Source organism: Macrobrachium nipponense, chromosome 3, assembly GCF_015104395.2.
Source record: "Macrobrachium nipponense isolate FS-2020 chromosome 3, ASM1510439v2, whole genome shotgun sequence".
Lineage (NCBI taxonomy): Eukaryota > Metazoa > Arthropoda > Malacostraca > Decapoda > Palaemonidae > Macrobrachium > Macrobrachium nipponense.
This window is the reverse complement of record NC_087202.1, coordinates 106,139,746-106,211,834: the sequence shown is the minus strand read 5'-3', so window position 1 is coordinate 106,211,834 and position 72,089 is coordinate 106,139,746. Positions and strand designations below refer to the sequence as shown.

The 72,089-nt window shown below is 39.2% G+C and overlaps 1 protein-coding gene across 3 annotated transcripts; it reads right to left on the bottom strand.

Annotated features, from left to right (window-relative positions):
- Positions 1-16,789: 16,789 nt before the first annotated feature.
- LOC135221935 (sodium/potassium-transporting ATPase subunit beta-like) lies at positions 16,790-68,690 on the bottom strand. 3 transcript variants are annotated; one of them, XM_064259962.1, is made up of 7 exons: positions 68,521-68,690; positions 25,813-25,959; positions 24,412-24,531; positions 24,079-24,260; positions 18,415-18,534; positions 17,758-17,920; positions 16,790-17,620 (listed from the first exon to the last, which is right to left on the bottom strand). In XM_064259962.1, exons 1-7 carry the CDS (start codon positions 68,627-68,629, stop codon positions 17,517-17,519), a joined length of 945 nt encoding a protein of 314 aa, XP_064116032.1. In that variant the 5' UTR covers positions 68,630-68,690; the 3' UTR covers positions 16,790-17,516. The 3 variants fall into 3 exon arrangements, with proteins under 3 accessions (XP_064116032.1, XP_064116034.1, XP_064116033.1); XM_064259964.1 differs by lacking the exon at positions 68,521-68,690 and adding an exon at positions 49,825-49,983; XM_064259963.1 differs by lacking the exon at positions 68,521-68,690 and adding an exon at positions 49,305-49,438.
- Positions 68,691-72,089: the final 3,399 nt, after the last annotated feature.

Genomic DNA, 72,089 nt, shown 5'->3' with positions numbered 1-72,089 from the left:
GAAAACTGTCGGCGATTTCCAGCCCATATACTTTTTTAAGTCATCAAAATTCATATGCTGGAAATAATTAATGGAGGTGGCTACTGCCCTGATGTCATGGGCTTTGGGAAATGATTCAGGGTTTGCTTGTTTAATAAAGTAAAGAATTTGTTGCCTAATTCCCTTTATTGAAATAGTACCACCTTTTTCCCTCACGAAGAGGGGGCCTGAGGATCTAGAGGATGTTCTAGACAGAAAGGCTCGTAAGGTCGTCACCGGACAAAGAGAAGGGTCTTGAGGAAGAGGGATGACCTTCCAAGGGGCCCATTTCATTAAGGGGTCCTCATTCTTTGCCAAAAAACTACGGTCTGGGGATAGTAAGACTTCTCCTGAGGGGAGAAATCCTATATGTCCAGCATCTCTGGAAAGGGCCGACAGTTCTGATATTCTAGCTCCTGAGGCCAAACTTAGTAAAAATAGAGTTTTCCTCAGTAGCATTATATATGTACAAGAAACGTTGTCATTGTCTGAAGCCAGCTTGAGAATGTCATTCAAGAACCATGAGACTGAACTAGGTCTTTCAGAAGGCCTGAGTCTAGCACAAGCTTTAGGAATAGACGTAAAGTAAGTCTGTTAAGTCTATTTGAAAACCAAACTGAAAGATTTTCTTTAAAGCTAATTTATTAGTGGTAATAGTGCTAGCTGCTAATCCTTTTTCAAATAAGGATCTGAAAAAGGATATAGCCAGGTTGACTGTCATGGTTCTGGTGTTTGTTTCCTTCAGGAAAGTTGCTAACTTCTTAACAGCAGCATCATACTGTCTCAAAGTTGATTCCCTCTTATCTGATTCTAAGAAAAGAATATTCTGAGGATCAATATTTGCATCTCTTTTAGCCGCAAACTTCATGAAGTCCATAAAGTTAGGGTTTTGAGAATTCCTGAGGAAGCGAACACAGTCCTCATTTGTACTGACTGAGATAGTTTGGGATTGGGGATCCATCGAGGTCAGAGACCCAATTCCAGAAGCAGAGGATACCAGTTGCTCTTGGGCCAGTCCGCGGCTACTAGAGCTACTTGTCCCTTGAATGTCCTGAGTTTGTTCAGGACTTTCAATAGAAGATTCACTGGAGGAAAGATGTATATCTTCTTCCACTGATTCCAATCTATGGACATGGCATCTATGGCATAAGCCAGAGGGTCCAGGTTGGGGGCCACATAGCAAGGGAGCTTGTGGTTCGCTTGAGATGCGAATAGATCTACTTGGAGACCCGGAACACTCTGGCGTATCCACTGGAATGACTTGTTGTCCAGGGACCACTCTGATTCTAGACTCTAGAGGAACTGATCGAGACAGGGCGTCCGCTAAATGGTTGGAGGATAGGTGCCATTTGTACTTGGTTGCTAGAGAGAAAATGGCTATCATGACATGGTTCAGATGTTTTGATTTGGATCCTCCCCTGTTGATGCAGTGCACTACCACTGCACTGTCCAAGACCAGCTTTATATGAGAGTTCTTTGCTGGGAGAAGCCTCTTCAGAGTGAGAAATACTGCCATGGCTTCCAATACATTTATGTGAAGCTGGCGGAACTGAGATGACCACGTTCCTTGAACCTTCTTGAACTGGGAATATTGAAGAGGAACTAACTTGGGCAGGTTCTTTGTCTCCGCCCATGGACGGAGACGATTGCAAAGAATCTGCGGGATTACTGACAACTTGTCTCGAGATTTGACATTTGCTCTTGAGCGCCAAACTCGATTTATGTCTTTCAGTTTTGCTTTTAACAGAACATCTGTTACTGATGCAAACTGGAGTGAACCTAGGATCCTTTCCTGGTTTCTTCTTGATGCTCGTTTGCACTTGAGGAATTGCCTTACTGACTTGGCTATTTCTTTCCTTTTGACCACAGGAATTGACAGATTGTGGGAGGTCAAGTCCCATTGAATGCCGAGCCATTGAAAGCGAGACTCTGGAGTGAGTCTGGACTTTGTCCTTTTTATTTGGAACTCTAGATGTTCCAGAAATTGGATTACTTTGTTTGTGGCTCTGAGGCATTCCTCGACGGTTGACGCCCAAATCAGCCAATCGTCGAGGTACGCTACTACCATTATCCCTTGTGATCTCAGTTGTTGAACTACTACTTCTGCTATTTTCGTGAATACCCTGGGGGCTACATTCAGCCCGAAGGTCATCACTTTGAAAGAGAATGCCTGGACTCCCAACCTGAAGCCTAGGTATGGACGGAAGTGTCTCGCTACTGGGATATGATAGTATGCGTCTGTAAGATCGATAGAGGTGGTGACAGCCCCACGGGGAAGTAAGGTCCGCACCTGCGAGATGGTCAGCATTTTGAACTTGTCACAACGAATGAATAAATTTAGCCGGGACAAGTCTAAGATTATTCTTCTTTTTGATGAGCCTTTCTTTGGCACGCTGAATAAGCGTCCTTGAAATTTTAAATGCTTGACTCTTGACAATACCCCTTTCTGAAGGAGCTCTTTCGCATAATCTGTCAATTCCTTTGTTGGTAGTTGAAGGAATGATTTCGATGGAGGGGGACCTTTGAGCCAACTCCATCCCAGCCCTTTGGACACAATGCTCTGTGCTCAATTGCTGAACCCCAACCTGTGACGGAAGAGGAACAGCCTCCCTCCTACCTGAGGGCTCTCAGTGTTGTTGTGCAGGGCGTGCTCTGCGCCCTCCACGAAAGTGTTTCCCCCTGTTGGTTGCCCTTCCGCCGCCCCTCTGGCGAAAGGCACCCCTAGCCCTGCTTCCCCTTGCGAACCTGTTAATGGTTTGGAAGGCTTGACTTTAAAATAGAGGGTTGAAAGCCGGGGAAACCGCATAGGAGGTCGAGGGTTGGTTTTGTGGAGCCAACAGGAGGATGGGCTGGTTCTGATTCTTTGCAGCTGCCGGTTGCACGGGTTGAGAAACCGGAACTGCTTGGACAAAATGTTGCTGCTGCTGCTTTTGATAGGGCGGGAACCTTTTGGTCTTCTTCAACTTCTTAGTGCCAGCAGGAGGATTCTCTGGTTTCCTCTTACTGGAAAGGCCCCAGCGAGCTCTAAGACTTTGGTTAAGTCTGGTTGCCTCGTGCTGTACCTCGTTCACAGCTGATTCTGGGAAGAGGTCAGCCCTCCAGATGGTGGAAGAAAGCAGCTTGTTCGGCTCATGCCGAATTGTAGCTTCCTGCAGGACATGTTTCCTACAGTTCCTCCTCGCTACCACAAACTCGTACAGGTCAGACTGTACTGTTTGTGTCTGTGACTTCGCCAAGAGCTTAAAAAGAGGCTCCGTACCGTAAGTCAATGCAGCAACTTCTGTCATTACTAACGAATTAAAAGTCCTGCCTAACCTTGTCCTCGCCTCGAATTTGGCTTGGATAAGGTTATCTGGTAGCCTAGGGAGTCTCTCACCGAACTGATCCGTGGCACAGTCCGGTTTGAGTTTTCCTACCGTGAATGTAGCTGGTAGGTCTTCCCAGAGTTCCCCAAAGGCTGGAAATAGGGGGGACGTCGGGTCTGATTCCCTAAGCTGAGGAAGGGGTTCATCCTTCATGGCAGCTTGAAAGGTGATCTCTGCTATCTTTGTTGTGAAGGGGAGTGGTGCCTCCTCCTCCGTAGCAAAGATTGTGAAAGGACTTTTAAATGCCTGGAGTTTGGTGTTGGTACAGTCCCAATCCTCCAGGCAACGTACCCACTCCCTTTGAGCCTGATCACGACTGTACAAAACAGTCTCCTTAGGGATCTTGTCTTCCCTGTTCAAGGCTGCCTCCGTTAGCCTAGCATACCCCATGAAAGGAGGTTGTAGGCCGGCGGGATGGAACTCGAAGTCCTCGATACGACGAGTTCCATAGTCCGGGATGGAGATCATGCCATCCTTGAAGGGAGCAAAGGCTGCTACCTTCCAAGGATTGCTCATAGAGAAGGCGGAAAGGGTGTTGTAGTCAGGCAACGAGGCAACTCCGGCGCCTGCTACAGGGAGAATGGCTTGAGGTGCTTGGCTCAACCCTGCCAGCCGATTCTCCTGGTCCGTCAGACGCTCAGAAATATTCTGAATCGACTGGCCGGACTGAGTCAACGTGGTGGAGATCTGTGAAAACATTTGGTCGAATCTGGTATTCATCAAAGATCCGACCATGTCTCCTACCTGCTGCATGACCCCTGCCGTGAAAGCAACGGGATTGAAGGGAGCAGCAGGACTGGCCCCGACAGGGGTCACCGGAGCAGCTCTGGCAGAGGGAGAAGGTACTGGCTCGGCAGGAGCGCGGGCCTTCTCCTTAGAGGATTTACCTCTTGACCCTTTTGAGTGCAAAGAAGAGGCCTTCGCCTTCTCTGCCCCGGGATGGTGAGCCAGGGACTTACGAGAAGATGAAGAAGACGACGTCTTCTTAGACTACGTCCTCTGCAGGGTCTTCTGCTCTCTTTGTCCCTTGACTTTGGGGACTACTGAGGCAGTAGGCGTCCTAGCGGGGATCTCTGATCCCATGAAGCCTTGGAATGATGAAGAGGAAGGGACAGGAGAAGAAGATCCAGAAGCGTCCAAGGGAAGCCCTTGGGAGCCCAACAAACCTACCTCAACCAATAATTCACCCCCACCTACCGCCATTGGCTCTACGTTGAGGTCCAGAGTCGCAACGTCTGCCGAGATGTCCTGGCCTCCTCCCTCCATCAGGGCCTGCTCCACCTGTTGCTGGATGGTGGCGATTGTCGGAGCTGCCGCGGCGGGGTCCACATACCCAGTCGACTTGCCGCCTGGGAAGATCTGGACAGCCATCTTCTTGTCTAAGATATAAGGCTGCCCCTTCGGTGCGTTCTTGCCGAAGCCACCTACCCAGGCTCTCAGGGTAGTCGACGCGGTGTCCTTAACGGCGGCAGCCTGAAAGAGAGGGTCATTGTAATCCTTACAATGAATCCCCGAGGACGAATCATTAACATTGACGCGTATAACCATATAGCACTATAATCCAAATTTATGTGACAGTATATACCAGGAAAGAAGGAAAACGCTACGCCGGTATATACTTACTCCGTCCGAAAACTGTTCCACCAGCTTATAGCAGATGGAGCAGGATTCGTGGTGCCAGACGATCAGTTCGTTATGGCGGACAGCACAGGGAGCATGAGACCTGCAGACCTCGTGCCCGCAGGGGTCTTGGAGGACGGCATTGCATCCGGCCTCCTGACAGTTAGTAGCCTGTAAGTGGATAGATACATAAGTATCAACGTTATACACTAACAGGACCCCTTATAATGCTCCGTTGCATGCCGGAGTAGTATAAAATTTTTGGGCATAATCCCACCCTGTAATCCGTGTGGAAGAAGGTCCTTGGGACCTGGTAACTGGTTGAAATACCCCGATGTACACCGGAGAGGAGTAGGTAAACCAGATACTTTTACACCCATAAATGAGTTTCAAGGAGTAGTACACCACGCCGGAGAACGAGAGAGGATTACCCATAATTTAAAACTAAATAAATTAAATTAAATAGATTGGAGCGTGTAGCTCCGTCATAAAAACCCCTAAGCCAACCGCCGGGGCGCTCGGATAGCAAGCGGGCGCTCTGTCAGCAGACGAAGGGATATGATACATAACTAGAAGTAAGGAGGGGGGAAGAGGAATCATAGCACAAAGAACGCCGGAGAAGAACTGATGCAAACAGAGGGGGGTGGCCAAACCCCCCCCCCGATCACACTGGAGCCCCTCCGAAGCTCAAAGAGAACATGTACTCCCTGCTGTCCAAAACTCCCGTGACCCCCCTAACAGGGGGGAGGGGGGAGTAGAGCTTGGATGGTTGCTATAGCGACCGTAAGCAAGCAAGGACAGACCCCCCCCCTCCACAAGGGAGGAGGGGAAGGGGACTGGGACTAGGGCGACCAGTGGCTCGACGCGATCTCAGGTGGACCAAGAGGTGAAAATGCAACAAAACAGCCTAGGTCGAGCGACCACGTGAGCTCGAGAGGACCAAAAGGTGATAATGCAACAAACTGATCGCAGATGGACCAAGAGGTGATAATGCAACAAAACCGCATAGGCTAAACTGATCGCCCTAACATGCAAACCCTTAAATGAAAAATACATCGTAAAAAGAGAGAGAGGGAAATCACGAGTGAGAGAGAAAGGGGACGTCCAGGAGAAGTAGGCTAGTTTCCCGAAGGAAAACAAGCCAACTGCTCAAAAGCTAGCCTTAGCCGACACGTAAAATGGAGGGCAATAGCCAGGATGCTGGACTAGAAGACATAAAAAAGTAATCACTCAGAAGCCTAAACACCTAGACAAAGAGACATGCATGCATGAACACTAATCTAAGGTATAGGCAATGGATTTCCGAATAATACGATGTAAAATACATAGTGGGAACTTGTGTATCACGTGATAGAACCCACAATAAAGGTAAAAATACACTGGATAGATACCACGGTATGGGGGACCGAGGAATCTAACCGAACATGAGGCGAGCCGGCTAGGTCGCCATGCACCAGACCAGGTGACTATTATCGGACCTAAAAAACGGTAAGATAGTTCCTGGCTGACATAAAACTAGATTTAAACCTTTCGGGGTACTTAACTTAGCTGCGGCGATGGCTGCAAGTTCCATGGCGAAAATAAATCCAGGGAAAAGTGCACAAAAAACACAGAGGAAAAATGGCACGTGTTACCAAGTTCGCTAACGAAAAAGGATAGCCACCAGAGGCACTGCAGTTGGTGTGTTGGGTAGCGTTGTAGTAGTAGTTGCTAACTCCGACTGTGTATCAGCTCTTTCAGGAGGGGGATTCTGATGAAGGAGAATTCTAAATGACAAGAGGTTCGTGGTAGTGGTCTCACTCGCTCCAGATACCATACCAACACCCTCTTTTTATTTAGGGTGAGCGAGTCAGTTATTCTGACATCCTCCTGAATTTATTTTTTCTCTGGTATAATGATTGTATCATTTACCTAGAAATAATGAACTTAAGGATTATTTCACGAAGCGACACGAACTGAGCCCAGAAAAATTTATTTTAGTTTGGGTGAAAGATCTGACTAAATATTAAAGTGCGGCAGATTCTGCTTAACATGACAGTTTTTTTCTTTTTTAAATCCATACAGAAATAAGCCTGCTATAGCATTTTTCTTTAGCTGTCAGTATAATGGGGAAGTGGGAATGCCATGTAACCTAGCATCTACAAATTTTTTTTTAGTTAGGGTGAAAGATCTGACTATGAATTAAAATGCGACTGATTCTTCCAATCACGACAGTTTTTTTTTATTTTCTAAATCCGTACAGAAATAAGGCCGCATTGCATTTTTTCTGCAGCTGTCCATGAAAGCGTCATGATTTCCATGCTTTCCAGCACGCCCAGCTACTAGGGGCGCTAGTGTGTCTGTTTACAAAATGGCAGCATATGCCCAGCCAATGATAAAGCAGAGGGTGACGTCGCTCAATATGTATGGCTCTGGTGAAAGTGAAGCTTGAGAAGTGTATGTAGTTGGCTGGGGAAGTGGAATTTCTTGGTCATAAGGTGAGTGCGAGTGGCGTTAGGAAGAGTGACAAGTTTGTGGAAAAAGTAAGGAAGTTTCCACATCTCCGGACCATGAGTGAGTTAAAGGGTTTTTTGGGTTTGACTGAGTTCTGGATAAAGTTTGTTAGGGATTGCTACAGTACAGGGAAGCCGTTGACTGAATGGACAGGGAAGAAAAATTGTACTAAGCTAAGGTGGGATGAGCGAATGATGGATGATGGGAGCATTTGAGAGATTGAAAGAAGCTGCTGCTAGAGATGTCACCTTGGCTTTTCCAGACTAGTGAGGATGCGAGTAAGCTTTAGTTGTTTGTTTGTTTGTATGGTGTTTTTACATTGCATGGAACCAGTAGTTATTCAGCAACGGGACCAACGGCTTTACGTGACTTCTGAACCACGTCGAGAAGCAAACACCAAACCAAGCACGCCACTGAGGCGCTTGAGTTGTGTACTGATGCGAGTAAGTTTAGTATGGGAGGATGCTTAGTGCAGATGCATGAGGTGAGGGGGGAGGGAGGGACAATTGAGAGTGTGTGTGTGAGTAAAGCTTTTAATAAAGTAGAGCGGAAGTATTCTGTTAAAGGGTTTTTTGGGTTTGACTGAGTTCTGGATAAAGTTTGTTGGGGATTGCTCGGGTATAGGGAAACCGTTGACTGAATGGACAGGGAAGAAAAATTGTACTAAGCTGAGGTGGGATGAGCGAATGATGGGGGCATTTGAGAGATTGTAAGAAGAGGCTGCTAGAGATGTCACCTTGGCTTTTCCAGACTAGTGAGGATGCGAGTAAGCTTGAGTTGTGTAGGCAGTCCCCGGGTTACAATGGGTTCGGCTTACAAGGTTCCAAGGTTAAGGTGCTTTTCAATTATATTCATCAGAAATTATTTCCAGGGTTACGATGCATTTTCCAGGGTTGTGACGCCTACAACGTTCATCTGGCAGAAGAAATATGACACCAAAATGCAAAGTAATCAATATTTGAAGCTTCTTTTGCTGCAAAATGCAATAAGAATGCAGTTTACATAGTTTTGAATGCACCTAAAGCATTAAAAGTAAGGCTTTCTTAGGATTTTTCATGATGTTCCGGCTTACAACGATTTTCGGCTTACAACGCATCTCAAGAACAGAACCTCTGTCGTAACCCGGGGACTGCCTATACTGATGCGCGTAAGTTTAGTATGGGAGGATGCTTAGTGCAGATGCAAGAGGTGAGTGGGGAGGGAGGGACGATTGAGTGTGTATGTGAGTAAAGCTTTTAATAAAGTAGAGCGGAAGTATTCAGTGGTTGAGAAGGAGCTTGCAGCAATAAGGTTTGGTGTGGAAGCATTGAAAGTGTTATTGTGTGGGGTAAAATTTATCATAAGGACGGATTATCGGCCATTAGTGTACATGATCAAGAAGGAAAATTTGATTGCTAGGATCGCGAGGACGATTGAGGATCTGAGTGAGTGATTTTAGATTAGAATATGCGTCAAGGAGTAAATGTGATTGCTGATATGATGTCTAGGATGCATGGTAAGTGACTGGGTTCTGAATATGATACCTGAGGGTTTAGTTGTAAAATAAAGGTTTGAAGGGGATGACAGTGTGTGAATGTTGATTTTCAGCATTGAAAGACTTGGAGGGTAAAGGTCTGGTTGAAGAGGTACCCGGTAGTGTGAATGAGTTGTGAGTAAAGTTGATGAGTGATGTGCAGATGGAATTGACATATACAGAGGAACAAGGTAGGGAAGAGGAAATATTGCATAAATTGTTGTCAACAGTGGTTGAGTTGTTTGGAATAAAAGTGTTTTTGTATTTTGGATGGGACAGACCGGTTGAGTATCAAGGGAGGGTAAGTACAAGTAGTGAGCATGGGGTTTTGATGATTCAGTGTGGGGAACATGGTTGTAATTGGTTGGTTAGGAAAAGGGACTGTGAAAGGGTTTGAAATCAGAAGTATGGAAGTGGGGAGATAACTGAGGAAGAATGTGGTGAGGATGATTGTTATATGGATAAACAGGTAGACTTAGCAGTAAATGTGTGTATGCATGGGACTCAAGGATAAATGGTGACGTTTGTCAGAATAAATGATGGTGAATACTGAAGTCTAGGTAACACGGGGGCACAAGTTTCCATAATGAGTGGGTCAGTAGTAAGTGAACTCGAGAGATGCGATTGGGAAGTGAAAAGGCAGTGTACAAGTGTAAGAATACATGGGTTAGGACAAGGAAGTGTTTTAGTATGGGAAGAAGTACGGTTAAAGGTTAAGTTAGGAGATCTTGAAGAAATACATAACTTTATGGGAGAAAACGATATGCCAGCTTGCTTTTTTGATAGGGATAGCTTTTTTGAGGATGTATAAGGTAGGCGTAGATATAGGAAACAGGATTCTTAGAAAGGGGGTAGAAAAATAGCTAGGATTCAAGTTCGTGATGTCTTCATAGTGAACTTTGTGGGTTTGATTGATATTGCTAGAAGTGAGAATGATTTATCGAGTGAGGAAGAGATTGAGGAAATGCAAGATAAGTGCTTGAAGATAAGTATGTTGCACCAATGTGTTTTGGGAGGAGTGTGTGTGGAAGATTGGCTGGATGTGTTGGATATATATATAAGAGGGTTGCTAAACTGCTTGTAGTGTGTAAAAACATAGTGTAATTTTACGTCAGGAAGAGATGTATGACAGGGAAGTGTATGTGCCGGTGTTTTCTATTGAGTCAGCTGCGAGTATCTGTTTGTTAGTGCATGATTGGGTGGGGCATATGGGGAAAAATAAATTATGGGAATGCATGAGAGACTGTATGCACCTGGGATAAATAAGATTTGTATGGATGTAGCTGTCACATGTGAAGACAGTGAGAGGGGAAAGTATCAGTGTGTATGCACGTCCGCCTGTGTTGCGATTGCAGATGAAAGAGCTGTTTGAAATGCTTGTGATTGATTGTGCTTCTTTACCGAGGACTGTGAGAGGACACATTGGGATGATTGTGATGGTGGATCACATGTGTAAAATTTGCCTATGTGGTTCCCATCAAAGATAAGAGGAGTGAAACTGTAGTGCGAATGGTGGGTCAAATGATGTTGCCTATGTGTGTGTGTAAGCCAGCAAAAATGTTGAGTGATAATGGACCTGAGTTTGTGGGATGGGAATTTGAAGAAATGTTGAAGGAATGGGGTATTGTGCATGTGTATTCTACTCCGTATATGCCCAGTGTGAATGGTTTAGCTGAAAGGACTTAGAACGATGACTGAAATTTTGCGAATGAGTAAATGAGACAATGTAGGACGTGCAGTGGGGGTATATAACGCCACACTGCAGAACAGTATAGCTATGTCTCCTTGTAAATATGTGTTAAATTTTGAAAGGATTATTAGGCCAGAGAGTGATCGGGATTTGTGGAAGAAAGTTAGTGAAAGGTTTGAAAGTTTTAAGATTGGGCATAAAGTGTTGAAAGAGGTGGTTGAGATAGGAAGAATGAACATTACTAAGGTAAGGGAGAAATTTGAAGGGCCTTTTGAGGTTTTGTAAGTGGGACAGAGTGGATAGAGGTATGTTTTGGGGAAACTGCGAGTAGGTGGGGGGATGGATGAGTTTTAGGGCACAACATAACTAGCTCCATAAGTGGAGGGACGTACCACAGTATGTTCAGGAAAGTGCAATGAGTGAATGGTTGAGGGTGAATAAGTATGAGCCAAGTGTCAGTGAACAAAATGGGTCTGGGAGATTGACAGTTAGTGTTGGCCGAGTGTGGAAGAAAGCGGAAGAATGTAGAGAAAGGGAATGGAAGGAAGCGTGAACAGCATGATAAGGTTGTTAGTTAGGGTTCAAATGGTTGATAAAGCGTGCAATATGGATGACTTTGAGGGAATGAATGATACCTATAGTGTACTATGTGGGTATGAATTGATAGTATGGTTAAATCTCTGCAAGAGTTTGACAAAAGTATGGATGAACCGAGTGGTTTGGTAGCAGAAATAATGGAGATATTGGGACCAGAGCTAGAAGATATCGATGAAGTAGTGAATGAGATTTGGGAGGATAGTAGTGAGGGAGATAATGGGAATTTGAATTAAAGTGGTTTAGGAGGAGTGAATGGCAATGTAGCAGAGTGTATGAGGGTCCTCATGCAAGATCCAGGGGGCCTGCATCCGAGCATCCTTGGTTGTTGCAGAAAGCAATTTAGTGGGGGTGTTGTAAGTGTAAGGAGACATTGTCAAATGTAACTGGGGAGGTAATATGGAGGAGTGATAATGGTGTTACATTTGACGTCTTCAAGGGTTGCGTGAGAGAAAGTGTGTGTTTAAATGTTTTTGTATGATTGATATGTCGTGTTTTGTGTTTGGTGTTGCTGTATGATAGTATATTGTAAGTGCGCATGTGTTTTTCTGAAGTGCGAGTGATTGAGAGAGAGAGAAAAAGATTGTAATTGGTTGATGGATAATAAGGAGTGGTTTGATGGCAGACTGAAGCATCTGGATTGTCTGTTGGAGCGGCCGTTGCCGAAGACGTCTATAAGTGTCCAGTATTGTTGTTGGTGAGCTCTTGTGATTTCTTGGTGTTGCTTGAGTGGTTGTATGTGGACTTGTAAGGTTGTTGTTTGTCTGCCCAGTGATTTGTTGTTGTTGAGTTATTGTATGGTTGTAGTACTCGGTTGGTTGTTTTGTGTTGTGATTGTGTCTAGACGACCTTATCCAACAGACAGCACAGCTTCTTGCCTCGAAGACAGTCATATCTAGCGAGTATATGAATGTGAGAGTTTTGTGTCTGTCGGTGAACCAATTGTCCTGTCGGTAAATAGTATTGTAAAGAGCAAAGTGTGGCTGGGGGAACATTGATAGTCGGTACGACTAAAGTAACTGTGGGGAGATTTGCCTGCTTGTGATCCCACCACAACATAACTTAGTTGCAAGTGAAAATCGACCTTACTCCGATGACCACCTGGTCCCTTTGACTGTCTGACATTCGCTAATTGAATGCCCCAGACTTAAGGACCTCGGAAGAAGCCTTCTCTCCGAGGCTCAAGACAAGAATGGCCAGTATACAGTCTAGCCAAAGTTCTCAGGGAAGAATTTGTTTAGCTATGATGCCAGTGGCATGTTTAGATCTACATCAGATGCAAGTTTTCTGCAAAATTTAATTTTTTTATATATATCACTTAGTCATCATGTTCATAGGTTTTATGTGAATTTTGTCATTAAAAAAAAGATTGACCTCATGTCATTGTTATCCCTATGCCACTGAACATTAAATCAATCAATCAATCAACAATGCTATTGTTCATACACAGCACATACCTTCAGTCTTAACAATAGGATGATAATCTAGTGCCAGCTGGAAACCAATTTAAAAACAATCAGACAAATGTAAAGCAAGGAATCTGTGGCATCTGACAAACTGTACGTATACGAAGTGGACGCTGATTATAAAGATTACCAAGTTAAGGAATACAAAGTGTCTTGTTTTAAGCCTATATTTCCAATCTTATTTAACACTGTGTAATACAGTGCAGCCAATTTCTTAACATTCTGTGCATACACACACTAATTTGCTTGTTTTGGAAAGGACAGTCCACTTATGTTAAAAGGTTTTGAAACTTGTTGGTGTATATTATATATCTATATATATATATATAATATATATATATATATATATATATATATATATATATATATATATATATATATATAGTAAGTGTATGGAGCTATGAGCATCACTGCTTAACCAGTAAAACCTGGCTTGCAATAGCAGATGTAGATACCAACAAGGTTATACACACAGCATTCATGTGATAACTTAAAGATCCATCAAAGCACTCATTCATGTCAGTGGAAGCCCATCAATTTAATAACTTTCCACTTCCATACAGGTCCTACCTACAATAATAAATTGATTTTAATTAAAAGTATTGCAAAATCCAATTTGCAGTGTTTCATTATTATTCAGATTATTAACCTATTTCATATGGAACTAACCCATAAGGGCCATTAACTTTAAATTTAAGCTACCAAAGAATGTGGAGAGATTTTAGTTGGGTGCTCTTTGGTCCTTTTGTTTTATATAGGCCTGTTACTTGATTTTAGTCATACTCAGTTTTGTATTTTTGTTTTCATTTTTATTCCTTTTAATGGTTTAATGATTTTTATGCTACACTTAGTTTACATAAACTTATTTTCATATATATGGTAACCTCTATATTCTCATAATTTCCTGTTGGTCTGTCCGTTGCCAAAGGCTACTGTCTTTTAATTTAGAGATTTAATATAAGTTTGTTACTTTTTCAGTTTTGTTTACAGTTTCAAATTTGATTACTAATGGAGGATTGTTGTAATCAGTCATGGCACAAGAAAAATAGACAATTAGTACTTTAAAGAAGGGAAGTTTTCGGCAGTGTCAATTCACGAAAAAGTTGCAATTAAAAGAGGTTGTTTATTACCAGACGTCCAAATATCATAGCCAGGAGTAAACAATAACAGGTATATTCGAAATTTTGATTCAGAATTCATGATGAAGCCTTTTATAAGTAAGACAGTTATATATAATACATACTATAAACATATATATATATTAATACTAATACATAAATGTGCTGTCATTTAAAAAAAAATTATGTATCAGCAACACCACCCCTATGAATGATTGTCACAAGCCACCACTGGTTTGGAGTTTCAGTCTCGTAGTGTGGTGTCTGAATCTTATAAATTTTCACATCAGCTGGATCCTACCTACTTCTAAAGAACACCACCAGAAAAATCCTACCTACCTTCTAAGATAAGACCACCAGAATATGAGTTACTTTACCAATCGAGTTTCTCATGAAAAGAAAGGTTCAGCTAGGAATTGAACGTAACTTAACCTAACCCAAAGCCAACTTCTTAAAGAATAGGAAAATCTTAAAGAATCAAGAAGCAGAACATTGGGAATTTGAAGACTGTACCCTAAAATACCAGCAGGCTAGGCTGAAAATTCCAACACTTAGGCTAGCAGAAAGTGGAGAATTATGTCAACCCAATCTATGCTAGGCTTAAGACCTAACCACCTAGGCTCAGATAAATATCCAAGGGAAGGTTCAACTAGTGCACCCATTGGAGGTTATTGCTAGGCTAGCCTATGAACTTATCCACTTGCTAAGCTAAGACCTAGAGCTTTGACTAGTTAGGTTAGGCTAGGCTAGGCACAGGTAGCTTTGAACTAATAAGGCTAGGTTAAGGTTAGGCTAGGTTAAGGTAGCTTTGAACTCGTTAAGCTAGGCTAAGACCTCACGACTTCGACTAGGTCATGGTAGCTTTGAACTAGTTAGGCTAGGTTAAACAGACCTCAACTACTTGTCAGCTAAGAATTCAATTACTTAGGCTAGGCTATAACAGAAAGGCCAGCATCTCCTTACTTTCCCTCTCCTTGAAGTCTTCATGGCATAGACCCCAGTATGTAATCAGAAAGTTGGCATGAATTCGAAAGAAGGCCAGATGGCTTGATTGAAAATCCATTGACTGGCATTTGCACAGACATTCTGAATTACCTCTTGGTAGCTAGTCACTGCATCCACTGAAAGAACTATGCTCCTGAATATAGGTAATGCAACTTGAAAAGGAAGACAATGGAATGCGGCCATGCGATGAAAAGACAAATCAAGCACCTGGATGTGTGATGAATCAAGTACATGGACGTGTGATGGGTCAAGTACACGATCAAGTGATGAGCCACATACACAGACCAGTGATGACACATGTACACATACGTGTGATGTAGAACGATACAAGTGAGTACCTTTGTGATGTTCATGGGCATGTGACAACCACATACACGGGTGAGTTTGTTTATATGGTGTTTTTACGTTGCATGGAACCAGTAGTTATTCAACAATGGGACCAATGGCTTTACATGACTTCTGTACCACGTAGAGAGTGAACTTCTATCACCAGAAAGTACACGGGTGAGTGACAATCACATACACAGGTGTGATGAATCAAATATATCTGTGATATGTGGAACAATATCTGTCACAGAGAATGTCAGGGAGATCACTCCTGCCTAACAGTCTCAAACCCAGACTGTAATACAAATGGCAGGAATAGGATCTCCATCACTACACAACAGAGTGAGGACCACGTACATGGGGAAGCAAGGATCCATGGCTGCGTTTACTTTCTCCCCCCTAAATCGGAGACGTGTCATCATGCGACGAACTCGTACAGGCCGAGGGGATAAAGAACCAGCCTGATTAGTTTGATACATGCGAAGATCAACATGGACTGGAACACATTCGCAAACTTGAAGGGTCTGTGCTGGAAAGATGTAGAAACACCTTACTCACTCTTAGTAGATGCCCCATGGACTGGAACGCATTCATGTACATGAAGGGGAGAGTCATGTCCGTGCTGGGAAGACTGAGAAACACCTCTCTCTCTCTCAAGACGCTACAAGTCTCTAATTCCCCAACGGGAGGGGAGGGGGGAGGAAGAGAAAAAGACAACGCATGTCTTGCCCTATGACATCTTGGCTAGAACTCTAGGACCCCTCCTAACAAACACAAGAGTCCATCCAACAACCAACTCTTGGAAGAACACTTCTGAGGGGTTGACACCCGACCGCAATGGTGTCATGGACGATGATGGAAGTTACGTCACGGCATTCAGACTGGTAGCTCAAGTCAAGGGTCTTTGTGACAGCAAAGATGGCAAAAAAGGCCTTCTGCCACCACCTCCAGCAACCAGAGGGCCTCCCCAGGACATGTACATGTGATGGATAGCAAAGAATTTCCAAGAAAATTTTTCATCGCAGAAAGAAGAGAGATTGCCCCTCAGTCAAACGCAGCAACGTCAAACTATGTAGTCAGCAGAATCCATGATGTCATATGCCCATTTGTGACATCACACAGCAGATTACTGTTACAGAGAGAGAGAGAGAGCGAGTGTGTAGTGCAGACAAATGTTAAAACAAAACGGCAGTACAATTTTATCACAAGACAAAAGGGTACCATGTTGAACATCATGGGTAACTATATTCAAAGCAGTCCGTAGGATTGGTATCCATGCATGATGACGCTGTATTGTCAGCAAGCAATGGGCTCCAATGGCAGCAAGGAACACACCACCAACAGTACTGACTGCTTCCAAAGTCTCACTTTCTTCACAGCACAAATACACAAACCAATCAGCCCATAGGTTAACAAGTAGCAAAGATGTGCTACATTCCAAGATCCCATCTATCATTCTGATTGCATAACAATCTACTTCAAACATTTCATTAATTTCAATTTTTCTACAATCCATTTTGTTCAGCTTACGTAAATCAACCATGATAAAGTTATGTCCAATTGGTTAGAAAAATTGTACATATTTATATATTTTAATTAGTTATTTTTATTGCTCAACAATAGACCTCCAGAAAATTAATCTTTCCTCCATGATGGACCCCATTTCTAATTAGTGATTCTGCCTTGGCATACTGACAATCACAAATTCATTACCAAATACTTCCATGATTCATGGTTTGTTTGATAAAAATTACTTGATAAAAAAAAATACCAACAAAATCTCTGATTGTCAGTGTGCCAATAAAGGATTACTTTACCAATACACTGAAATATATATTCTGCATACAAGGCTATTTACATTAAAACAGAAATCAACAGGACTAATATTCCTCTACGAACTGCACACTCGCAAGGATAGCTCAACATTTACACTATTAGCACACATGTACACAAAAGTGACATTTTACACGAGTCAGTGCACTTGAATATTCAACTTTTTTGATAAACATTTGAGGGAAAAAGCTTGTCCTCAGTGGTGACATCATAACAACGAACATAAATATAAATATATCCAAACCTTTTGAGGACTTGCTTAAAATCTTCAAAGAACAGCAGCCAGGTTAGTTACATTTGCATCCAAATTTTTTTCTTAAAACAGGAATTTAACAGCCATCCATCTACATTGCAAGTTAGACTAATCTTTTGTATTACACTAATTTCTTTCAAACACTAAGTTTCAAATGCAGTCTTTAGACCATTACATTAAATACAATATTTTGAAAGTATTTTGTTTTGAGCATCTTATTTTTAATCCTTGAGAAGCTCAAAGTGAACAAGACCGAGGCGGTTCTGACGGTCGTGGTTGATGTTCTTTGCCCACGCACGGCATTCAACATTGATGAGAACGTTGGCTGTAAACAGATGAAATTAATTAGTTTTGTAAAATGGCTGTAATCAGAAGTGAATTAGTTTCTTATATTGTAAGGTTTATATTGTATGGCACATCATTATCATTAAAATCTGAAGGAACTTTAATGTGTCAACTTACATTGTGGTTGGTTAAACTGAACAGCCACAAGGGGAGGAAGATATCCTGGAGTGTTTCTGAAGGGGAAGTAATAGGCAGGGAAGCCTTGCCATGGAGAGTATGTGAGGGGTCCAATATATTCTTCATCAGCTGGATTTTCTCCCTTGCATGACACCCAAATCATCTGAAATACACATCAGTAGTGAAGCACAATTACATTAGCATTGCAACAGTATTAGGGAAAATTTTCTGTGAATTTCTAAGGTCCATACTGCTCACAGTAAAATAAAACCATAAACTGTACATATGGTGAATTACTGAAATTTTATAATTAATAAGCCTAGCTAAAAATGTTATATTTGAGGCTTAGTTAAATGACAAGTTTTATAACGTGCACAAGGAGCGAAGTCTGTACATCAAGCTATTTTCCTCATCACAACTATTTTGTAAAGCTGTAAGAACTTGCTTGTAGATTATGAGAACTTTTTTTGTAAATTTATTTGTAGCCATTAATAAGCACTTAATATACCCCAGAGCCAAACATTTTATAATTTGCCTAGATCAGAGAAAAATGGATGTTAGATTCTTAACAGGGATACTGGGAAATTTTATAAGACAGTGCTGCAACGCTTCAGATTAATACAAAGGAAACGGAAGCTTCAGAAAACCACACTGTACCTTGGGCATAACACCATTGTTATCATCGATACGATTCTGGATGTGTTGCTTCAAGCTCTCTGGCATCTCTTCTGGCAGTTCTTCTACGGTTTCGTAAACTTCTGGGACCCAATTGATCATCTAAGGGATAACACTTATGATTAGTAACTGTAAAGTAATTATAATTATAAAAAAAAATTTTTTTAATACTTCATCTACCAAACACAAAACTACAGTAATTTCTAAGGTGAGTCTGCACATACAGTACACTGGTGATAGCAACATGAACACTCATAAAATCAGTTTTTTCTTATTATTATACAAACTCAGTTAAAAATATGTCATGAAAATTCCAAGGGTCACTATTGTTTTGTCTTAGAAGGTGGTAATAGTTTCATGTATAAACTCTTTAGTAGGTATGGTGTTGACCAATAGTTTCACTTTTTGTGGAAACAAAAGCAACAAAAATCCAAGGACTAGGACGATATTTTTTACATGTTAACCATTGCAGGATGGCATTAAATATTTCAGCAGTAATAAGATGGCATTAAATATTTCAGCAGTAATAAGACATACATACACAAAATTCAGGTGCATTAGCTAATACAGAGGAAGATTCTTAATATGTATATACCTAAATTTTGTCAGAAGTATTTAATTATCTATATCATTAGAAAACTAATGCTTTGAGTCTTTAAATATATACATTATATAAATGCAAAATGCCACATACAATACGGACATACTGCATTGCAACTGTCTTGCCAAACAATCATTTTCAACAATTACATTTATACAATGCCTTGCTAGTACAATTTTATACTACAGGTTTACAACCCTTTTATATCCAAAATTCTAAAACGAAAAGCTCTAAAACCTGAAATTTTTTGTACTGGAAGTTAAGAGCATCATAATGAGGTACTATTACAATAGATAAAATATGAATACAGCGATCATGCACATTTTGCATTCTGGTAATCCATAAATTCTTATAACCATCAGTTGACTGAATTTTACAGACATCACTAGCATTAGTTGCCGATTCAAACAATTCTGCAATATATATATTTTTTTTAAATATCAAAGCAGTGTTTAAAAAGTGCTGCTTGATTTATAAACACACTAGTACATTAAAGTAAAGGTGTGATTTCACCAGTTTCATCCATTCCTTTAATCTCCTATTACATAAGTTTTGCAGCCAGAAAATTATTTCTTCAGCCACAGCTACAAACTGAGCTTAAATTTAGTAGTATAGTCTTAACAACTCCATTATGTGAAGGATGGATAAAAATTTGTTTTCATTTTAATCATGGCAATCACCATTGAAAATAAGCAAGTTTTTAATAAGCTAACAACAGTAATGTAATTCCAAATAAATATATTTTAGATATGTTAGCTAACATCGGTAATCAGGCGTTTTCATTAGTGCTTGCTGTTCATGCCAGTATTATGCAAGCATTAATAGTAAATTATTACACAAGCTACAAGTGTAGTAAGCTTGGTTGAAGGTATGGCACTTCATGTTAAACCTGCTGATCTTTTGCTCCTATGCCCTTAACCCTTAATGGACAGACATGCTCACATGAGTAGCAATAACAGGTTTAGTGTGGTGGACAGACTGACTCATGGCGAGTAACATTAAGATGCGCCATTGATTTGGGGGAATCAGGCGGGAAAGATGCCATTACTTCTATAGCCCATATATTCACTAATGGCAACTTTCAGACGAGCTAAAATCCACTGGGAGGCTCATGAGAGCCTTAGTTGGGATCTTTACTTCAAGGAAGGATGTAGTACCTGTCTGTCTCAGAAGACTTATTTTTGTAAATTTGCTGTTGGTTTTAGTTCTTATCTTTTATGATAGTATGTCAGTTATAAATGTATGTGTAATTTGACAAAGAAATATTAAAAAAAAAAAAATAAATAAAAAAATGAATGCATCTTCATTCCGAGTAAATTTATGTAAATATTTTACAACAAATAAGCTCAGATTTTGTTTTCAATTTAATTTCTTATCTGTTTTGATATTGTGTCAGCTATAATTATTTTTACAAAATAAATTCATTAGTAAAATTTACAATTGTCTCGTAAAAGAGGCCCCACAATTTGTAAATTGTCATTTTCAATTTCTGGAAGGATTTTCAACTTCTGGAAGGAAAGTAGAACATTTTTTAGAATTTTTTTTCTTAGACCACATGCATTTGAAATTCTTCCTTTCCACTGAGGTGTGGTATTTCTTCCTGGCCTAGGGTGCTGCATACTGATTTATTGCCCTGTCCATTAAGGGTTAATAAGTTGAAAGCTATTTAGATATATAGTTTGCATTAACAATGAAATCTGTACAGAAACCTAGATAGGCATAGGCTTCCTATGCCTATCTAGGTTTCTGTACAGATTTCATTGTTTATGCAAACTATATATCTAAATAGCTTTCAACTTATTAACCCTTAATGGACAGGGCAATAAATCAGTATGCAGCACCCTAGGCCGGGAAGAAAATAGTAATTTTCTTCCCTAGCCTAGTATAAAATACCAAGAGACATTCCCATATTAAGCATAGCCTCCTGTAATCTACGTACTAAAAATCTCTCACTATACACATGATTGTGTGACGAAATCATGTTTTGGTCCAAAATTTGAAGGACTGCATGATACAAATATATATGCAATTATGACTTTTTATGCTCTATTTATTTTAGTTTTACAGAATGTTTTTGCTGTAAATGTGCTTTTGTATGTATTTACAAAGCAAGCTTCAGTTCCAAAATCTGAGAAAATACAAATCTCAAAACACAGCTGTCCTTGAGGCTTTTGGGAAAGGGACTGTGGAGAGGTACGTAATAAAAACATTCCTAAATATACAGAGAAACACATTCAAAGACCTCAACTTCAGAGAAAAATGCTAAGACTTGATGGCCACAAGTGCTTGCATGTGCCATAGAAGAACCAACAGAGTACTTGAGGACTGTATGGGACTAGGGACATGTCTCTCCTCAAGAGAGACTGTCCCTAATGCAAGAAGAATGGCCCAAAACCATAGAATGTATAGCAGATGTGTATAAAAAAAATCTGAATAAGAGAACAGTAGATCATTTGTATCAATACTCGAAAAAAAAAGGCTTTATTTTTAATATTATGCAGTGGCAAACAGACAAAAATCCGAAGAATTCATTTCTCAACAGTGTAACACTGATCAGCAAGGATTAGAATGGTCTGCAATCTATTCCCCCCAAAAGTTAAGTGGCCTACCAAAACTATTATTGAAGTAGTCAGTGTTCTGTAATACTTGCTGTATTGCAGAACACATGAAGGGAAAAAAGTTACTGAAGCACTGTAGTGAAAATGAGATCCTCTACGCATACACCTGGAGAACAAAGATGTTACAAGCAAAACAGGGCAATAAAAAATGAGTTTATTGGATAATACATACCGAGAATTCAGAAGTACACATGCAGGGAAATTACCCACTCCTGTTTGGGAGATCCTGGGAACTTTCCAGACACAAATACAGGCATATATGATCAATGGGGTCGTGACGGAAGAAGCATAGATAAAGGTTTAGGGTTACATGATGAGATTGTTAATCTATCTATGTATACTACTAATTTTTTCATCAAAGTTACTACCAAACATCAAACAAAATTTGCCAAACAAAGTTCAGAAACACTATTTTGATCAATACTATACTGTTATGCCGCTAAGAAAATTACTATCGCCATGTGAGTGTTAATGTCAATCTTATCTATCCTAATTTTTGAAAGAAAACAACTAATTTTGGACTAACTCATAACCTTTCAAATTTCATACTGCATGTCAACATTTTCAGTTTCCAGCCACAATCTGTAGACAAAAAATAAAAATTTAAACCAATATTTTTTCATTTTTTTCTTCTTGTATACAACAGTATCTGAAAATCTTTACAGCAACTGAAGCGTACTCACAAGATTCTGAAAAGGAAGGCCCTCAAAAGAGAAAAAGCACAGACCAAGTTCATACACTACATTTAATTGTTAAATATCTTGCATAACTTGCTGTAGTTTAATTCATAAGAAGTGTATTTCTTATCAAAACTGCATACTTTACTTTTGGCATATTAGGGCCTACAAGGGAGAAAAAACCCAACTTTCACCAAAAGCTACGGTGGACAGGATACTTAAGATCCACAGAGAATGACATACCATAGTTAAACATGGAGGGGTTAGTTTACTATTATATATATATATAAACAAATATAAATATATATATAAATAAATATAAATATAAATATATATATATATATAATATATATATATATAAAAAACCTGGGTAGACAACAGTGGGATAAAAAGACCCAGGGTACATTCACTAGATAGACATCTGTACAAAGATACAAAACTCAAGTGCATGGAGGGTTCAAGCATAATCAATGAGTGGCATAATAAAATGGAGGATTCTGGCATAATCAGTGAGTGGCATAGTCAACATTGAGTGTTCTGGCATAATCAAGTCACAATGAGTGCCATGAGCTAACTGAGCCAGTAATAACTACCCTTATGAGTTTTCCACACAGGCAGTCCCCATTTACCGGCAGCATCGGTTAACATTGTTTTGGTGCTACAGCGCTTGGCTAGTGACGTCGGTAACCAGATTTTCGGTACCAGCAAGAGATTTTCAGTGCTGGTAAGTGGTTTATCAGTGTCATTAAGCAGTTTATTGGAGTTGGTAAAAGGTTTATCGGTGCTTATGGTGTCGTAAACGCCATTTATTACTATAATTATCAAGCTATTCCAGTTAACACATATTTCTGGTTATCATTGCTTGGGTGGACACCGAAACCGCCCTACTTTAACCGAGGGCTTCCTGTATACATACATCAACTAAGTTAGTCAAAAAGTTGCCTTACATTATTGACATACCATTACCATTTCTAGAAGATAACTCTCAGATTATGTGATACCCTTTCCCTTTCTAGAAGATAACTACAGTACTTCCTAGTTTTCTTTCTCTTATAAATAGGGTTTAAGTCCACACTTTTTTGGAAACAATATGTTATTGGACAAAGATACTACTATATGTAAGCAAAAATTAAATCAAATTTAAATAATTCTTATTTTTTCTCTCTTTCCTCTTAAGGAATAAAAATATTAGGTCATGAAATTCATATTTGTGGATCAAGTTTTTAAACAATTAAATGTTTTTCATTAATCATGCTTTTTTTTTTAATACAAAATTTGTCATGATGGTAAAGTATGGAGGTCCTTTGATGAAAAGGACTGAATCAGAGCTACTGACCCCAAAACTATATTAATGGGTTACCCCTTACCATCCCCTTAGGGCAAATGGATTTGGCAACATATGAGGAAAGGTGCGTCACATTATATCCTAATTACTATTTTCACGTGTGGTTTCTAGCAATTATTTGTATTAAAATTACATATTTTTCTCATACTTACGTCTAATGAGGACTAACATTTGTCATCATTGCTTCACCCTCCCTACACTCACTTTAAATCATGTGTGCTCAACAAACTATAAATATACCAAAATTTATAAAATAATGCCAGTGACCTCTGCCAGGTCTCAAGTGACATTTAGAACAAGAAAGATTCCTTGCTTACTATATGTAGTATATATTTTTTTTTATTTATTTATTTTTTTTGAAAATATGACTTATTACATTATGTCCACGAAACAAAAAATACATACCCTGTTCAATTTGAGAATAATGCAGGGAGATTCTCTATTATAGCCCCAGTGTTCAGCCTTTGTGCACTTATCAGTAAGCCAGACGTCCTGGAAACGGCAGACTTCATCTTCTCCTGGGAGCTTGTTTTCATCGCAGTCGATCAGATGCTGTCCAGACAAGCTACCATCAGCACCTTCGTATGCTGTTGGAGAATAGAGAAGTAATGATCTTATACCTGGTCTGATATAATTAATCACAGAAAAAGTCCCAGTCATGGCAAATACCTAGATGGATATTCTACTCTGAACACTTTTCATCCATATGCTCTATTCTTTGGTGGTTGGAAAACTTACGTTTAATGAAACTGTTGAGGGCTTCAACCCAATGCTTGATATCATCATTATCTCCATTCTTGTACCAAATTAGAGTTGACTCAATGTTTTCTGCTCTTGGTAAAGGTCTAAAGCCCATAGCTGCAAGAAAATTAAGAGATAAAATTAATCAAACGCATCCAAGGTACAAATATTCAATTCAAATAAATTTCAACAGTACAGTGATACACGTCCTGTGATAGTTTCAATATTTTCCATGGATGATGGATGGGGTTGCAATAGCAAGGCCTTGCCATAATTCCTCCAGCTAATTCTTTTTTACTTCATGTGAAATAGAACAATGACAGGTAACAGAAACTATACATATGGATGTACATCTTGCTACATCCATTTGAATCTCTATAGGTAAACTATCTGCACATGTAAGCAAGATGAAAATTTCACTACAAACCAATTTCAGAAATCCCTTTTCACTTGAAACAAAAACCTTAAAAAATATAAATGACTCAAGATTCTACAATAAGCCTCTGAAATGCAACCACACAATCAGATGCTTTCACATTTATAAATCTCCAAGCCATATCCTGCCTCCTAACATACACTTTCTCATCCACATGTCTGGGTCTTCCAACTTTTCTGGTGGTCATACAAGTACACTTAACCCTATCATGTTACTATTGTCAGTGCAGTGGTGCCAAGGTCATAACCAAACCATTTCCTTTGACCTCTTCATCAATAACCCGCAAACATTTGGAATTTTCACAATTTCCCCTTGTGCTATATTTCTCACTAGCTTGCCTTCTGACTCCTAATTTTTTTCTCAAGATATTTTCTCAAATTGACAAAATCATTTAGTGACACTGATTTATATTCATATAGTAATACTAATAATACTATTTATAAAATCTCACTTTGTAGTGCAACCTCTGTTTGTTTTCAAAACATTAATCCTCTGCCCACTAATCAGTTCATCTATTAAGTCTTTCACTATATCCCAATTCAAGAGAACCTGTATTGGATGATACTCCTAAACATTTGAATGACATCTCAATAATCCTTTCTCCATTTAGTGTTTTGTCCCTTAGTGCATTTTCTGTCCTCATTATTTATATTTTCCTTTAAATGCCCTTAGTTCCAATTGCTATTAGGGAAGCTTTGTAAACCTTAGGGGGTTTTGTTCATTACGACAGCATCACCTGCTTCCCCATGTCTCCCATTCTCTATCATTAATCCATTCTAAACTTTCTCTTCAATCTCCAACTACATTTTTATTCCATTATAAATTCCATGAGAAGGGCAAAGAGCAAGTTACAAACTTTCACTGTATCCCTCTACAGTTTATAGATAGTTCACCTGAAAGACCTTAAAAGTGAAATACTTAACTGGAATTATAAATACTTTACAACAAACTCCAATGCTTACCAGGGTTCCTGAGAAGAGAGCTACCATCACCTGGAGTGTACTTTGGCATATGGTTAGTATCAAGGGTTTGGTAGAAGACAGTCAGCATAACAGCAAAGAAGCCAGCCAGGCATGCGTAAAAGATCACATAGAATACTCCAATTTTGCCTGCAAAGAAAAATTTGATTACTGTACAACACAACAGTTTCAGAACACAAGACATTTCAATGCTAACATATTGGTTTAACAGCTAAAGCACAAAACTTTTAATTGACATTTCCACCACCAATATACAACTGTACTCTTAATAATAAAATTGCACAAGATGGGCAATGTGTGAATACACATTCTCCTGAGAATGTTTATTCATACATGTACATAGCTATATACTACTGAGATGTTTATTCATACATGAACATAGCTATATACTACATGTGCCCAATGGAGAAATATACTATTGCACTATAGCAAGAAGTCCCTTTTTTATGCATTAAAATTCTTAATACAAACTCTTTAGTAACTTGAATAACCCTTGTTTTCATAAAAGTTAAAATACAAGAATAAAAATATATTCAGTAAAAGCTCTAAATCCAAAAACTTTATTCAACTGAAGATGAGAGAGAGAGAGAGAGAGAGACAAAAACTATCAATCAAGACAAGCTGTGAAAAATACCTTTATTCAACATGAGCCGAGAGAGAGAAAACAAATTATCATTATTTGCCAAAAGCTGCTAGACACAGAAACAAATGATCAAAGGGACCACAACTACTACTGGCCTACTAATGAATGACACAATATGCCAATTGACTTTATTCATGGGGGCTGTCCTCCAGACTGTAGTACTCACATCCCTTTAAAGACAACAGGAAGAGATGGTTTGAAGGGAGGGAATGCCTATTTAAAAATACTCTTTCCACCTAATGATGTTTGAAATTCTTGAGGTAGCTTGAAATCTTTTCCAAAAAGAGGGTGGAGACAAGGTAAGCAAAACTGCAATATGTAAAAGACAGTGTATATATCACTCCTTCATAAGGTAACAACTCTCCTTAAAAACTGCATTTCACACTTAAGCACCTCCACATGCCATTCAGTATACTATATAAATCTGTGACATAAACGGATACTTTTCATTAGCTACTTCACAATGGTCTCTTTTGTACTTAGTTTTCATCTGGCTATCTTCTTCCCTGAGTACAATATCACCCCTCTTTTGTGAAGTGAGTTTAGTATAAGATTCACATTGAAATATTTCAGCATTAATGTTTATTGAATTAAGAATTACAGATTATATATCATAAAAGCCTACCAGAGAGTTCCAACACACTCAACAGCAGGGGGCGTAACTCATGGGGGGATGTCCCCCCCAAGGTTCAAGTTATGGGGGTCAGTATACTCTGCCCCCCTCCCCAAATAATAAATATGGTTAAGTATCACGCTCCTACGAAGACAGAGCAACGAAAATTGAATTGTTACCCCCTTAAAAAGTGTATATCTGGGAAGGGGCAAAATCCTACCTCCCTTGTATCAATTTTTTCTAACTCATAAGGCAGAAAAGTTCCAAGGGATTTAAGGTGTTTTGCGACATTCTAGCTTTTAGATGCTTATTATTAAACCATATTATTTAGTTTACTTGCCCTTGTAGGTATGCCCTTAAAAAGAGCTCATATTTCAAAAATTTTCTGGGGGGGGGGGGGGTCACAGCGCCTGCCACACCCCCGGCTGAACAGGCTCGCTTTGCTCGCCACCCTCCCCATTATCCCCTCCCAACTTTTTGGAACCAGTTACACCCCTGCTAAACAGGACTCTCTCACTCCCAGTAGTCAATTACAAGTTATATAGTGAGGAGTAGTAATGACAACATGCAATCTGAATTTTACTTCCACCCTCACTGTCACCCACTAAATCAACTTAAGTGCCAACATCACTCACATCTGGCTAAGAATGCTGTGTTCCTTCAACCCTTAATTCTTGCTAGTGAGGCAGAAGTGGTATTACTTATCCACAAGAGGTGTGACAATGTACATTACATTACAAAACTAAGCATCTATTACCACTTTCATCGAACAGTATATACAATCCCATCATTTACATTAACTAGGAGACCTGACATCTCTCCGTAAGGCTTCTCCAACAGTACCAAGGTCTCGCATTCCCCCTCTTGTCACACTCAAGAGCAAGAGACTAAAAATTAAAACAAAAACTATCTGACGGTTTACTATATGAAAGTGACTAATGCTCTGAATTGATTCCTTTGCCAGACTTCTATAGTATTCATACAAATATGTCTGTTTCAAACTATACATCCAGCAAAAATAATTTCCGTATCTAAACCAGTTACAATAAATTTTCCCAATTTAGTTGTAAAAATTGCACAAATTCCCCATCTTCTGGAAAAATAACTCATGACCACCCTCTACTTATAACCATAAATTCCTTGAAAGCGGCACCAATCAAAATGCCACAAACCTAAAGCACCGGCAATACTACTTATACGTTAGTGAGGACAGTCATAAAGACGATAAAACACCAGCCTTATCTTTATTGCCTAACAGATATACCAGTATCAGGATAAGAAAAATAAAACTTTTTCGCACCTTTCTAACATCGAAAAACAAAACACACACTACTTCGGACCTTTTGCCAGGACACGACTAAAAATACTGTGAAAGTGACCGAAGTCCCGCGTCTGAGACGCGGCTTTCGTCTAAGTTTATCATGAAAAGGAAATTCCTCCACCAAACTACACTAAGACTTGCAGAGAGAGAGAGAGAGAGAGAGAGAGAGAGAGAGAGAGAGAGAGAGAGAGAGAGAGAGAGAGAGAGAGAGAGACTTTAATGTTAAGGAATTTCGGTAGTTTCCTAATTTCTCTTCACCTCGGTTCACACAGCCGGCACAACTGGTCTACCGATCGATTATGATAAAAACTTAATGAAGTCCTTTGGATACAAGGACAAAAGGATAGATTAATTTGAACGTTTAGAAAACGAGTAACTTACTTTTGAACCGGATCCAAGGCTTAAAACAGGTCCGCTCTATAGTGTTAGCAAGTTTTGTAGAAAACGATGGGTTACTACGAGCAACATAAGATCACAGTTTTGATCATTTGAAAATCTCTGACATTTAAACAGACAATATTGGTGAAAGGTCACAGCTACCAAACTGCAATGAAGTCGTTTGAAAAAAAAAATCGTAATGACGATAAATAAAGGAAAAAACAAATGTAAAGATTAAATACATTTCCGACATTGGCGTTTAAATATTGGATGAGGCAATACTGCGGACAACTGACGCCGACGTGACGACACCCCTAGCCTTTAGCCAATCAGAGCAAGGTTCTCGTGCGTGACGTCATGGAATCTAAGCCACCAACTTGGGAACTCTACCAATAGGGAACCAAGGATATCGAGCTGGGAAATCGCAAGGTGGCCTACATGCACAAACTAACACGCGCGCGAGTTTTAACCAAAACACGCCGGCAAGAAACTCCTTCCTCTGCACAACATTTTACATATTAAAAGGCAGCAAGTCTCTCTCTCTCACAGAATCAATGCTAAAAGTAGTTTGCACGAAAAAAGAATATATCACATCTTGACTATTCAGATTCTATGATAGAAAAAGACATGTTGCCTTTTAAACGTAAGGCTATAACATGCGCACTCAAATGTATGACCTAAAGAGAAATAAAGGCGGATTAAAATACCTTCGAGATTAAAAATACACCGTTTGCCAAGGGCTTCGACAGTATGAGCTTTTCTACACAGCAGATTAGAATTTAGAAGACTCGGGCTGCCCAGGGTAGGGAGGGGGCAACGCGACACTGTTCATCACAAAACAATTAAATTGGTGGCACTCCAGTGATGACTTCCAAACATTCCAATTGTTTTGACGAATCAAGCTATGCCTGCTTCATGCTGAACACAGGTGTTAGCGATGCCGACTCATCATTTTCGCCCCAGCAAATTGCGAGCTGTGGATTTCTAACCTTTGGGAATGATAAAGTTGAGGGGACCCATTTGATCAATGAGAAGCTCTTCTCCACAACTATGAGTCAACAGCATCTTAACGTAATAATATAGTTCCGCCGAGAGCAATTGTTATATATAAAAAAAAAGCGTTTAGCATCATTATTAGCACCATGGCTAGTCAAGCCCAAAAGCCTGAGCGAGGCGTAATGTTAACGCCCTTGCCATATAAAATCCAAGAATAAATTACAACCGGGCCAAGACAGACCTTCGCAGAACTTCGGGGCCAGAAAGCCCACAATCCATTTCCCTTGCGACCAACGATCCGCTTCTCCCTCCCACTACACCAACGGATAAAATCTTTAGATAAGATACGACCACAACCCTCCATCCTCAGGAGAATGAAGGAGTGTCTGAGGAGGAAGGGGGGGGGGGGGTTATTTATGAAAATTCAAATCCTAACTGAGAAGTCTAAAACTGGCAAAACAGGCTGCAGATTTCAGTCAAGTGCGCCAAACACTTCTCATTTTACTTGTTTATAGACCATTATTATTTATAATAATAGATCGATGTTAATATATACTTTACGGCAGATAGAATCATGAATGTGGCAGTAACTACGAGCCTCTTGTTTCTGTTTAAACGTTATTCCGAAAAGGAAATGGTTCAACTAAGAAAAAAAAATTAGCGGGAGACGTTACAGTACTATAAAGTCCACTTTTATACAAGGTGTGATAACACCATTTCACTCGACAGAGGGGAACCTACTTCTCCACAAATGATAGGTGCGAGTCTTGCTTACGCTATGCTATGTTTCGGAAGGGTTTCTCCGGGAAAACAAACTTGTAATGGAATTACGCGTAATCCCACGAGGCTAAGAACTGTTATGAAATAGCTTTACTCAGAAGTTAAACTGGAAAAAAAGGATGATCGGTGAAACTCCAATTTCCACAAAACGCTTATTCCTAAGTTCTAGTCATGTGAAATACACCAAAACATACGTACAAAGATCGTTTTCCCTAATCCACCATTTGGACGTCCCAAGTCCAAGGTAAACTCATGCTAAGTAAAGTAAATGGCCGCACGAAGATAACATTTATTGATATAATTTGTCGAACAAGGAGCTTCCGCCATGTTTAGTACTAGCTCCTCGGAGGAGACTGACTCAAGTTATTGAAGTTATATATACAAGGTACTCTTAGGGCATTCATTCCCAACACCTGATCATACCCGTAGCCATTTCCGTTTACAATATCATTTCCTTGCGGATGATCTTGTAAAACTGGCTGCCTTCGGGGAAGTCAAATAACATTCATTACTATAAATCTGCTCCTCCGCCGACCTCTACAGCGTGAACCGAAGTAGCAAGATACAGTAAAATTCTACTGACATCTTGTAAATGCCTGTAGAATAAAAATGAATGTAACTAAGGCCATTTTCAAATTTATTGCCATCCTAATGCCAAGGATAAAAGATAAGACTTAATAGGTGAACTTCAAAATTAAGCATAACATACAAACTGAGTTTACATAAAACGTGGTAACGAATCCAGGGCACAGAACACTTATACCTTCGTTCATAGTTTATGCGTTTATTTAAGGGCGAGTGGCCTGTCCATTTCCTTAAGTCTTAAGGCATTAACTGCCTCATACATATGCTTCAAAAGTGGTGGTTCTGGAATAAAATCATTTTCCAGTTATGTACATGATTATACATTCATAAAAAAATAACCTGCTCTATACAACCTTAGAGAGATAAAATGCCCCTGAAGCCTCTTCAGCTGATAACGACAAGAGTAAAAGATAACGGACTATTGGGACGAAGTTTCTCTCTCTTCCATGAGAGAGAGAGAGAGAGGGGGAAAAAGAGGGGGGGCAGAGAGAGAGAGAGAGATGAGGCGAGAGAGAGAGAGAGACAGATGAGAGAGAGAGAGAGAGAGAGAAAACTGTCACTTTATCGATCAACAAACTTCCCAGCGAGACGCCACCACGAGGATCGACCGGCTAAAGTTTAAGAAGGAGAGAGAGAGAGAGAGAGAGAGAGAGAGAGAGAGAGCAATCTTACTGCCCTGCTTTAAAATAAAGGCATTCCGCAAACTGCCGAGTAAATACTGATACCTAAGATTAGCAGCGTCGTCATCCATAGACTTTTTTTAAGGGTGCTTGAATTTCTGGTCAGCCACCTCCTGTCTTGGCCATTGAAAGTGAACATCCCTAACCCACGCTGAATATTAAGCCGATGATTTTCCTTTCTTTGGCGTACCATCTCCGCCAATGAAGGGGTTACGTAACTCACGTTGAACAACTCGACAAGCGTACAGCTCCATTCCCTCCAGACTTGTGCTAATTATAGCACAGAATCCAAGGTGTATACCTCACAAAGGCCTTCACCTAAGGAGTCATTACTTATTGTTCAAGGAAGTTTTAATAAAATACACACAGGGATTCATAAATTATTCTAGATCAATTTAACAGATTTCTACAAACGCACACGCCAAGTCAGGCGTTAAGATACAAGAACAAAATCAATCAACTTGACTTGAGGGAACCGAGCAGTCTGACAATACCGCTGAGAAACCGCAATCCCCGATACTAAGACCATGGCATTAGGAGGACAGGCTCTTCTGTACTGGCGCCAGAGTTTTGGCAATGGAACAAACAAGCTCGCTCACTGTATACCTTTATATATAATATATATATATATATATATATATATATATATATATATATATATATATATATATATATATATATATCCGTAACAAATCAAATATAAATACAGTGTTAGGTTAACGATGATAGGTGTACTTAATATAACTGAAAAAAATACTTTTACAAAAGTCACCTAAGATTGGAAAAAAAAAGTATACAGTGTTATCATAACCTTCTGGGATAGGTCTTCAGGTCAGGGACATCTGACTAAGATTATCTCGGATAACTGGATAAACCAAGGTGGGGCATAGAACACTAACCCGGAATACTGATATTAATCACTTTCCCTTCGAAATTTCGTCCGTGCATTTAAGTTCAAGATTGTACACAACTCGGCTTAAATTGATGATTGTCTTTACTTGTAAGAATGTGGGCTGTTATGGTTTCGGAAAACAATGTTTTAAAATCGTCATTACACTGTTAGACACACACACACATATATAAATTATGTCTAACAGTGTAATGACGATTTTAAAACATTGTTTTCCGAAACCATAACAGCCCACATTCTTACAAGTAAAGACAAGCATCAATTTAAGCCGAGTTGTGTACAATCTTGAACTTAAATGCACGGACGAAATTTCGAAGGGAAAGTGATTAATATCAGTATTCCGGGTTAGTGTTCTATGCCCCACCTTGGTTTATTCAGTTATCCGAGATAATCTTAGATGTCTCTGACCTGAAGACCTATCCCAGAAGGTTATGATAACACTGTATACTTTTTTTTTTCTAATCTTAGGTGACTTTTGTAAAAGTATTTTTTTCCAGTTATATTAAGTACACCTATCATCGTTAACCTAACACTGTATTTATATTTGATTTGTTACTGAGAGAAATTCAATTTTTTGTAGGTCATTCCATGGGTTATACTATATGCGGCAAACCTTATTTTTGACAAGGCAAAAACGTCTGACTCAAATAGATAAGAAATGCATATTCTGAGATGGGGCCGTGCACAAATTAAAAACTTGTACTTGTGAACAAACACCCTACTCGTGGCTGTAAAAAATATATCACTATTTTTTCTTAACTTCATCATACCAACAATAATAATTATTCTACCAACAAAAATAATATTTCTTCAAATAGTAATATTGATCTTATTACATAACATTTCTACATTTGATCAACCTACATCATCTGCGGAATAGTTATAAACTTTAATGGGTGCGATAATTCAAAATTTAAAACTAAGAAATCAAAGCTTTGCTAATGTATGAGAAATTGTAAAAGTCGTCTTTGTATGCAGGTGAAATTATACTGAGGGGGACACGATACAGTGTCCGCTAGGCTCCTGTAGGCACCAGTGACCTGGAAGATCCAAGATCCAAGGAACAAGGCATTACTTCTTGGGAACAACCAGGCCTACTTGGAGACCTGAGTGGAGATTGGTTGCATTTAAATCAAACGAGCGCGCGCGTGCACACACAAAATCTACACTCCGGAAGTACAAAAAAAAAAAAATAATAAAATAAGAAGTGAAGTTCCCGGGATTGTTATTCAACAAAAAAAAAATCAAATTCAAGGGAACCGGTGTGAAGTGTGGTATGCACAGAGAGAGAGAGAGAGAGAGAGAGAGAGAGAGAGAGAGAGAGAGAGAGAGAGAGAGAGAGAGAGAGAGGGCAGTAAAAACCTCTCTTGCCTCAAGGCAGACCAGACGAAGTAGAGAGAGAGAGAGAGGGAGGTTACGTTCTCGCCATCGATCTCCACCAAATCCGACACCACCACCACCACCACCAACACTGCGGCAGGCGAGTCTTCAGATACTGTCCAGTGAATGGTGGGGGTTTTGGCATTTGTCCAAGAAACGAATTATACCAGTTTTCATTCGCCGGTACACAGGAGGTCAAGGTCAGGGAAATTGAATAAAAACTAAATAAAGGCCTACAGAAAAAAAACGTACTTAAAAAAATTCTATCAAAAATGAAAGATAGAATGGATATGGGATAACACTGTATCACAAAAATGCCACAGCATCCCCAAACCTGAAATTCCCAACTGCATTTCAAAAAAGTTAAAATCCAGACATTCATGACAGAACCATAACGACGTACTTAAAGCAATAATCATTTCTATTTGAAAAGATCAATCAAGCATGAAACACCAGAATTCCCAACAGGAGCCTTACCCACTTCACAGGATCAAGATAGAAACGAAACCAAACTCCAGGAGGTCCGTTATCTCGCCTGCCCTACAGATGAAAGGCAGGATAAAACAAGAATACTCATTAGGAAAGCCGTGGTCGTCATGAGGACAGGATTGGACCGGTCTTTAACCTACCTGATTTAGAGCAAATGGTTCCGAGCCCTAGGAAGTGGGGTAGAACGGATATACATGGCAATTACTGCTCTGTACATTAACAAATAACACGCCTCAAGTATCAAATAAAATATTGAATTCATTATACCTTGTCAGTAATTTACGCCCGAAGGAAATTACATATTGCCATTCCCCCTACCATGTACCACGTTGTCTATTCAGGTAACATTTCCCTACTTCCAAACATAAATGGCAAAGTATGAATCCTGTTCCCGGTACGACCAGGGGTATTAAGTGATTACTGATGGGATATTTATGGATGACTTTTCTAAGTATAAAAATTGCATGTGGAAAATTAAAAAAAATTTAATCATTATATACACCTTAGCATTTGAATGAAAAAATAAATTTCAAAGTCAAGACCTTAATGCTCAGCGAATTAATCAGCCTTTTTGGCTTTTCCATAGATAGTTGTTAAACAAATCGTGCAGATTTAAGTGAAATATGAGATCATAACGAGACTACAAGACCAAGGAAAACCTTTCCTGGAAGAAAGTGAGAGAGAGAGCCCATTCCACCAGAAAACAAGATCTCTGCGGACAGTCAAGATAAACGCCCTCTCCCCCCTCTTCCAACACCCCACGAAACGGTTTCTACGGGACTGTCATGACAAAGTTGGACCCGGGGAAAGGTTCCAAATCCTGGAAAGGCCACTTCACAATGCTGGTACGAAAGGTCTTTCCTGTCACACATTTCCACACAAAAAGTCTCCCACATATAATCGGTGTCGAACAATGTAGTCTCCTTGAGATTTGTGTTGCTTTACTTATGGTGGCATATATGCGTGCTCGCTCATGCATGAAGGGTAAATAGAAGGACGGGTTTGGATTATTTACATAAACCTCCTTTTGCTTCAGTTTCATGCTGAAGATCTGAATTTTAAGAGGTACCTTAAGTACAACCGGTATTCAACATAAAACAAAAAAACGTAATCCCAAGGTAAGATTGTTAAAGTTCTTGTGCTCGCCAGAAAACCTTGGGAGGGCTTACTAGTATGTGTATGTGTATGTATGTATGTATGTATATATAGTATATATATATAGATATATATATATATATATATAAAACAGCAACCCAATCTGCAACGGCAGAAATCCAACAATAAATATAAAACTCCTAAGAAGATAACCAGGACACGGCTATGGACCATTTTAGTGGGTCCAAGGCCTATACAAAGGAGTGGGTCCAGAAGTGATGCGAGTAGCCACCCCTTTACTGTAGGGATTCTTTCTACAATGAAAATTCAGGGTGCAAACAGCAGAGGCCGAGGACAGTAAATGTAGATAAGCTTCATTGTAAGGCGTGCAAGATTGAAAAAAAAATGGAGAATGTACTGGCGTCAGCTTCATCGACGTTGAAAATGTGGTCGAAAGGGCCCACAAGACTTTGTGCGCCAACCGCCAAAATAAATGCACATTTCAAACCTCATAACAAAGATAGGATCTTCAACAATAACTCGGTACATCCTGCCTCTGGAGTACACCTGCAACTTCCCTTCCCTCTTCACAAGCGTCCAACGGCAGCGCTGACCCTCCTCCCCAAATCAAACCCCCGGCCCACCCGCTCCCCCCCAAAATATAACGATCGGTACATAATCACCTGTCTCCCTCCCTATCCCCACCCTAGGCCGACAATCATAAACTACACTTACACTGTCACTGAGAGAGGCCTGTCAAGGCCTTGGTCAGCCTTAGGCTAGTCCATTCTTGCTTTGCCCTGGGCTGCCCTCGAACCGGTTCAAAAACTGTTGGGTCTCCACTTAATGCAGATTAACTATAAAATTCAGAAAGATATTCATACCCTTTAAAATATAATAATAAAAAAAAACTTTATTAGCGGGTGGTGCATTTGTTAACAGGTATTAATCGTTAACTATTTAACATATTTCAGCTCGACTAAACGTACATATATATCAAACTTTCAGGACTTGAACAGTCATCATGTAAAACCAACCTCTACCTAATATAGTACCACAAACTTGTTAGGAAATAAGGACAAGAGGAGGAGACAACGCAAACCACTTTTTGTCCAGACAAATTTATCTAGTGGCAAGGGTGGAGGACTGACAAGAGAAGGCAACGCCACATCTTGAACTAAAAGATTTCACAAACGGAAGAAAGTACAGGAAATGATCAAAACCATGCATTATATATATTCATAACAGTCATCAACTACAACTAATGCAAGATTCTTCAGTGAAACAAATCACAATCCTTGGCCACAGCATAACATTTCTCATTCCGCACACATCTTTCTCTCCCCTTTCAAGATGATGAATGCGGCCTCACAGCCATCCCGGTTCTCCATTACAATTCTTCCACACTGCAACCTCACGAAGCAAGGGAACAGTTTTTATACAAACACAAGTCTTATTACACGCAGTGGAGAGTATTGCTGTTTAAGCTTTTCTCGTATGTACGGGCATTCTCGTCTGTGATATTTCCCGCTGGATTGGGAAACTCGCAAGTTCATTGTAACTATAACAGATTAAGAAACATGAGCTAGACGGGATTATAATGGAGGGGTCACACAATAATGACCCGTCCGTCAACATGCCAGAGAGAGAGAGAGAGAGAGAGAGAGAGAGAGAGAGAGAGAGAGAGAGAGAGAGAGAGAGAGAGAGAGAGCAATTGCATCCAACAAGATTCAGCTGTGACCATTATTTGAATTACTCTAATGGGCAAGTAAGGAGTTGCTGGACGGGGAACAAGTAGCAGCACATGCAAAACTTCTTTAACAAAACTTGAGAATTACTAGCACAATATTTGTTCGAATCAGCCATATGTCTATTTATTGTTGATAAACAAGATTAATTTCCATCCTATCTTGACACGCATAGCCTACACATTCACAAAAATAACAGCTATATACATATTCTTCACCCTTGTTGTGTCAACAGTCAGATTGTCTTAAAATAATGGGCGAGTCCTCAGCATTCTTGAACCGGAGTCTAGCGATGGCAGTGTTATGTTACATACGTATACGAAAGCCACCGAACACAACTACACACTACACACTACACACGACAAGGGTGTGGCTGATTCAGTCATTATTTAATGGAAATTCGTCTACAGAAGAAAAACTGCTGTGCAAACTTTCACAGACCAAAATGCACACTTGTGAAACTCTAAAAGTGGTGCCGGAAAAAGTGCATTCAAATTCAGGACACGATCACTACGTAAAAAATAAGTTTAAAATAAAAACTATCATGATTAATATGTAGGCAGACACGTACTAGGTTAGTCCTACATTTAGTATTTGCTGTTATGCAAACTGCAGCCACATCAAATACATATATATCTCGACGAGTCAGAAATGACTCAAACTTTAATATATCTGACAATAATGCACAATATTTCAGTTTTCCAAAAGAAGACTTTACTTCGGATTTTTATAGATTGAGGATTCTGTATGGAATCAAGGATCTTCCAATAACATCTGGAAAACTGCAATTTAAAAGGCTTTAAATTCGAAAATAAGTTTTCCATTTACCAAAGTCAAGATCCCGAACTCATTACTACTGGAATATATTTCAAGTTCACGGAGTGAGCGAGCCCTAAAGTTTAGTACGAACTCGAATTTTCGAAAAACAAACAAAAAAAGACGAGCTTAGACAGCATATTCCCCACTGAATAACGCACAAAGCCGTAACAACATTACGGCTGACGAAAAAAAGTGGCACAGATATTGATCACAGAGTCATGACATGCTGAGGCACAGCCACGGAGACCACGCCTTTGTGAACCGGCTTTTTCCCGGTTTACTATTCCATGCCCACTCGAAATCTATTCTGACAAATTGAAGAATACAGTTTGATTTTGCCCTCCTCTTGTCTCCAGAATTCCCTTGTCTAGACAGATATACAGACGGTTTTTAGATGGTTTTTCTTCCATCTCGCATTCTAAACACATACATATGTAAAATTAATTTATATATATATATACATCTATATATATATTTATATATATATATATCTATATATATATATATATATATATATATATATATATATAGTATATATATATATATATACACATAGATGCCTGAGCAAAATCTTTATTTACATAAAAATTGCTTAAGTACATAACATTTCTAGAAAATCATATGGCATTTGGGAAAAAAAATATAAATAAAAAGAATTGCAACAGAATCTAGGAGATCAACTGCAAAGCTGTAAAATGCAGAAAAAAATACAAGCCATTAAAAGGTACATACTAGAGCCACAAGTTCAAATAACAAGGCGACTAGACCGTATATTGAATAACGTGAAAGATACTGATGTACGAAAAATGAACTTTCGCAAACCACAGAACTCACAGAAAACACATGAACGTATTACAACCAAGAAATTTATCAAATATATATATGGGCTCTCAAAATGGAAGACACTAGTCTCCTTCCAGCACTCGTCCTTTCAACTGCACCAGTCCCTACTAGGTCCATGAAAGTACACCCGGTTTAGAGTGGATGTATATAAACACAAATACATTTATATATATATATATATATATATAATCTATATATATATTTATTAATTTATTATATATAGCATATATATATAGATATATATATATTATTAGTATATAATTTATAATTACAAACGCGCGACCATTACCACACTACCAAGGACCCAGATACGTTGCAGTAAGTTCTTGCAACACCGAAACCGACAAGCTAGACCCAGCTGAGCTCTCCTCTAACACCCAGAGGAGGGAAGACAGTTTTCGAGTCGCTGATTACAGCCGTCTGCCATAAAAGACCACGATGACGAGACACTTCCTCTGGAGCCAATTGTTACACCCTGGCAAGGGTTGCTAAGACTTGTCAGCTTGTAATTTAACTCCCCACTCACTACTAGCTCTGGGGTCGCCTTGTGAATCTACGAGATGGGTACGTTTATGCCTATGGCTTCTAAGATAGTCAAGTGATTTTTCTTTTCGACCCAATCCCAAAATCGCCAGGATTACTGTTTAGGAACACCATTCTAACTTGAGTTTTCCATATATATATATATATATATATATATATATATATATATATATATATATATATATATATATATATATATATATATATATATATATATATATATAATAAAAGGAGCCCATAAAAACACCAAAATGTAGAGAGAAAAGTACTATATTTCAGAGACTGCTCTCTCTCTCTTCAGGTATATGAATGAGAAAAGTTTACAGAAAAGGTGGTATTTATACCAAGAGAATCGTCCACAAGTAAGCCAATTTAGGTCACCCCCGCTGATAATCTTCCTTTAATCTTCTTAAGCGTTGGTTGAATGAACACTGCGTCGACGATGTCCGATGTCCAATTCCCTTTTGAGATGTTCATTACCTGCTTCTCTTTTATTAAGGCCGATTCCATCATTTGACTCTTGTACCGGCAGTTGCTGCTATAAATTACACGTGACATATTCCAGTTTATTCTATGGTTATGTTCATTTATATGGTTGAAAATAGCCGAGTTCTGTTGTCCATACCTAACTGACCGTTTGTATTGTATTAATCTCTGGGGAAGTGATTTACCTGTAAATCCGATGTAAGATTGGTCACAGTCCTGGCATGGGATCTCATATACCCCAGAGTCTTTGGGCGATGTCTTTTGTTGGACGTTAATCAGGGATTTGGCTAAGGTATTTGGTAGGTAAATGCAAAAGGGTTGGATTTCCCAAGGGTGTGAGTTACTCTCTTAATCGTCTCCAGGTGGGGAATTTTTATTTTATTGTTGGGTGTGTCTCTGGTCTTGTCTTTAGGGGGTCGGTAGAAAATTACGTTTGCTTTTTGAATTGCTTTCTCAATTATATGGTCAGGATACTTTAATCCTAAATTACCCTACTTTTATGGTCTTCCCAAAACTCACAAAGACAATCTTCCATTCAGACCCATCGTTTCATGCGCCGGAGCTTTCAATTACAAAATTTCTAAATGGTTAGCTGGCCTCCTTTCTCCTTTTTTAGGCACTTTTTCTCCCAGTCACATCAAACATTCGGAAGACTTTTGTCACAAATTCAGAGAAGCACATATACCACTTCACAACATAAAACTTTTAAGCCTTGATGTAGACTCCCTATTCACAAAAGTACCAGTACAGGACGTTCTTCAGTTTTTAAGGGAAAAATTATCCCCCTATTCAGATCATTTCCCTTTGGCACTTGACAAAATAATAAAGTTAGTTGAATTATGTGCATCTAATAACGTATTTTCATTCGGGGAATCATTCTACAAGCAAAAATTCGGGTGTTAGTATGGTAGTCCTTTAAGTCCTATTTTAGCCAATCTGTACATGGAATACTTTGAAACTACAGTAATAAATGCAATAAAACCCAAAAACATGCTGTGGATGAGATACGTGGATGACATACTAACATTTTGGGATAATAATGTGGGGTAATTTTAATGAATTCCTCTCAAAATTAAACGCATTAGTGCCCAGCATCAAATTTAAAGTTGAATGGGAAACAGACAACAAAATTCCTTTTCTTGATGTTTTAATAATCACACACGACAGAATACAAATTTACCATATACAGAAAACCAACGTTCTCACTTTCATATATTCACTACTTTAGCTATCATGACAATACTATCAAGATAGGTCTAGCTAGCAACCTGTTCTTAAGAGCCTTACGAATTTGTTCCCCAGATTTCCTGGAAAAAGAATTTGAACTAATTCGCAAGCAACTTTCATCTTTAAAGTATCCTGACCATATAATTGAGAAAGCAATTCAAAAAGCAAACGTAATTTTCTACCGACCCCCTAAAGACAAGACCAGAGACACACCCAACAATAAAATAAAAATTCCCCACCTGGAGACGATTAAGAGAGTAACTCACACCCTTGGGAAATCCAACCCTTTTGCATTTACCTACCCACCCAAATACCTTAGCCAAATCCCTGATTAACGTCCAACAAAAGACATCGCCCAAAGACTCTGGGGTATATGAGATCCCATGCCAGGACTGTGACCAATCTTACATCGGATTTACAGGTAAATCACTTCCCCAGAGATTAATACAATACAAACGGTCAGTTAGGTATGGACAACAGAACTCGGCTATTTTCAACCATATAAATGAACATAACCATAGAATAAACTGGAATATGTCACGTGTAATTTATAGCAGCAACTGCCGGTACAAGAGTCAAATGATGGAATTGGCCTTAATAAAAGAGAAGCAGGTAATGAACATCTCAAAAGGGAATTGGACATCGGACATCGTCGACGCAGTGTTCATTCAACCAACGCTTAAGAAGATTAAAGGAAGATTATCAGCGGGGGTGACCTAAATTGGCTTACTTGTGGACGATTCTCTTGGTATAAATACCACCTTTTCTGTAAACTTTTCTCATTCATATACCTGAAGAGAGAGACAGCAGTCTCTGAAATATAGTACTTTTCTCTCTACATTTTGGTGTTTTTATGGGCTCCTTTTATTAGATGGAATTCTGTTGTTACAGAACACTTTTACCAGTCATATATATATATATATATATATATATATATATATATATATATATATATATATATATATATACACACATAGATTACATATATTATATATAAATAGAATACAAATTCAGCGCTGGACGGGAATATGAATAGAGGTACAGTAAAAGGAATGAAATGGGTTGCAGCTAGGGGCTGAAGTGACAATGCAAAGAACCTTAAGTAATGCCTACAGATCACACTGTAATGTGAATTGGCGGCACTACCCCCTATGGAGAGTTCACACACATACATACTACATACATATATATATATATATATATATATATATATATATATATATATATATATATATATATATATATATATATATATATATAATATAAATGAAAGTCACTCAATCAGAATGGCGTTGAATTACATACATTTGAATTCATAAAGCGTTTAGTTTAAAGTGGTTCAATTGAAAGGGGTGGGGGGCGAGAAGAGGGAGTTGAGCTATCTCTTAAAAGGAGCTGTCAAGACTGTCTTTTTACTTAGCCCTATTAGCACTCGGCCCAATTAAAATCTTGCGTAAGTACCACCCAAGGCCTTTCCTTCTATCTGTTGAAATACATTCCTAGTTATCATAGAAGTGATAAAGGATATTGATACTAGAAAAAGCAGACTGTAACGCTACACTTCAACATCGTTTTAAATCTTCGCGTTTGTTTTTTAACTAAAATAAAAAAAATTCTTCGTGTATATATTTATTGGGATATTTTTTATCATATTGCGTCATTTTGGGCAGGAAGTTAACGGACATTAGCGTATTCCATAGGTAATGTGAGGAAATTCTGACTTTCACAGAAAATACCTCCCATGTTCTAGCCGGTGGCCCGTTTCATAGATAATTTTATCTGATAAGAAATCTTACTACGGTTACAAATAAGATTACGCAATATAAGAGCTTATCTCCTCCACAGTCAAAGCTACGACAGACAGTTCTTTTCTTAGTCCATTCATCAACAAAACTTAAAACAAAAACATTGTTACATAGAAGCTTTGCGTATATGTAACCCAAAACATCGTCTTAGGCAACTTTACTAAATCAAAGTAACATTGAAGCCTTTAAGCTTTGACACGGTTAAAAGGAATATCTAACTTCATCATCACAAAGGTATTATCTAACTTATTCCCCATCTTATAAAATATCGGGCCGAGAGAGAGAGAGAGAGAAGAGAGAGGAGGAGAGAGAGAGATAGAGAGAGAGAGGAGGAAGAGGAAGAGGAGGAAGAGAGAGAGAGAGAGATAGTAGTAGCAGCAGCAGCAGCAGTAAGAGGGAAGAGAAAGGAAGCTTGCAACCCTCCTTGCCATGTGCTGGATGTTGGTAGCGGTAGCAGTAGCAGTTCAACGAGGAAGAAAAATAAAAATAAGACGGGAAATGCGGGGTGGGGGGTTGTAAGTAGCATAGGGAGTAGCGACAGTAAGAATGGTGTCAAAGAGATGGGGGGAGGTTATACCAAGTGAATATACGTGCGTGCGTAGACAGGGGATGAGGTTGGGGAGTGGGGTGGGGTTACTCCTGAAGGGGGAATATAGCGTGACGAGAAGTAAAAAGACACTACTCCCCCCCCCCCCCCCAACACACCCCTCGTTCCGTGACTGCAATTACAGCGCGATACTACATATTCTTCTCCCCAGCTACACCACGGGACGTTCCCACAAATAAGTCAATACCAGCGGATTTGGGCTCGACAGAAACGAAGAGCGATCAATGGATTCCTCGTGCCGCTTCTGTCGAACAACTGAGTTCTATCGTGACAGACCTAAAATGGAAACGAATTCGCCTTTCGCTCTCCTACAAATTCAAAATGTATTCAGGCACGAACTTACATCAAGTATACATTTATGTATGAATAACCAAGTTTTCGATTGCCTTTTTCATCGTCAAGATTCAACTGTGTATGTCCTCAGATTCATGTTATGTACAAATTCTCAAACTGAGCGTCGCCGGCATTAGGCTGATGATATCGTCCTTTGCCGACATAGACAGCAGGACCACCATCAACAGAAACAGAGCGTATAAAGCATATCAAACTTTTCATAAAACAAAACACGTTTTCGGGGAGGTTTCTTCTCCTCAAGCAAACTTGCAGAAACTGATACATATAAGTTGAACGACTAAGCTGTTAAATGCGTAATAATTCCGGTACTGTGGTTTACATAAAGATTATCAGCAAGCGAGAGAGAGAGAGAGAGAGAGAGAGAGAGAGAGAGAGAGAGAGAGAGAGAGAGAGAGAGAGAGAGAGAGAGAGAGAGAGAGAGAATGGTGTCCTTTAGACACTAAATCTTGAGATTCATGTCGCCATCCACGATACCTGCCACAAACACCCTTGGTGGTGGTCAGCATTACATAAAAATTTTGCTTTACATCTTGAAAGCATCAATATGAGCGTAACTTCTTTACCGCTAGTAACTTGCTGTGGGATAACATCTTGGTCACTGACCTGCAGGATGACTTCAAGGGAGTCTTGCACAATTTTCTTAAGATTTTGGGATCCCAGTTTTATTACTGCTATTCTCTAACCCATCGAAAAAAGCTTCTACATTCTCAATAAAACTTGCGCAACTACGACTTCAGTGTCAACTCTTTGTCTACCAAAAAGCTACGTGAGCTGAATTGACCAACTCCACATAAAGAAAAAAAAAAAAATCTGCAAGGAGCATTAGCAAATTTTAAAACATTAAGGAATAACAATTCTCAAGTCCCACAACTTGGATTGAGCTTCAAAAGTACAAAACGCCATGTAACAACTCCGTAATCGAAAGGTAAAACTTGAATTATCTTTGCAACCAATATAAAATCTCAGGATATTATGAAACTGGCGTGACAATCGTCCCACCTCCAAAAACAAAAACTGGGTGTTTTTTTAAAATCAATGGAGAAAGGGGTGGAATATTCGTTCTTTCGTCCTATTCACTTTCTCTGCTCTTGAATAAGCTTGCCTTGAATGGACATATCTTGGAGTCGGAAGATCTCTTCAGTAAAAGTCATCAGTGTCCCAAAACTATTTCGCAAATACCTTTAAACTGAACGAATGGGTAAATACTATGGTAAACTCTGGTAAAAACATTGCTAAAGAAAATTAAATAAATAAAAACCAGTTGAGGGACTTTCTTATCCACAAACGGCTCACAAAAGCCCACTGAAACAAAAGTAACCTAGAAGCCTATCTCCCATTAATATACACCAATATATATATGCTACTGGAATAATTAATCTTATCTATATGGAATTTGAGGCAATTTATGGTAGGATCTGCGAAAATTCAGTGAACAAATCTTTTTGCAACAACATCTAAAATTTCGACTGGTTAATGACCATGCCAACTGTAGCGAAAGTCAGGCATTCAGACACTGAAGGTTAAACTTTCAGATAATCTTATGCCTTATCACCATTCTCTTATATCTTCTTGTTATTACAAGTACAGTGTCGAGATCTCTACGGTTGAATCTATCAGACTGCCCGACCTAATAAGGAAAACTCTGCTTCGATACCAAACATTTCCCTTAATTTTACTCAATAAATACACCCAAGTCCTTATTACAGAGATATAGTTATGCAGGGCACATAAACCAAACCTAAATAAGTCGTTTAACGAATTTACTTAAATGCCAGTACTGCTCTAGCCTTTCAAAGACCTCTTGAAGCATGGCATTCTCAATTTCCGACATCCCACGGCGTTCAATTTTCCCCTCAGCTTAATACCTAGTTGGGGTCCCTGGTGCCACAGGACTTAATCAAAACTAAATTAACTTCCTTTATACATAATACTGCCAAGTTTTTTTCATCCCGTAGGTCTAGGAAAGTACCGTTTGTGGCCACTTACTAAAAACACCAAAAAACTTAACCAAAGCTGGGTAAAATTTGCCTAGTACAAATCTCATCACAAGTTATTCATGAATATAAACGACCCAAGTGTAAAAAACCAAGCCCCAATTAAGGACACTTAAATAAGGACTCGGTTCAAGGACCCCAAACTAAACCATAACGGATTCACGGACCACAAAACATGGACAGATTCCATGTTAAAAGTTGACCTAATTTAAGGAACCCTATGACGGAAAAGAATTTGAGTACAACTGTCAAGAACCACAGTCCAAAAACGGTTGCATTTAATGATCCTGCTTAAAAATGACCAAAATACGACAACAATCAGTATTCAAAGGCAAGCAACTCAAACTAGTACCGGTTAGTTTTTGAAATGTAGGCTGTCAAGGTGAGCACGTTACTACTTTCGGCTTTTCAGCGATTAAGGCAGTAAAAACTGAGAAAATAATGACTGATCTGCAGATTATATTGATCCAGAAAATAAAGGCAATGATGAACAAGGTTATGAAGATAGTAGCATTAAGAAGTGGCCAAGATTGGACAATAAACCTGACGGAAGGAAGGGGCCAAGAAAACACTTGCATTTGATTTGTAATTGTTTGTCTGTATGGTGTTTTTACGTTGCATGGAACCAGCGGTTATTCAGCAACGGCACCAACGGCTTTATGCGACTTCCGAACCACATCGAGAGTGAAGTTCTATCACCAGAAATACACATCTCTCACACCTCAATGAATGTCCGAGAATCGAACTCGCAGCCAACGAGGTGACACACCAACACCATACCGACCACGCCACTGATGCGCGCATTTGAATTTTAAGGCATATGACTGGTAAAAATGTTCTGTTACAACAGAATTCCATCTAATAAAAGGAGCCCATAAAAACACCAAAATATATAGAGAAAAGTACTAATTTCAGAGACTGCTCTCTCTCTCTCTTCAGGTATATGAATGAGAAAACTTTAATCATTCATACACCTGAAGAGGGAGACAGCAGTCTGAAATATAGTACTTTTCTCTCTATATTTTGGTGTTTTTTATGGGCTCCTTTTATTAGATATATACATATATATGTCATGAAAAATAAAACCAATTGCAATGCAACTATCCAAAGCAACCTAACCCAAATTTTCAACTTCAACTAACAAGACGTTCGAGTCTGAATTAATTAAAAATTTAACCATACACAAAAGTAATTGTCTAAAATATCTTGACCAGCTATAATTCCTAATCCATTTACTAAACCTGACAAAATATGAAAAAAAACTCAGTGCCCTGATAATTAGGGAATTTTTTTTTTAATGTCACATAGTGAAAATGACAAATCTCGTGCTCTTTTAGTTGCCCTGCCCATCCAGAAGATGTCAAGAAGATTAATTTTGTTCCCACACCTTCCCCCCTGCATCCCGCAACACCAAATTCAGTGCTTGCAACACCCAAATATTGCTACGTCGTGTCAGTATTGAAGCAGAAGTCTCTGAATAATTATGTAGGGAAAAATAGTTAGGGAAATCTACTGATGCAGTTATGGTAGATGGAGGCGAAGAGAAGGTAGAAGTGTGGTAGGAATGAATTGCAGTCATAGCAATTTGAAAAATGAGACAAAACACATCCAATACTTCGCCAAAGCAAGAATATGATGACTCCAGTGGAAACTCCAAACTTTGACAGCTGAAATTGAGAGTAGATTCAGACTTCACGTGAAATCTGAACCTACTCTCAATTTGAGCTCCTTAATTTCTGCCAGGATACGCCCTACTTCTTGAGTGGCTTACCTCAATTCCGGTGCCACCCCTATGTGAATCTTATTGGTTGTTCTAATCTACAGTAACCGCCCACTTGAGGTGTCAAAGTTCAGATTTTCCACTGAAGTCGTCATATTCTTGCTTTGGCGAAGTATTGGATGTGTTTTGTCTCATTTTTCAAATTGCTATGACTGCAATTCGTTCATACCACACTTCTACCATCTCTTCGCCTTCTTCTACCATAACTCTACCATAACTACCAGTAGATTTCCTCAACTACTTTTACCTACATAATTATTCATAGACTTCTGCTTCATTACTAACACGTCGCCCATCCCAAAACTGGGCACTGCAGCCCTATCACAACACTGTGTTCCGAGACCTTTGCCTACCTTATTTCAATGCATGAAGAAATAACCACTACTGATCGAATGAGGTTCTTAAAACTTTGTTTTGGCTACACTGAACTATCTTATTTTTGAGTACATTACCATTAGCATGAAGTATACAATAGTTAATACAAATACAATGAAAACTTAGTAAGTTGCATACTCTCCAAATTTCAATTAGTTGAAAAAGTTGCAGAAAACCTAAAACATTTAAAAGTCCGGTCATCCTGTGAAGGTCGCAATCTCAAGGTCCAAAGACAGAAATAGCCAGGCAGTTACAGTAGCAACAGCTAAAGCTAAGACAGACCATACTGAAGTTACATGGACTGTACACTATATATAGTAGCATACTAGTACGTATATATAGTAACAAGTACTTAGATGTATACTTTTTCTATATAAAAGGACTACTCTCTAACGTATCGTTCCTTACTATTTTTAATTTGTTGTCTCATGACTAAAGCTCTCTACGTTTTAAAGGGTTAGCACAATAAAAATGGTCACGGCGAAAGTCGAGGGTTTTACGGAAATGTTAAAAAAAAGAACAGGGCTGGACATGGAAAATAACCGCCGCTCGAGCGATAATTAATCACGTACATAACTTAAGAGGTATCTTCTTTAATAAAATCGTACATACTCAAGAGGCATTTTCTTTAATATATTAAATATGGCAACAGATTATGTTGCAACATGATTAGCTGACCAGTGACTTATGACTATAATAATTTTTACCGTTGGTAATGGTTAGTAAGTCAGATCCCACACCTGTCAGTTTGCGTTAGGCCTATCACATCTGACACCTGCACAACGTAGCCTACTACTTGGAGGTGGGGGTCTCAAAAACAAAGATTTTATCGCAAATTCCCACTTCATAGTATACACTTGATGCATAGTCAGCGGCCACCGTAGTCCTCGGACAACCGTCGCGTAGGAAATCGATCGACTTGGCCCGACCTCATCCTCGGTTCCAAGAAACCTGACAAAACGCGCCTAAATTCCAGATTTAATTGTAAAATTTGTTTCAACTGAGTAGGCCTAAGGTACTTACACCATGAAGCCGCTGTTCGCCCAAGAAATTTGTTGGAGTCGCCATCCCAAATGAACTTTTTCCAGTCTCGGTCCCTACCGGAAAACAATTTCGCCCTCTCTTCATCCATGGCCCAGGTGAGAGAAGAAAGACTCTGGTGATGCTTCGAGGTCGACTAAACTCTCGAACTCCAATGCGGCATATTACTCCACCCTCCCCCTCCTTCCTACCCTTCCATCTATCCCCTGCAGTAACATACAATCTCCGATACTCCTGTGACCAAAGCCGTGCGCATGCTTGACCCCTTGAGATTCGCAGGTGAACAGAACCTCGACGCACCACGTTAAATGCACCAGCAGTCAGTAGAGACCCGGCCCTGATTCGAGGTTGACATGACCACCTCCTAAAATCAGCCTTGGGTCAACTAGGCCTAAACCTAGTCGTCTTCCGTCGACCAACCCCTCCCAGAGACCTGTCATAACACCCCCTCCATATATTTATTTCGCATCCATATCCTCTAATAAACGGACGTTATACTTACACCATGACGCTCCCGTACGCCCAAGAAACTGCTTTGTTTCCGGATTCCACAAAAATTGGCCGAAAGTTTCCTGCTTTTGCACCTTAAACACCGAGTTGTCCGCCATGGTGCTTGGCTTCTGTTCGACTGCAGCTTTGCCGCACCGATCGATAACTACCTCAACCCGATACAGCCCGGAGAGGCTCGCCTGCTAGCGTGTCCTACTTACTGCAAAAGTCCTGGCAGGATTTCAGGAGCATTTTCTAAATTTCTACCACGTCTATGGATTAAAATCATATTTAACTATATTTACTCATGTACTAAATTGATTGTACTCAAAATTGTGGATTAAAATGGATCGACATACTTTCAGCTTTGTCGCATTACGACAAAGTGAACATCACTTTCCGTACTCTGTTTGAAGCCGACGAATTTACTAAGAAACGAGCTTATCTCGAGTAGCAATGTCTCTAATAATTTCCTATTTTTCTTTTAATTCTCGTGGTAAAATGTGGCAAACATAAGACTAAATTGGAAACTGAACTTTATAATTTGGCCACCGTTTTCATTCAGTGTGTTGAAATTACAGTATGAAAACACTATACAATTACTTGGCAACTTCTGGCTAATTTTGTTTCTGTGTCGTTCTTTGTTATAAGAAATAGTATCAGTGTCAGCATTTTAATAAACCCAACTTTCATTTGCTTAGTAGCGTCATTGGGATATAAGTAGGTTTCATTATTAGCGAGTGAATAATGAAATACCGTTTTGCGCAATGAAAGCATTCAGGCTTTATTGTCAAAAGATGGCGCTTATCCGTCGGTTTTCTAGTTCCATGTTGAGTGCGAGAAAATAAGGAAAAAAATACAATCGCAGTAAGTTTCGTCCGTCTGTCTTCCCAATGCAGATGTTAAGCTGCACTATGCTTTGCGGCATTGCAATACATTTCTCATCACGGCCATAATAGCTTAGATTTTGGACAAAATGAGAATCAATAAAAATGACAACCTAAAAATGTGATATCAATCTTTTTTCATTGAATATCAAAAAGCTACATATTCCAATGCTACAAAAATAAATCACCACAATCAACAACGGGAAATGCTGGAAACATTATTTTATTCAACAATAAAGAATTATTCTCATTCCAGTAATCATTTAAGAGTTTGCAGAAAGTGCCTTACGAAACGGCGCAAAAGCAGTGCTCCTGGATGATGTAGATATATTATATCCTCACATTCATATTACAAAGTATTCGAGAATGGGAAAACTTTGAGAGGAGTACGCAAATTTCATTGTTAAATGTATTAAGATAATTGTAATCTAAGAGACTTCAAAATGGTTAATATGGCAGTTGTAAGTCTACTTAGTAATTAATTTCTGCGGTCTCGTAGATTTGAAACACTCCGTTGAGTTTAATTAAGCATTCTCTCTCTCTCTCTCTCTCTCTCTCTCTCTCTCTGCTAACTCCAACGAATGGAGAGCGAGGTTACGTTTCGTTCAGAAAAAAAAAAAAAAAGGTAAACTGGTGGCGCAACGAGCATTTAGAGGTAGAGCCCAGACAACTGGAAGCAATAATGACTCATTACTCTGAAAAATTCACTTTGGCCTCAAGTTGAACGGTGAATTCTACACCTTGTAGTTGTAAGACTGTAAAAGGACATTGAGACAGCAACATCCTCTGGAGCCTCCGATTCTTAGGTTAAGTCAATGACTTAACATACATTATATATATATATATATATATATATATATATATATATATATATATGTATATGTGTGTGTGTGTGTGTGTGTGTGTGTGTGTGTGGTTTGTGTGTGTGTGAGTGTATATTATATATATATATATATATATATATATATATATATATATATATATATATATATAGATATGTATATATATATATATATTAATATATGTATTTATATATATAGATATATATATATATATATATATATTATATATGCATGTATGTATATATATATATGATATATATATATATGTACTATATATATATATATATATAGTGTGTGTGTGTGTGTGTGTGTGTGTGTGTATGTGTGTGTGTGTGTGCGTGTACTACTTGTTTCATTGCCTTAATAATTACAATGTAATCAATATATTAAGTGTAACTGTCTTTGAGGGTAAGGATATCAAGAGGATTAAGGAGCAATAAAAAGAGAGAAAAAAAAAGAAGCACAAATCTTGTTTTTTGAGTTTTGTGGTGGAAGAGTCCTACAACCTATAATTTTGTAGAGATGAACATTAAGGTTACCTTCCACAGTTGCAGTTCGTTTTGGTCTTTCGTACTAAGCTGATTCCCGACTCCCGCCTCCACCAGCCTCCATCCCACCCCCCCCCCCCCCCCCCCCCCCCCCCCACCACCAGTTTATCCTAGATCTTGGTTCGAACCATAGAGCGTCAATCACTGGAGTGGCGATCTCCCTAACGAGTGTGTGCCTTCGGGCGGCCATATTGAAAGGTCTCGGTCCAGCTCATAGTATACTATACTTTATGAACCAAACAAAAACTTCTTTCAGTTTTCTTCTGAAGATTGAAAAAGAAACCCACAAAATCACTTTGTAACTTGTTTACTTCTAAGTGTTTACATTTAGTTTTACTCCACACTCGAGTACTTTCAGGCCCTTCTGTGGCCCATTCTCAAGAGATGTTTGGGATGTTAGCCTGGGTCAAGGCCCAGCAGTCTTCTGGAACTTCTTCTCTGTTGTTTAAGATTAAGCTGGCCTTGTGCCAGCACGGGCTCTTGCTCACAGAGCAGCCCGTAACTTCTTCTCGTTGAGCTGTCATTTATGTGACGGATGTTCTGGTTTTCTTGAGAGTTGCCAATCCCCTCTTGTCGCTCTGATATCCTGAACTGATGGTCAATGGGATTCACCCTTGTGGTAAGGGTGTGGTCACCAAAAGTCTGTTGGGCAGGAAACCTAATCTCCAGGTCAGCAGGGTCAATCTTAGCTTCTTTTAATATCAAAGCTCGGCTTATGGGATCTTCTGAGGTAAAACCTCCCATAAGCCGAGCTTTGATATTAAAAGAGGCTTCTTTTAATATCAAAGCTCGGCTTATGGGATCTTCTGAGGTAAAACCTCCCATAAGCCGAGCTTTGATATTAAAAGAAGCTAAGATTGACCCTGCTGACCTGGAGATTAGGTTTCCTGCCCAACAGACTTTGGGTGACCACACCCTTACCACAAGGGTGAATCCCATTGACCATCAGCTCAGGATATCAGAGCGACAAGAGGGGATTGGCAACTCTCAAGAAAACCAGAACAGCCATCACATAAATGACAGCTCAACGAGAAGAAGTTCCAGAAGACTGCTGGGCCTTGACCCAGGCTAACATCCCAAACATCTCTTGAGAATGGGCCACAGAAGGGCCTGAAAGTACTCGAGTGTGGAGTAAAACTAAATGTAAATACTTAGAAGTAAACAAGTTACAAAGTGATTTTGTGGGTTTCTTTTTCAATACTATTCTTTATTACTATTATTGTTATTTTTACTATTATTATTATTATATTGTTTACTATTATTATTATCTTATTATTAATTTAATAGTATTATTTTTACTATCGTTATTATAATTATTAGTGTTGCAGACATTATTATTGTTATCATTATTATCATTATTACTGGACCCAATTTCACAGAGAAAAATTACCTCCCAAAAACAGGTTGGCCGAAGCACTCCAACCATTGTGGTCACGGCTTAAATTACAGGTCTTTCTTTGCATACAAAGTCTAAGCACTAACTAGACAGCAATGTACAATCACTAAACACTAATATTCACAATACACTTACACTCACTAAACACTCACACTTAACATACACTCACACTCAATAACACAATACACTCACTGAATACTCAACACACACCAGGCACTCACTATGCATTAAATGCTCACTAAACACTCATAAAACACTAAACTCACTATACACTAAACACTCATTATACACTCATAAAACACTAAACTCACTAAATACTCACTATATTTCAAACACTCTGTAAACATTCACTAAATACTCACTTAATCCTAAACATTAATTAAACACTAAACAATCGCTAAGCACTCACTGTACACAAACACTAATAAAATACTCACTATACACTAAACACTTACTAATAATTCACTAAGCACTTAATATACACTAAACACTCACTAAACCCTAAACACTCATTAAATGCTAAACCCTAAATGCACATTAAATCCCACTCATTAAACACTAAACAGTGAATGACCATCCACTCATCACTCATTAAGCACTCACTAAACACTTACACACTAAACATTCAATAAACACTAACATTCACAAGACATTCACTAAGCATTTACTACACACGAACATTCATAAAACATTAACTGAACCTAAACACTCACTAAACATTCACTGAATACTTACCAGCGAAACATTTACTAAATACTTACATAGTAAACATTCACTGAGTACTTATACACTAAACATTCACTAAACACTAACATGCACTAAACCTTCACTAAACCCTAAGCACCCACTAAACACTCACACACAAAACATAACTAAACCCTGAACACTCACTGAATGCTTACACACTAAACATTCACTAAACACCAACATTCTCAAGAAATTCACTAAACACTCAAACATTCACTGAATACTTACACACTAAATATTCACTATCATTCACAAAACATACACTAAAACTGTAAAGACTCACTAAACATTCACTGAATACTTACACACTAAACATTCATTAAAATTAAAAAACATTCACTAAAACCCTAAAGACTCACTAAACATTCATTGAATACTTACACAATAAACATTCAATAACATTCACTAAACCCTAAACACTCAATAAACATTCACTGAATACTTACACACTAAACCTTCACAAAACATTTACTAAACCCTAAACTATACATTCACTAAACACTTACTCATTAAACATTCATAAACACTTACTGACTAAATCCTAAAAATTCGCCTAACACTTACTCGTTAAATAATAACAATAAAAAAATCAAAACTGCACTAATCCCCTGTTCAATTTGCGGCTTACCAGACCTTTGAAAATGGCTGCAAGGCTTTGCAGCTCCGCCCTGGTGGAAGACCACCGAACTATGTTGTACTGGCATAGAGATTGCAATTCCAGGTTTATACCCTCTATGGTTCGAACAACGTCACCTCTGAACTGAAACTGGGGCCATCTCCTTTCCAAGAATGTTAGGAAAGGAAATCCTTTGTCCTGCTCTAGCATCACCACAAACGTTCCAATGTGAGTTTTTCCTTTCATGAGATTATTAGATCCAGAGTGAATTCTCTCCACCCTCCTCTGTCCTGTGTACTTTCTGCCTGAATTCCTTATCATGTCCAGGTCTTCATCTATCCCTTTGTTCACAGTTCCTTGGGCGTCCTAAAGATATTCATCTTGCTACTTTCATAGCTGCTGCTTTTCTGACCGATTGCTCATCATCCAATACCAACTGTTTAGATCTCTGCATTTTTCCAGCCCCTTGTTTGTCTCGGTAATTTGCTATTTAAATTTTTAAGGCCCAGAATTATGTTGTAAAACCTCTTCTCTGCAAGGTATTTTCCAGTAGTTTCCCAAGTATAAGGGCTTCCTGTTGTAGATCTCTGGCATGAGGCCAAACTGATAATCATTTGTTTTGACAGTGTTTGTCAGCTTTGCTACCAGCATCTTTTTCTATTTTGTCACAGAATTCTCAAGCGGAGATAATCTACAGTTTCCTCCTTGTAGTGTATCCCTGTTTTCTTCTGTATACCACTACTACACGGGCTCTTTTCAACCCTTCTAGTCCTACCTCTTTCTGCATTATGTTTTTATTTATTCTATTAAACTTTTGGATGACCAGGTCTCCTGATATGCCTTGCTGACTCGCTGTATGAATACAAGGCAAACCAACAGTCTGCAATTTTTCTTCCTTGGTGGAGGCGTTTGGTCAGAAAATCTAGAAGTTGGTAAGTAAATTTCAAAAGGGACATCCTCGCATGCTGGTCAGTGAAATTCCAGCTCTATAGTAGGATGAAAGTAACGACCAAACTAGGAAAATGGCTGGCGTTGAGAATGCGACAAACTGACCTGGATGACGCGCTGCTCCGTCACAATGGTTAGCCATGGGCCAAGTTGCTGTCATGACAAGCCATAAATTTAATATGATGTACATCAGGCCCGTTGCACATGAGATGTCACTGCCGAAGAAAGGATAGCCAAGATGATTAAAGTAATTTTGTTTCCTTACACCTTGAAATCCCATGCACTGGTACTACTGTCCCCACCAGGTTTAAACACTTCTTGAAAGGCTTTGTTTTCATGGACGAAGAAAACACAACCTAATCACTCACACCCTGGTGATGAACCTAGTTAATAGTTTTAAATATGGGTTACATATCAGATGGAATATAGCTGAATTCATTAAGAACCGTGTTTACAAATGCTCATTTCTCTATGTTGTAAAAATATGAGAGAAAAAGTTCATTAAAAAGCATTTAAAAACATAGGATGCTCATTGTTTGGATTTAAATGTTAACCTTTTCAAGTCCTCCACAGAATATGTCAAATCTTGCCTGAACGTTATCTACAACAGAATTGTATAAAAAATATATTTGGTAGCACACGTGGTTTCTCCTGTTGAAAGAGAATTTGCACTAACCTAAAGAGTACCTTACTGACACCTCTCTTGCTAGGTTATCAAATTGAGATCAAAACACAAATAAGGCAATTCCATCATGTCCACTTTAACTGTGGAAAGACTGCGGACTGAGGGATTATGTTTAACAGCCTCTCTTGGCTGTGAAATAACTTAAACATCAGTTGCTAAAGAAGCAGGATACAGTAAGGTGTAGGATGTTGGCAGACCTAATCACACAGAGCCACTCTCTCGTGATCATCTAATGGTCACAACTTTGGTAACATTTTCTTATAATAAAAGCAGTGCATTAATCAATGTTATTTGTGCTACTATACTTTGCGTCATTGTAAACAAAATATTAAGGTATTTAGCGGTAGCTACAAACCTACCCATAGTACAACATAGGAATTAGGAGAGGGAGTAGCTAATGAGGCCTGTTAGTTAAGGGGATCACTTGCAATTAGGAATTCGCCTTGTAGAACAAGTCAGGTGAAGTTGGCACATGGAAGTACCAGTCATGACTCCCAAGCAGAACAGCCAAAGCAATTTCCAGACACAAAAGACCTCCTGAGAAAGTTATTCCCTTTCTCTTCCGTGCTTTGAGAACTTTCCTTCCTAGTATATCTTTTTAGTAAACTATCCTTCAACCACCCACAATCTGTTCACCGCCAGAGATACGACAATTTAATGATTAAAGTGTCCCAACAGCCGCGAATAACAAAGCACATACGCCACTAATCATGCAAAATATGATTGAAAGGACATTTAGTAAAGGATCCTACTACTAATGAAATAAGAATTCGGGGAATTTTGTTGTTCAAGGAGATGAAACCCTTATGGCTCTTAAAAAAGTTTAAATAAATCCGGCAATTTTCTTCCGGGATGCTTATGAATCACAAACACTAATTACAGCAGCTATTTTCAGTCAAAAGGTCATAGTCAGAAACTATATCACTAATCTTGCTTTTATATGAAAAGGTCTCAGTAGAAGAGAATCCACACCAAACAAGGTGTATGTTTTGCACAGATCAAAAATTAAGGCCAAGGTTAAGGTTGTGTACAATATGAATGAAATTTGGATCAATAATCTAACACTTGACAGAGTCCTTACATGTTAAAATAAAAGCAAGGAAGTGCAATGATGGAGAAGAGACGATCTCCCTGCATGGCTTGTATTCCGAGTTGGGCAAATCGCTCTTGACAAATCCTTTCAACTGTATATAAGACTCACAAGTAAATAGACAAATGGAAGGAAATAATGGCAACCCACTGAATTTTCAGTAGAGTACTAATCAACCTGAAACAAATAATATAATATATTATCTCAGGATAATTTTCATTTCCTGTTACCCATCAGACTTTGCATCAAGGGTCATCATCTACTTTGTACAAGTCATAAATCCCCTTTTCCATTTTCTGGTTTATACAACTGTTGGAGTTAAAAGGGTAAGGATGTGAGAGCATTCGTGATTACTAAATGAAATGAACATCCTCATACATTCTAAGCATAAGGGGCCACGGGATTTCTTATTTAGTCCTCGGCTGATATACATGATTCGATTTGATTTATATAGATTTTTGGCATTATGCCAAGCACTGGGGCAACCAAGGCCATTCAGTGCTGAAACGGAAATTGACAGTAAAAGGTTTGAAAGGTGTAACAGGAGGAAAACCTCGCAGTTGCACTATGAAACAATTGTCAGGAGAGGGTGGAAAGTAAAATGGAAGAAAGAGAATATGAATGGAGGTACAAGTAAAAGGAATGAAATTAGTTGCAGCTAGGGACCGAAGGGACGCTACCAAGAACCTTAAGTAATGCCTACATTCCACCGAATGAGGTGCACTGACGGCGCTATCCCCCTACGGGGTCGGCTGATCTACTGCTCGTATGGAAGAAACTGAGACTAAGTAAGCATTTCTAATAATAAAGCACACTACAAAGACTAACTCGACTGTATTATTAATTTTTCTACTCTAATCAATTGACTCATTTACAGATAAAAAAAAATCCCCAGACCTGTACTGAGGAATACATACCCCTCCAACCTACTCGAATAAGAAGAAAATACACGGATATACCACATCACGTCAAATCAGTGTCTGTTGAAATGCACATTCCATAATCATATTAACTCTATATTTATTGGAATGTTACTTTTGACTAGGTCTTACGTTGGGTTCTTATGTACAAAAACAAATAATTGCTGGAAGGTTATGTCATATGGTGCGTCTACACAGTCGAACAATGTCTGACGGACAAACATTGTTACCATATCATAGGCGAAGCATGATGACGTCATAAGCGTTGAAAAGATGGAAGTAGATCTGGTAACAAACAGTGGTACCAGATGGGGTTGTATACCACTGTTTTTACTCTGCTCACAAGGCAAAGATCCGCAGACAATGGTTAACTGGTAACAATGTTTGCCCGTCGGACATTGTTCGACCGTGTGGACGCACGTTTATTTCTACCATAGACATGTTCGAGTTTCCATGTTTCTTAACAGTTACTGCCGTTCACTATTAACAGTGTCCACGATTTAACTCTTGTTTTGGTCATTCCAGTAAAATATGAAAGGGATGCTAGTCTTACCAGTGTCACAAAATATATCAGACTGTGCACATACTTGCAGTGCACAGCTGAACTACATCACAATCAAGGCATATTAACAAACGCTTTGTTGTTTACAAAGCTTTCTGGTTTTAGAAAGGCTGCAGTACCCCAATCTTTTGTTTTACGATGTACTTCATTGACAAATGATCTGGTGCCAGGGTATCTACCATAATGTTAATTTCAGAAGGAAACTTCCACCTATTACCTACTGCTAACATTTATGTGAGCTGCTCGGTTTGCGACATAAAACACTGATAAGCTAAAGAGGTGCCATGATGTCACACTGGCTGGTACCCTATGTTTTCACTGCCACTGGTGCAAAATGGAGGAACAGTCCTTGGTACTGTTGTGGTTCAGGCAAGTAATATAACTCTCGATCAAAGTGGCCTCAACTTGGTTGACAAAAACTTTAGCAAAGATTATGATCCCTCCTCTTGTCTTATAGAACTGTCCGGTCTTCTGAATCTCTAGAAATCATTCATTATAAAAATTTGATCTGAAAAATCTTTTACCTGTAACTACAAGACAAAATGGGAAAATTCCTTCTTGCAACCATAATCCTGTCCATTTTAATCCTGGCCTTAAAAAATGAGAAAATATTAGCGTCTACAATTCCTGCATTGCAAATTATTCGCCTAAGAAATTTCTTTTACCTCTTCCTTAATCCTTCCCAGAGGACCTTGGTTTAGGGTCATGATACTAACATATCCTAAGCAACCTCAGTATTAAACACGAGCTTAATCATGCACTATTTAGTTGGGGCCTAAATAAATGTGTCTTTGTCCAAAATGACCTCTAATCATGGCAACACTGTTAGTCAAGATTGAGTTTGTGCAACCCAGTCATTTTAAAGTTATTGCACAACAACACAGCCATTTTAAAGTTATTGCACAAACAGGAATGTCCTTCATATCCATATGACCATGACCTTATCTGATTCTAAGCAACGCCTATGTAAAAATTAGTTTTGACATATGTATTTTGTATTCTTTACTTCATCTTCACCTTGCGACATTCATCTTAGGGGAACAACTTGATTCCACAGCTGAAGCATCCTCTTGTCAAAAGTTATGCTCATCCATCACAGAGTTATGACCCAGATAGTACCAAGGCCATACTATATGTGCCATCTTAAACTTTGTTTACATGAAGAAAAACAATTCACTTACAACCGCATTGCATTCCAGGGACCACTAATGAAACTTTTTATGAAGCCTTTTTTAACTACTATTGCTCCACATTCTGGTATTTTCATGAAAAAACATGAAAGAACGAAATAATTGCTAAGTTCAAGTAACCTCAACACAAAACAAAAACAAAAACTCTAAAGGTTGCTCTAAGTTGATGAAGCTTTGTCAAAAGACCAATCGCTCCCGGTGCTTGCAACCAGCTTAAGAAATTTAGTTCAAGCAACAACAGGCCACAATGCAGAATCCTGAGGAGAAAGTTTTACAACTAACCATAATGCCCCACTGTTAACCACCAATGAAGCACCATTTTCAACCTTCTGAAGAGATTTCACATACTTAAAAGTAGCTAAGTGTAACTACTTCCTAGAAAGGAAACGTGTATGCACAAGAATCATGTAAGATCTCTAAAACACTAGTGTAAATAGGATTGCTTTTTTTTTTTTTTTTTACCAGACTGAAAGTGCTGAAATCAGCAGAGTCTATAGCTGCAATAAGCTAACGTTGTTCATTGTCATTACTATTTGTTGATTTTCCTAAGGAGATCAAATGACGCAGGCAACCCAGAACCTGTATTTAGCCAAAGCTTAGGAAAAAATTGCGACTTGACCATCTTTCCTAAGAACGATACTCCTGGAAAGTTGAAGGAGCATGAATCAAGGAACACATATAAGCTTAAATAGGACTTTGAAGCGTGGCAGTATTTTACTCCAAAGACAAGAACTTTAGTCTCCTTCGTTCTCTGTTTTTCTCTGTATCTACGACCCTGCATTGTCACTTCAAAGGTGGCCATGTTGTTTCCTCCTGAAGCTCATCTCTGAGATTTTCTTAATTTTCCTATTTCACTGTACTCTATGTTGATCTGCACTTTATTATGAATACTACTGATTAAATAGGAGTGAGTTATCCGTACGCAGAGCGATGCACAGTAAGAAATATATAGTATATGGAAATAAATGTGTTTTGTATGGAAAGCCTAATGTACCATATGCATACAGAAAAAAAGAAGAAGAAAAAGACTTGCTTGAAAGAGGGTCGAGATGGTAAGTGCCAACCCTATGGACGTCATGTATCGTCCCAAAGCTCAGTACCGAGGTATTCATTCCTTCTTCATATTTATATAGGAAACAAGGGTGAGAGGATATGATCACAGTTTGAGCATACTGCATTTTATTTTACAGAACTAGCAATCGATTTCTTTTTCTATAAAGGCTTCTTTCTTCACGTCCTTTTTGCTACTTTTTACAAACTATTGTTCCTTTAATAATAACTACAATCAGATTTGATAAAAACAAATTTGGTTAAAAAGGCACCCTGGAATTTCCTCTTTAATGTGCTGGCGATTTAGATTGATTTTTAGATCTTAGGCATAATGCCAAGCACTGGGGCAACTAAGGCCATTCAGCGCTGAAACGGAAATTGACGGTAAAATGTTTGAAAGGTGTTACAGGAGCAAAACCTCAAAGCTGTTGCACTATGAATCAGTTGTTCGGAGAGAGTGGACAGTACGATGGAAGGAAGAGAACATGAACGGAGGTACCGTAAAAATAATAAAATGGTTGCAGCTCGGATGCTGCAAAGAACCTTAAGTAATGCCTACATTGCACCGCATGAGGTGCACTGACGGCACAACCACCCTACGAGAACTGTGCTGGTGATAAAATGAAGTAACTTTTGCGGGAAACATGGTTAATAATAAACCTTTAATCATTTTTTACTTTCACAAACTTGCAATTACCTAAAGCTACTGCTTATTCATTACCTAGTCACATTGAGTGTCATGTTCCTTATATGACCTATTTCAAGTGTCACGTGAACTGGAAAGACTGGAAGACGGAGCAGTTACTGTCTTCCACACAGGGTCAAACGTCTCATCTCACTGTAAGGAGGAGCAATTTGGGAACGAACATCTGATCATCTGTAATCAGCTCAACTTTGATCCTTTTCTGTTTAGCGTAAATACTCCAACTCCTGATGCTGCTCGTCTGTTGCCTTGTCCCATTTCCTACTCGAATAAGGCTACAAATTGTTCCTGTATTTGCGCAACATTCTGTGGTTTTAGAACGAGTGACGTAAAAAAGATCAAATGGTGAGCCCAAGAATTTTAAGATCAAGATGATTTACCAGTTTGCCCAGAGAGAGCAACGCAATCCTTTCATTTCCACCAAGGCTCTCATATCCCCAAAAGTGGTCCCTGCTCTGCCAGCAACTTTTCTTAAAACAAGAAATTTCTGGTTACAAGGGAGAGGGTAGTTCCCAGGCTCTTAAAAACGGCCAATTGTGTTTTTACTTTAATTTGGGAAAGATTTCCAATTTCTAGTAATAATCAATAGCAACAATTATGTGATATAAGTGTAAAAATATCCTCTATGGAAGTATTCCTCGGCACAAGTTGGAATGGGATGTCAAAACTTGGCATCCTGGACTACTTGGGGGTGATTGAGCAGCATTTTGATCGAGGGCTCTGGTTTGCATACCTATGAATGATACAAATTACTGTAAAAGAAATTATGATTCGTTCCTGCATGAATACAGACCATCACCTTTTATGCAGGAGGACAGTCTCTCAACGGATTGGCAAGTTAAATCTAAACCCAGAAATGCCAAGCTCATGGTCATGACTGCAAGGAGAGGCACTATGACTCATATAACCCTCCTATACAATCTGGCATAGGGTTGCAGGACTGATAGCACCCTGAACCAGAGTGAGATGTAGCTGAAACTTTGTAGAACCAACCGTTTCCCTAAAAGTGGGGTAACACAGGTCAAGTATCTGGGTCTAACAAAATTCAAGGATTCAGGCGATAGCTTTACCATTGCACCTACCCATTTGTTAAAAGGGGCAGTGGAGGGAGTCTACAAGCTTTGTAGCTTGTCCAGCATGCACTTTGACTGACTGCAGTCTTTGTAGAGGAATGAGGGAAGATGAGGAAGAGGAGAAAGCCAATTGTTTCCATTTAAGTTCCAGTCTTATGACATCTAAGTACCTTGAGTAAGGTACTATTTTTCTTATGAGGAGCTTGGAGATTTGACAACCTGATAAGCCGGCATCACAGGTCCTAAGGCAAAGGATCCAAAGATTTGTGGTGATGCCCTTGGGGTGAAATGAGGTCAAGGTAATCTGGTGCCACGGTAACTGTGCCCTCTAATACCTGCAAAGTTCTCTGAACAGTTAGAGAAAACCAACATCCCTAACTTTGAGAGCTCTCGCCTGGATTGAATGGCCGTCCTCTTTACAGGATGAACTGTGTGCCTCCTTGATTGCATCATGAAGTCATAAAGAAAAGGGTGTTCTGGACACTTTCTTGTGCCTACCAATGGTACGAAGAGACCCTCATGCTCTGGCTCGGAAGGTCAGGTTCTCATAGGAAGTGCTGCAGGCTTTACATTGTGCACCAAAGCAGCTCACCTGGCTCCCTGCTTACAAATTCTCAGAAGTAGCGGACCAAGAGATTTGCAAGTCTCTTGGCAAAAACTGACAGAGTTCTGAGGTTTACCAAAATTTCATGAACAAGAACAAAAAGAATCCCTAGGGGTATGGCCACACTGCATGTGGCGAACAGTGAGATAGCATCTAGCAATGAGTGGGCAGCGGTAGCATGAAAGCATTGCATGGCTACACTGGAGCCACCAAAGATGTATGTTGCACTAGTCGAAGTTAATCATCAGCACGAAAGTCAAGTATACCTTAGTTTTACCAGACCACTGAGCTGATTAACGGCCCTCCTATAGGGCTGGCACGAAGGATTGGATATTTTTACGTGGCTAGGAACCAATTGGTTACTTAGCAACGGGACCTACAGCTTATTGTGGGATCCGAACCACATTGAGAAATGCATTTCTATAACCAGAAATAAATTCCTCTGATTTCACGTTGGCAGAGCGGGGAATCGAACAATCGTCAGTACAGACATGTCATCAAGAGATTTGTTAAGAAAATTATCTTTTTGAATTATGTACTTCCATAAAGTTTAATGAAATAAGAAAAAAGATAATGTTAAAAAGAGAAGCATGGAACGGAGTGAATTTTATCATTTATACAATCTCAAATGTACAATGACAAATTTTATGGATATTCGCGACATATGAACCGAGGATAGCTTTATTTTTTCAGCTAAAATGATGAAAGGCTGTGCAAATCGGTAACAAACTTTAAAGAACCCATTTCTCCTAAATGAAGACACTAGGAACTCACGTTTTATTGAAACATGTTGCATCGTGTGTGACAATCTGGGAGGTTTAGCGAAGTGTCAAATCACCTTGCCACACCATAGTGGCCACTCACATAAGAATGATAAAGCTTCATAGTTAGCGTCAGTCGTACTGCTCAAGCCGTATTGCTCGCCAAATAAGATACAAGGATACCAAAGTTCACGTCACTTGTTAACACACTACAAAAAGAAAGAGGCAAGTAGTAGAACAAGTCTTGAGAGTGACACCTTCATCTGAAGCCTCTTTTAAGTGTTTTTGGTACCTAAATTATGCTGCAGAGAGCCACACTAAACCTACAAGCCAAAGCTAACAACGTGGACAAGATGATGCTCAAAGCTCCTATGATCATGGGCAATACCACTGAGGAAGAGAAGTCTATGCCTTTCAGTCAGAAGACCTAGCTCAAGGCAGAGCAATAGACTTCCCACAGGAACCGAGAGGAGCTTGTCTCAGTGAAGGTGGACATGAAATTTAGCTATCAGCTATGACGTAGCTCTAATTGGAGAGAGACCCTGTCTGTGGCACCGATTGGAGAGGGTGAGTATGTCCTGGTACAAGGTGGTTGAGGTTACTCAAAAAGTGTGGCTAACAGAGAAGAGTGCATCAAAGAGGAATCTGAATGCCTCAGCCAGATGAGCTGGTAGACTGGAAAACCACTTAGCATGGGAACAATGAGAAGTCACAAGGGGTATCCGAGACCCGGAGGGGCAAACACTTGGTTGCTCATTGGCAAATCAGACTGGCAAGTGGAGAGGCGAAGATATTCAAGGCAGTCCAGGGTCTGACATGGAAGAGCAGAACACAATGAGTCTCCTGAATAACTGAGGCCAACAGGTTGATCACTAAAGTTCACCTAGGCTCAAAAAGTTATTCCCGAGCAAGAAAGTTGGGACCAGTCTGTCCTGATTAACTACCCTTGGCTACTGAGCTGATCCACCAAAGGATTCCTTCTAAGCACTGTTGGAAAACAGGGGGCTGGTTGCTTTACTTCGCGAGTGTCATTCCCTCACAAATGCAAAAGTTATGGAGGGAGAGCAAAGGCAGTCTGGGAGAAGGAACAAAAATATTTTCCAGTAGCATTGAAGACAGAGTAGGTAATTGCCTCTGAAGAAACCAGTGAACATCATTTGGCCTTACTCCGTTGCTACTGTGGAGACCAGCCAGTACATTTCTGGCATCAGTGTAGAACAACAGAACTGGTTACATTAACACCAAGTATAAAGAGCGGCAAAAAAAAGTCGCTTTTGTCCTTCGCACATTTTCTAGTTCACTGTTTTTGTTCAAATTCATGTTGAACAAAGAGAATAACATAATATCTATAGTAAAAAAAAAAAAGACGGAAACGGTTTCAAACTGATAGCCAGGCAGAGCGCAGAAAGAAGTCTTAATTATACCGTTACCCAAGAAAAAGGTGCGTGATTATCGCAGGTGAGTAGAGGAGGGGGTGGGGGACCGCTGGTTCCTCACACTCACCCACCTATAATCTATTAGCTAAAGTGTCTTACGTAAAAGATGATGGTTTGTCTTTCTGTGGGAACAACTAAGGAAGTCCAAATGTCACCAGCGACTATAGGACGAGTGGCCAGACACTGGACGAAAAACTATCCAATATTTAGAAAAAATCGAAGGATGGGAGATATCCCGTCGACCCACTCTTTCTTGAGTGGGACAAAAATAAGAACCTGCGTAAAAACCAGAGCATTATTAATAGTGCCCCCGAGCGTTACTATCAAAGTTAATATTATTACAAAATATGTATCAACATTTACATGAAACTGCCACAAGCGGTCATTTTGCATAATAGAATGACATATATCCAAAAAATACGTTAAAATCTTGAATTAAATATGCAGATATACTCATACATAAAGAAAATTTTAAATCAGGACTATGCAATATTGGTTGACGTAATATATATATATATATATATATATATATATATATATATATCTATATATATATATATATATATATATATTACAGAGAGAGAGAGAGAGAGAGAGAGAGAGAGAGAGAGAGAGAGAGAGAGAGAGCCATGAGGGAGGTGAAATAAAAGAGGGCAAGATCGTTCGCGTTTTCTCTCATGCTTTTTAATGCAAACTACGTACTATGGAAAAAATGGATTACACCGAAGACCCATTATGACAAACAACAGCCGAGATGAAAGGGGGATATATATAACCATATTAATGCTTGAAAAGGTCAGTAGAAATGAGATGGTCTTCAGATCAGAACCAAGTGTCTTCGATGAACTCGGGTATCGGAGAAGCCAAGGAGAGGCAGAGGACACGAACTAAGGTGACTGAGTTTTTTTTAGTATCTCCTCCAAATCTCGTTCGGACTTCTTGTGCAGAATTGGTGGTCAAGTTGTATCCATGCCCAGCTCTCTGAAAGTGCATGAATATTTATCATGACACTTGATTCCTGATGGGTTTGACCCAAAGAAAACGAATCACGGACCATACGTGAGATTTTATAAGGACAATATCTTAAGTTTTTACAGTGTTATTATAGGAAAAGACTACATTTACGTTGTGAACATTTTCAACATTAGTTTGGGAGACTCAGAACCAATGAAATTCGGCAGACTGCCTCTATTCTTGGCAAATTGCTTCACGGCTTTGTTGTAAGTATCCAAAATATGAGCTGGATTACGCAAGGTCTTACTTATTTTCCAGATGTTCTGTCGTTCGTTATCAAGGAATGCAGGTTGTCTATACGTATGCTCACGGGAACGTTGAAGAGAATACAGTAATTTTATCATGAGAGTGACGGAAAACAAGAACGCCATTTGTTTGCCTAATTTTCTTGCTCCTGAGTCCATCAAATCATTGTTGGAAGTGTTCACAATGCAAACGTAGTCTTTTCCTTCATAACACTGTAAAAATATACTTATAAGAAATCGTCCTCATTGTTTATAAATCCAATGTATGTCCGCGATTCATTTTCTTTTTGCCAGACACGTAAGGAATCGAGTGTCATGATAAATGTTCACACATTTTCAGTGCTGTCCATAAAAATAATTATCTTTTTGGGCACTTAAGTAGTTAAAAATTCACATACAAGTCATTGTTCCCATAGTAATATAATTACGAGACATGTATTACTGTTACAAAGCGTCTTTTAGAACCGGCACTGATACAACTAGACCCATTCTGCAGGAAATGTCCGAAGGAGATTTCAAGGGGACACTAAAGCAACTCGGCGATCCTTGTTCGCGTCCTTTGCCTCCTCTCCGACGTTGTTCCAATACCAGAGTTCGTCCGAGACACTTAGTTCTGACCTGAAGACCTTTTCAATTGTGCTGACCTTTTTAAGCGTTAAAATGGTTATAAGCTCCTGCCATCTCGGCTGGTGTTTGTGATGCCGAGTTTTCGTCGTAATCCTTTTTTGTCGGTTGTGTATATAGTTTTCTTTGAAAAAATCTGAGAGTAAAAGCGAAGGATAAAATGCCACAAGTATCCTTGAACATCAAATTCACTGCACTCCTACTTTGGGAAGGAATAACCTGTACCAAAGGGAATTACTAAATGATTCAGCCTTTCTGTGCCGGGAGGATTCGAACCTGGGACTTTGATGTAGAAGTAAATTATATTTAATTTATGACTGACAACCCAGCTAGACCAATCCGTTATAATTCTCTTCTGGTGTAAGTTATGCTCGAATATAGTGAATTCGATATAAAACAATAGATGCGGCCATATATATATATATATATATATATATATATATATATATATATATATATATATATATATATATATATATTGGTTAAACTGTGAATCTACAGACAATCTTATGCCGATCCTTCTCGATCAAGAGAAATCTATTGCGGAAGTTTAACAATCTTTGAAAAATCGTGCTCTGTACTACGAAAACTTTAAATTCCACATTTCGAAAGTCGGATAAAGTCTTGTAGAAGCACAGGCTCTTGCCCAGCAAAACTCCATATCAAAGTTGTACATCTGGACAAACACTTAATCTTCAGTCGTCAATGGGCAAATTTTCTAAGTCGCGTCAATTATCCACATAACTAATACGATATAATCAAACTCACACCACGAAGAGCCAGTTCTTCCCAGCAATTCCTTGGTGTCCCCATCCCAAAAGAGCTTCTTCCAGCTTTGGTTCTTCCCGGCGTACAACTTGGCCCTGTCCTCATCCATGGCAGCAGCTGGCTTGAGAGTGCTTCGAGTCCGCCGTCTTCTATAGTGTTGGACTGACAAGAACTACCGCTCACTACTGCAGAGCATACTCCATATCCGCCAGTCCGCATACTCTCACCCCCCCTTTTCCCCGACACTACAGTCCCGCTTGACCCCCCAAAACCAAGGAGGAGGAGGGGCTTGACGAACCGGAAAAAATGAGAAACATCTCAATTTTCGTGGCGCGACGTTTCCGCAGCTTTCAACACCCACCAGATGAGAGCTTCTCAATCTTCTGCCACGAGCAGCACTCAGCATCTCGTCTTCGGTGCTTCTATTAATGTGCGCACGTTACGTACGGAAAGGTCATCAACTTTGGAACGGTTCCGTTCCTGATAATTCCAGAGTAGAGTTATTCTTTAAACGATGAGGGTACATCGGTACGGGGTAGTTGCCCGGTACGACGGTTCATTCAGATTCCAGTCTCACGAAAGGAAGTGAATATTAATTAGTTCTTGAAATGAAGAGAGACCAACGAAAGGTATATAAGTTCATCGTTACCAAGCGAGATTCTTAGTTAATAAGGTTAAATTCATACGCTGTCTAGAATAAATTTAATCCTAACGATGAAAATATGGTTATATATTAAAAGAAAAAACAAAACAACATCAGTAGCTATATTTTACTTTAAGGCCTTACGTGGTAAAAATTCATGGTCGTTTACGATAGATTTAGACGATTCAGTTTATAATTTAATTGTATTTCTTGATAATAATTAATACCCCAGTCAGTTCGTATATTCAATAATACGTTTAATTTTATTTATAAATAGAATTTTATGTTCTTCATAAAGTTTTGATTTAGTTACAGAACTCATCGGTAGTTAACCCATTTAAAATTTCTGGTAAATAGATGAAAAATTTATTTCAAAATAGCATTGTTTCTAAGATGATTTTCTCGAACATTCCGCCGTTTCTGTGAAAACGGCGGCTTCAGACAAAACTAGGTAGTGATCATTGCCACATTCACACTACAAGGACGAATTCCCCGTGCAAAAACTTTCAGAGTATTCCTAATTAACGAATAAATCAATTTTACGACAGTAAAGGGCGTTTTTCAGAGGATTTTTCTTTCTTTTTAAGTTTGCTCTGAGTGCCACCTCCTCACAGCTGCGCCACAGGAGTCTACTGTAGATGTTCGTCACCGTGACTGGCCTAAGCCCGAGCAAGAAAGAGGGACGGCATCGAATAGAGCTAATGGTTCGTGATACAGATGATCGTTACTAGTCAAAACTGCCATAACTGAAGTGTACTAAACACTATCCGCAACTATGACCAACTTTCCTAACTGAAGCTGAGCCACTTCCATAATCCAAGCTAGCACACAGCCACCTAATTCAGCTACCATACATAGTAGGTACCATTCTCTGAGGAGCGCTAACGATGTAAACCTGCTAGGCACGTTCTCATGAAACAAACAGACCTACTACCCGTCGACGAAAAACTCGGTTCTACGCAGCTTTTTCTCTTTATTTCGCACCTTTTCACCTTTCTCCGACTCTATCTCGGTCTTCTTGACAACAGGCGCTTTTGTATGAAGTACAGGCTAGTAACCAAGGGTTGGTTTGAAACGATTATGAACGAATTATGAAATGTAGCTTATAAAGCCAAGAACAGGAGCACTTTCGTCTATCAGCGCTTAAGACATTGAAAAGTTGGAGGTGGACTGGTTGGATGGCAAGTAAAGAGATCCAGAGATACAGATTAAAATTCTTTTTATGAAGTATATGGATCTAAAAGTGAAACTAAGACGACTTAGAAAAAGTCAATAAGATGAACGAAATATAATTCTGCCAGAGTGGAAAATAAGGTGATAAACCAAAAACATCCCTGTACATTTCCATGTAACAGACCGGCTTCGTCTTTGCTGCCTCATTTAGAAATTAAATTTTGCTTGGTAATCTGTTCAGCAACAAAAACAACAGTAATACTCCTCTTGATGCGTTCTTGTACACCTACGATAAGCTGGAAAACTTTTCTTGGTTGGACCGCAAAGAAAAAGAACGGGAAGAAAAAGAAGTCATATCTGGTTGCCAAGGCCACGAACGAAACATCAGCCATTGGGAGCAGTTTACTGTTTCATAGATATGAGGGTAGATCTAAAGAGGCAGTGATACAACGAGCAATACTGACACTTAAAGAAAAGCAATGAGATTCTGGTACTACAAATGAAACTAGAGCCATCATATATATATATATATATATTAAATATATATATATCTATATATATATATATATTATTATATATTATATATATATATATATATAGGTACACTGGATGAATTTTCAGCACACATGACATGAATACAAAATGTCTTAATTCATCACTCTAGGAGAAGGCTTTAATACGAACCAGAGGGACTATAATGAGCTAAGTAAAGCTCACGTGGAAGTAGCTGTAGTCTCATTGGTCGGTTATAAAACATTCATGGGCTCGCAGAAATCAATAGTTTCAAGTGCAACAGGTCCAACAGTGCAATGAAAAGACCGCAGTAACACAGCTATGATTACTAAATGCTACTGTAGCCCGCTATTACTACCAAAATAGACAATGACTATAATAACGTTTAGACGGGACTCCACTCATCAATAGCACATTTTATTAGTATTGAAATGCGTTAGCTATTAAAAGTGTATTGATATATTTTCTGATAATAATGATACTGGCAAAAATAAGAAAGTAAATGGGAAGAAAACCACGGCAGCTGCTCAGGAAACGTCAGCGGAACGCCATCCAGAGTGTATTCATGACTCATCGTAAAGATTCAGCACCCCCTCACCTCTCCACCCCTGCCCCAGGAGGAAAGATGAAGGACAAGGAGGAGAAGGACATGAGGGTATAAAAGGAAGAGGAGGAGCAAAAGAAAGACTAATCTTCCCCGGAACATTGCCATGGGACTAAACATGGTCTAACAATGACAGGGACAGTAATTGTACGCGATCCAGTACGATCCAGAACGGAGCCTTGAGGACGGCACGCTCTAATGAACGGGGATTTGGGGGTATGAATAATAATGCTTTCGTGTTCTTTGTCAGCTCGCTTTGTCGGCTGCGTTGATTTCGACTATTTTACTCTTGTTTTGAGAAAATAGATGTAGGAATATCAACAAAAACCCTTCCAGCGTTTTGCTAACAATAAACAGCCGTGAAATCAACGAACGGTGAAAGAGCAGAAGGAAGGACGATTGCGTTGTTACAGCTCACACCACTGCAGCGATTAGGATAGCGCCAGTGGCACATCTGCATCACAATCTACTATTGGCTCTTATATTCATTCGTATTCGTTACTACTACTACTAGTACTGTCGATTATGTCATTGAAACTCCAAACTCGTATTATATTATACCAGCCAGATTCTTCCCAAGAATTTGACCTTGAATATAATCGCAATTTCGGCAACGCAATACGACTAAAAAACGCC

Bases quoted from the DNA above. Each gene is read 5' to 3' on its own strand.
- LOC135221935 (XM_064259962.1), bottom strand. From the start codon at position 68,629: ATGGATGAGGACAGGGCCAAGTTGTACGCCGGGAAGAACCAAAGCTGG. The intron at 18,535-24,078 runs GTATGTATTTTT...GTTATCCCTTAG, and splicing joins TTATTCTCAAATTGAACAGG to ATGATCAATTGGGTCCCAGA. The intron at 17,621-17,757 runs GTAAGTTGACAC...ATCTGTTTACAG, and splicing joins TCAGTTTAACCAACCACAAT to CCAACGTTCTCATCAATGTT.